This window comes from Malania oleifera, chromosome 3 (assembly GCF_029873635.1).
Source record: "Malania oleifera isolate guangnan ecotype guangnan chromosome 3, ASM2987363v1, whole genome shotgun sequence".
NCBI classification, from domain to species: domain Eukaryota; kingdom Viridiplantae; phylum Streptophyta; class Magnoliopsida; order Santalales; family Ximeniaceae; genus Malania; species Malania oleifera.
In genome coordinates this window covers 93,525,630-93,597,718 of record NC_080419.1, presented here as the reverse complement: position 1 = coordinate 93,597,718, position 72,089 = coordinate 93,525,630, and the positions used below count along the sequence as shown (strand labels likewise).

Below are 72,089 nucleotides of genomic sequence, written 5' to 3'. Positions count from 1 at the left end.
ATTTCGCCAATATGATCATGCACACAAACTTGGCAAACATTAAATATCTTGTATTTATCATTATCAAAAAGGAGATAAGACTCAAAAAGTCAACATTATCAAATAAAAACCCAATTATTATAAATTGAGCTCAATGTTAAAATATTGAACATAATTTGGCATTTAATTAAAATTATAATCTTTAATGCATGAATTTAAATGTCTAATTATGTAACTTTGACGCGTAATCATTCATATATATTTGAAAAATATTTCTTAAGAGTTAGCCCTAATATTTTTCCCATATTATTTCTGATTGATAAATATTGTTGGGAAAATCTCTTTCTAAGCTTGTGAGTCTTTTGGCATTTTCATTACAAGACTCAAGAGCTCTTTTTGTGCTTATTGCTAAAAATATTTTTGTGAGCTATATCCAACATCTCTTATGCTTTATCTTGAAAATATTTTTGGAGATATTATTGCAAGCATTAGATCTTTGAAGAGTTCTTAATATAAAATTTTTTTTAACTCAAAGATCATTATCTCTTACATATTGCCTTTGAGAGATATATTTACATAGACTCTATTGAGTATAAATCTTTATTATACAAGAGTGCATTGGTTATATTGTGGTACTTATTTACTTAGTATAAAAGTACTTGTATTGTACACAAAATTTATATTTGTTTATTGTATTCCAGGTGTGGCCTGAGAAGGTAGTTTAACCTATAAGGATCAATTGTAAAGGTTGGGCTCAGCCTTGTGAATGTGTGTTGGGGTTTCCCTCACCCAGTAAGGAAAGGGTGTTGTAAACGGTATCGCTCCACCCATTAAGTGAGCATTAGTGGAATCCTCGAGCTGGTTAGCTAGAGGCAGGGATGTAGGCACAGTTGCCGAACATCGATAACATATCGGGTGTCACTGTTCTTTTATTTCTCTTTACATTCCTATGTTTACTTGCTCTTTGGTATTTACTGGATTCATTGCACTAATATTTTGATACGTATTTGTGTTTGCTTGAGAAATACAGGAACTGCTTTATCTGTCTTGCTTATCTAATCATCCTTGTTTCTATTGAATTGAAAGTGTCTAGAAAAGACCTTAGGTTGAGTTATTGATTGTATATTGAACTAGAATAGAAGTGACCTAAATTTTTTAAATATCCAATTCACACCCCCCCCCCCCTTGGGATAACACTAATTACATCAACATTTAAAAACAAAATAGTTTAAGGGGCCTTATAGTTATAGTGGGCCAATCTCCCAAAGTGCCTGCACACACAAAAAAGAAGGGGAAAATTTTCAATTAGTGGTGTGAAGGAATAATTAATGAAATAATTTTTTTTTTAAAAAAAAATCAACCATTCACTCTTAGATGGTTAAGAAATCAATCAATCAACCAATTAAACCAATTATTCTCAATTGGTTAATCAATCAAATTAATCACCCCTCCATTGGCTTCCCCACTGCCCACCTATAAATAAGAGCTTTTAAAAATGAAAAGGGGGAGGAGAAAAATTGATTCTTCATATTGAGAAAGAGAGAGGGAAAAGTGAGGTAGAGAGGTGGAAAGAAAGGGCAACACTATGCGAAGAAGAAAAAAAAAAAAAAAGCAAAGGCTTCTTAGAGCTAGAAATTACGAAGCAAAAAGGAGAAATTTCAAAGGCTAGGGGTTGAAGATTGATAGAGAGAAGAGGCTGTAGAAGTGAAATTTTGGAGAGAAAAAGAAATAGAGGAAGGAAGCTAGGTTCAAAAAAATTGCAGGAAATTTGGAGAGAGTAGGGAATTAGGAGCAGTAGACTCTAATTGGTTTGTTTTTAATATCATAATAGGATTGTACTTTCTTGCATCCTTAATTTTGTGTTTTTTTTTTTTTTTTTTTTTGCCATGTGTCATCATGGGAGCCATTGATTTAGGAAATAATTTAAAGGTCAAGATTCTTAATCTAAATCTTGCTCAATTGGCCAATAAAAAATTGCCACATGTCTCCCTAAAAAAATCAAAAATAAAAAAATTGCAAAAGAGAGAGAGAGAGAGAGAGAGAATTCATCTTTAAAAATTACAAAAAAAAATCTTTATAAATAGAGAAAAATTCTAGAAAATGATTGCGGCCCTCTTTTCTTAGATTTTGGTCATTTATCAGTAGATTATCTTACGTGGCTTGTCTATTGCATGACTCTCCATGAATGTGTGTCTTCCTTTGGCATGATCATCATGCCCTCTTTTCTTTGTATATGAATGTGTGTGTGTGTGTGTGGGTGGGTGGGTGTAGGTGTGTGTGTTTGTGATACATTTGGTATGTTGGTATGTATATAGTAATTTGTATGTATGCAGGTATGCGTATATGTAGTACTATTAGTACATGCATGTGTTGTGTTTTAGTATGCATGTATTACTATGTATTTTATCCTACCTTTATTAAAAATTAAAAATTGTTGAAAAATATAAAAAATTTATTTTTGCAACACTTTTCTCGATTTTAAATAAAATCAATAATGAAACCCTAGATTTTCAAGAATCATGCATCTCACCATATTTTTCAAATCAACACTTTTTAAAACTCAGTTCAATTTTCCTTTCCAAAAACTTTGGTTTTCTAGGTCAACAATGTAAGTCTAAAGTTTTCAAAGCCAACTACTTTTATACATTTATTAGTCATCACCATCATCTCATTTTCACCAAAACTTAGGGTTCTTAAGTCAACCCCTTTTAGAGCAATATTCTAAGCTTCATAAAATCGTACTTGAGTGCTCAAACAGTGATTTCATCACTAGATGACTAAAAGGGATATTTTCTTCCTTTTATTTTCTTTTTTTAAGGCAATACCTACGTAATTGTGGTAATTGTTTTGCAAATAGGTGTCATAAGAGGTGTTAATACCTTCTCCTTGCGCAAATGTATTCTTGAACCCGTTTTCTAATTTTGTCAAACATTTTGCATGATTTTTCGTTATCTTCCTTGTGTTCTCAAAAAATAAAATAAAATAAAAAAAGGTGACAACTCTGCTTTTAACTATTTTACCCTTTTTCATCGAAACATCTTCTTTTCTTATTTGGAGACTATCATTCCCTCTTTGACCCAGCATCAACAATAAGTGTGTATATATGTACATTGCTTATTAAAGTAAATCATAAGTAGTTTTCAACATTTGTATTTGGCCAAAATATACCTCAAAGTCCTTTCCTACACACACACTAAGCTTCAAAAATCATGTTGTATTTGCAAATATAGATTTCAGCATTTGGATTTGAATTTGTATAAATTTGAACAAAATTCAATATAACTTTATATTATAATTTTTCTAAATTCATACAAATGCTAATTCAAAACCGCTCTAAAACGTAGCACTAGATTAAGATTATAAATGTTATGCAGTTTTTTCAAACCTTATTTAAAAAAAAAAAACTGTAATCCTTATCTTATTAATTGGAAAATACGAAGTATAATCACTCTTCTCTTAAAACAAAAAAAAAACAATTAGGAGTAGAAAACAAAAATGGGGATAAAATTGTGAAGACATGCTTTCTTAGATTCCTTTTAAAATTACACTTCATATTCTTCTCAATGACTAGAGTATCAAATTCATATTTGTATGCGTGTTAGGCTACACAAAGGAGAGTTATTGTAATGTAAACTGTCATTGCTAGACTGAAATATAATGAAACGCGTGCATTATAAGTGTTGTGACTATGTATGTATAATTAGAAATACACATAACCAGATTTTGAATTTTAATTTTAATTTTTAATAATTTAAATATAAAAAATACTTAACTTACTGTAAACCATTCAATTTTTACTTTATTTTTTAAGATCATTTTTTAATATAAAGAGTTTACACATTTCCACGGCTCAAAATGATTTTAATTTAGTAAGATTTTTCTTGAAGAACAAATAGAAACATATATTTATTACATTTTTAAAAAAAAAACCCATAAATTAAAATTTATTAGTACTTTTTAAAGAAAATGTTACATTTATAACATTATATATATATATATAACTTATATTTTATCCTTTAATACCTTAAAATTTAAAGTATTAATAATAAATTTTGTAATATCAATAACGCTTTTAAATTAAAATTTTAAAAAAAAATATTGCCTAAAATCCAGCAGGAAAGTCGATCTGAGTACAACGTGTGCCAGACTTTCAACCTCTGTGGGGCCCACCAAAAAATGAAAGAGGGGAACGGTGAAACCGGCAGTTTGGGAAAGGGGTAATTTTGTAGTTTCGAGGAAAACCAAGTGCAGGCGAGTTCATGAGCATTAGTTCACCGACAGCTTATATATCTCGGAGTGTCGGACGAGGGTGACTGGCAACAGCAGGTATCCCAACCGTTCACTCCCACTCGTCCCACTCCAGCCTGTTCCCAGCAAAAAGACAACTTGACTCGACAACCGGAACCGTGTGACTGTGACCCTCGCTCCTCCGTCGACGGACCGGGGATCTACGACCCGGGGTGGAGCACGTGGCCTAGTACTATTGGCAGAAATATGAAAAATGTCAAAGTATATTGGCGCCCGCGGCTTCGCTCAACTCCACCGTAGCATTGTATTGGATGAGGGAATGGTAAGACTCTCCTCATCGCTTTGTCAATAATGCTTATAAGTAATTGATCTTTTTCTTCTAATTTGTACTAATTTTTGGCAGCTTTCTAGATTGTATTTGATTTATTTTGTGAAATTTTCCTATGGTAGTTTATTTTTATTTTACCTTTTTTAAATAATCCACTATTGTGAAATGGTGCACAACTTTTTTAAAGATTGATGATGTAGGCACCCATATTAATCGGATCTCTTAGTAATAAACGTATCATTTACAAAATACATAAATACAAAATATATAGGAGAATACATCGAAATATATAGAGTATATAAAAAAAATACATAAATGCACAAAATATTGGGGGAAAATAAAAAAAAAATTACAGTAGCTGCAGAGAATAACCCAAGCATCTCCATGGATACCTGCATCCAAAATCAGAAGGAAATCATGCAATAAAAGGAAGAAAATTTGAATGATATTATAATCTACGAGATTGATAAATTAATCTGCATTAATTGAAGAATCCGTAAGATTGACGAATTAATTGTTTCTTATGATGATCGAGGCCCCAATCCTATAAATAGGGGGAGCCTTCGTAAAGGAGGACAATGGACACATGATAGAGGAGATAAATCTAGTGTGTGAAAAATTCAGTGTGAGAGTTAGAGTGAGAGTATTCGGGTAGCATTCATATAGCAAACATAGTGAGTAAATTTTAGTGAGAAATTTAGTGAGTATTCGGATAGCATTCACATAGCAAACATAGTGAGTGAATTACAGTGAGAAATTTAGTGTGAGTGTTACAGTGAGAGATTCATAATGGGGGGACATCCGATAGTAAGGATTTTTATACAAGAAGTTCACCTATTGAGAGTTGTGCAATATAATTCACAATTGAGATTAGCAGAGGTATTCAAAGAAAGAAAGAAGAAGAATTTAATAGAGACATCCAGGACAGACAATTCACAGAGCATCAGAATAGCATACAATTAGAAAAGGTGTGACGCCACCAAACCCGCCACGTGGGGCCCGAAGTGCCATGTAGGAAAACCTTCATAAATCCCTGTAATAGTCTCTGATACCATAAATACAATACCCGCCCCCAAATTAGGGGTCTCGGATGTTCCTGTCCATAACTGAAAATAGAAACATGCAACAGAAGAAAAACCTTCTCAAAACACAATACCAGAATTCTAATTGTCCTAAACACAATTATAAAGCTCCAAGTCATTATATTACAACCCAAAATAACAAAACACGACTTCTGGTGTCTCACCAGCTTTGACAACCACTACTGATAGTCTAATCCCAGCCCGTAGTACGCTAGCTCAGTTCCCTGTAGGACCTGAAATATGAGATGGATATTGGGGTAAGACATTTCTTAGTAAGGTGGATCAGATTATCATCAGTGTGTGGCTAACATGAGTTTTAGTGTGAACACAATATTTCCATTTATTTAAGTGAACAAGAAATGACATTTGAAAATTGTATTCATCTATATAACTTAAAAATTCATATACCTTTCCTTCATAACATAATTCGACTCAATGTAACCCATTTATCCTAAATTCACAAATATATGCATAGAAGAACCAACCTCTTGGGCCATTGGACTAATGACATGCATCCCCCCATGACGGGTTGTACTACCCGAAAGCTGGACTTATCATCTGGTTAGCCGACTAATGCTAAGTCAAACTAACTGCTCTGTAAGTACGATTTGCCTACCCTGTCCCGGAATGTACCTCGGTAGGGTCCCTTGGAATGTCCTTCAGGAGGGGTCTCTCGGCATGTCCTTCAGGAGTAGTACTGTACCCAGGCCCAATCAACTATCCCATACCACACTTTCATACTAGTGTGGTTGCACTCCCTCCTGATTATAGTTATGGTACCATGCTCACATTACATTTTATCCCTCACGGTTCTTAAACCATATATTGCAATTTACGTAATAAAACTATAATAAAATCTCATTTCCATATATCAGTATAAAACATGACATAATGTATCTCGACATTGAGCCGTTGTTTCATAACTCGACATACAACCATTATTTCATAACCTGGCATACAACCACCATTTCATAACCCGACATACAATCGTCACATTCTATACTATTAAAACATCTGACAAAACCATCATATTTAACTATGCTATAATACTCGTTCTCATGCGACACAATTTTAACTAGTAAATCATAATATAATAAAATTCTCGGGGAATATAAAATTTGCTGAAAACAATGGTATGATCATCTTTAGGGTTTAATTTAACTCAAAATATATGTTTTATAGGAAAAAGGAGATGATTAACCCACTCATTTTAGTTTTCCCCAAATACGTATAATAATCAAAACTATCATTTTCGTAAGCCTGATTCGTTCAAAAAATCACATATACCGTTTCTAAAATCAAATACATCAGTTTAATCGGTTCATATTCCAAAAAGAGCGAACATAATCTAATCCCCTTACCTGTTCCTGAAAAATTTGCCTAAAACCTTCGGAAACACAAAACCCTAGCCGCTTAAACCTGCCAAGGATCAACAACCTACGAGCCCAGAGGAGGGAGAGAGGATCGAGGAGCACGAAAGGACACAAAGGACAATAATATTCATCATGCATGGTAGGTAGGTATGCTCAAAACGACCATAGCTTGACCTTAGGTACCTACACAAAGGACACAAAGTCCCCTACATCACTTTATATTCAGGGGATTCAAAATAAGGCTCAAATGAACTTAATGGGAAAAGCTGAAAGGGTTCAGGCGACTGAACCTTTGCCATATAAAGTGTCCCGGGTGACCGAACCAGTCAACATGTTGACTTGGTCTTCGGGCGTCCGAACCTTTTTGAACGTACCTTCCTCGGGCACCCGAAAGCCTGTCAGGGCACTTTTCAACTACTCGGGCAGCCGATGGTTTACGTTCAAATGAAGACTCGGGCGACTGAACTGCCTGGTTTGGTTAACCAAACTATGAGTCGAGCACCCGAATTATCAAACATTTGCTACTGACTTTGTTTCAGCCAATCGACTCATCATTCAAGCACCCGAACTGCTAAAAGTTGTATTTTTTACTGTGTCTGTTCAGGCACCTGAACCTTTGGTTAGGCACGCGAACCCCGCAGGTTAAAATAATTTTTACTGAATTTTTAAATGGGGTAAAAAGGGTTAATGTTCTTAATGGTCTTTTAAACAATTTTAATTATACCCACTTTGTCCCCAACGGTCAAAAATTCCTCCTCGCCTATATATGCTCTCTTATTTGTCATAATTAGCAAGGATTAGCAAACTTAATTAGGGCAAAATTTCTCTCATTTTCAAAATCCTTTATTAGCCATATAATAGTCCCAAACACTCACATACTCCTCATTCTTGATTTCTTCAAGCATTGTGAGTATTTTTCAAGGCTATTGTGTTTAATATCCATAGCTTAAACTCTCACTTGTATTATTGTTTGATCGATTTTCTGAGAGAGTTTAGCATTAAGGTTCTTCCACCAATTTCATTTGATAAATTTTGGGTGGAACAACCTTGAGGGTTGTGGTTCTTGCATCATTGTTGCAAGGTACCTAAACCTAAATTTTGTGTGCAAAAATCCTTCTCAAAAGCTAGTGCTTCAAACAACTTTAGTGTGCTTTGAATATTGAAATTTATTATTGAGTTTGTTTGCTTGAACTTGCTTAGCATATTCTGAAACCCTGATCTGATATTGTATTATTCATATAGTGTGTTTCAAATATTGATTGGGTATACACTCTTGATCTGAGCTGAAATCTTATACGTGATTGAGTGTTTAAGCACACATTAGAGCACTGAGCATATTTACATATCATTTGTACTTGCATTATTGATTGAGCTATACTAGTGCACACATCTGCTTGTCTAGAAGCGAATTTTCGTGTACAAACATTTTATACACATTGGTTGTAATCTAGGCACAGGCCTGAAAAGGGAGACTAGCTTTGTGGAATAGTCCCAGATTGGCTTAGACCCAGTTAGGAAAGCTAGGTGTGCCATCATGTTAAGGCGTGTTGGTTGAGGTCAGCCTCTTGAATTGACCTGATTGTATTAGGTGCCGCTCCACCCATTTAAGTGAGCATTATAGTGGTAATCCTTGTGTTTGTTAGCCAGGGTGGGGATGTAGGTAATTTGGTCGAACCTCGATAACATATCGTGCGTGCTCTTTACATTTCCGCACTTTCTTTACTGCCCATGTATGTTTATTTGTTAATCACATAGATTGACCCTAGGCTGTGTTACACTATTGTTAAAACCAGTAGACCTAGGTGATAAATTTGAAATACCCAATTCACCCTCCCTCTTGGGGTTGTACCAAAGCTAACAAAGGTTATAATGGTGTTAACAATATGCAAGGTGAACGTAATGGTTTCAAAAGTTTGATTTTGAGAGAAAATCCCTTTGCCTTTTGTGTCCATTGATTAGTTGCTCATTAGCTGCAACTCACACTTCTTTTCGTTGCAAAGAAACACCCATTGATGTTGCTTTACTTTTCCATTTTATTACTATTTTGTTGGATGTTTTTGGAGGTTTGTGTAAATGGCATGACATCCTTTAAGAAGACCACTTGCTAACATTAGCGAAGCATTAGGAAATGGAAAAATTTAGAGTTGAAGAGGCTTGAATCAAAATATGGTCTTAAACAGCTAGATGATACACAATAGGGCTCTAATTATGGTTCAATAATGAATTGAATTCTCATACTTTCTTCAGTGATTAAAGTTCTTAAGATTATTATGATAGATGGTTCTTCTTCTAGATAAAAGGCTTAAACTTGTGGCTTGTTAAACTCAATGTAGGCATTTGATTTTGCATTATTGATGAAAAAGGTGCTAGGAATCATAATGAACAAAAGATCAAAATTTTTTCAAAAAAAAAAAAAATACCAAGACATCATTGATATTATAAAATTATTAAGATTTCTAAGTAGATCTTGTTGACTTTTTGAGTCTAATCCCTATTTTGATACTGACAAAGGACGTGTATCTTATATGTGCATTTAATGTGTGAACAGGTTTACATGTCCGCACGAATATAAGATACCAAAAAATGGAAGCTAGTAGGGATATAAAGCTCACACACTCCTGGCGAATTCCATGGAAAATGAAGAGCAAAAGAATAAGACATTTTGATGTTATCTGTATTACATTTAATTTTTTTTATTAGTCTGTAATAATGTATGCATCTGCATGATATGGATTGATTGCTCAGACAACCTTAGATTGACCTTAGGGACCTAGCCATTCACATAAAACCTTTTTCAAAATTGCCTAAATCACACAAAGGTTTTCAAAATAAATTAAGATAAAAAACTAGGGCTTACAAAGACTTCAGTCGACCGACGTTGGATTTTTGGCTTAATTAAAAAGCCTCGGTTGACCGACCCATTCAATTATAAACACCTTAGTCGATCGAACACACTGTAGGCCAAAAGTCAACTTGTTGACCATGCCTCAGGCAACCAACCGTAAAATGAGCTTACCTTCCACGGTCAACTGAACCCTGATATTGACTTTTCCAACGTCCCTAGGTGACTAACCTTGTAGTTCAAAAAGGCCTCGATCAACCAAACCAACGAAGGTTCGAAAAATAGCCTTTGGCTCAGTCAATTGGCTATTTGCTTAGCAGCCCGAAATCTTAAATTGTTTTAAATGCTTTTGAGGGCTCAGCCAACCGAAGCATTTGCTCAACAAACCAAACTGCATGATCAGTCGACTGAACCTTTCTGTTTGGCTACATAACCAAGTGCTTAAACTTAATTAATTTGTCATTAAACTTTTTCAAAAATACCAAACGTGTCCCTAACAGTCATAATTTCTTGAAAAACTATAAATACGTCCTCATTTGCATTGATTAGTAACTTTGATTAGCAAACTTTTTTTTTTTTCAAATTTTTAACTTAATCAAAGTTCCTCCACATACTCTTTTATTTCAAAAATCATTTTGGGGTACTCTCCAACTCTCTTTGTTACATTCTTTGAAATATTTTTTAAAGAGAGTATTTTGTTTGGGCATTTGTTTTTTAATTGTATTTATTGCACAAATATTTTTTAACTTAAAATCCCAGATTCTCTAAATATTTTTATTTACAAAAATCTTTATTGGAGAACATATTTATCTTATATATGTATTCATATATACATATATATATATATATATATATATTTATTTATTTATTTTGCGCGAAAACTATTTGAATAGCAAACCCTAGGTTCTCCTACATTTTTATTGAAATATATTTTTGGAGATATTTTATTAGGGTTCAAATCTTTGAAGCATTTTATAATATATATATATATATCTTTATTCAAATATTGGATTATTTATTTTGAAAAACACATTTTCTCTACTGAGCATAACTCATATCATATTAGTGTGTGTGTGTGTGTGTGTGTGTGTGTGTGTGTATTTGAGCTTTAATGTGTACATCTATGCTTGTATTCAAAAGCATTATGATATGTACAAAAATGATTTTATTGTATTGGTTGGATTCAGCCTAGAATTGAATTAGGGAGTCTCCGCCCCGTAAGGGAGATTGATTCGATTCAGTTTGGAAATTAAACTAGGGTGTCTCCGCCCCATAAGGGAAACCACTTGGGTTCAACCTGGTAATTGAGTTGAGGGTTTCCTCACCCCATAAGGAGAGGTTGTAACGGTTTCTGCTTTACTTGTTTAAGTGAGTAAGGTTAGTGGAATCCTTGGGGGGTATGCCCAAGGTGGGACGTAGGCTGGTTTGGCTGAACTTTGATAACAAATATCGTATGTCTCTCTCTCCTTATCTCATTTAATTAGTGCACTTTAGTTTCCATATGTGTATGCTTGCTTATTTACTATTATAATTATTCGCATGCACACATTTAATTTAAATGAGATATGCTCACATGTGTATGTATGCACTGATAGCCTAATCGTTTTACATACATGCTTTTAATATTAAATGAGATATAAACTGTGGTGAATCGGTAAATATTTAAATTAGCCAAAAAAGTTTTAAAACCCAATTCACCTCCCTCTTGGGGTCATACCAATTCCAAAAGATTTAGATGTTTAGAATGAGAACCTTTATTAGATGAAGTATCCTTATTTTGCAATTACCATGATATTGACATTCCTAATATGGATGGCATATTTATTATCACTAGGTGACCATTGTGTCAAACTCAACAGTTAACAAACCTCCATCACTATCGTGTAAGGTTATTTTATTCTATTATGGGTATGCAAAAATGCTTAGTAATCATTTCAACAAGGTAAATGCTGAGTTGCTCGACATGTTTTAATCTAGATAATGCATTTTTTTTGTTTTTAAAAAAGAAAAATTTGATTCGCCTTGCTCAACTTTACCTCTTTGGATGACACTTGATACTCAATTTAAGAAATACATCCTTTATATGTATACTAGCATGAATTTTTGGACTTAAACAAGATTGGCATCCTTGCAAAAAAATTGGTTAAGACAAGAAAGATATTTTTCATCCATCAGTTTATTTTCTTATAAATCATTAATTTTACTTGTTACTAATGCAAGCATGGAGAGGACTTTTTTTTTTTTTGGCAATGAAACTAGTCAAGAATAAGTTGTATAATCAAATGGGAGATGGTTGGATGAATGATTGTTTAATTACTTATATTGAGAGAGAGATTTTCAATAGCATTATTGGTAATTGATTGTATAGCAATTTTAAAACATGAAAACCCATTTAAGGCAATTGTAAAGCGTATCTTTTTTCTATCCAATGAAGTGAAAAATTGGTATTTGTTGGTTTGTTTAGTAGTACTACCTTGATATGTTTAAATTTATTATGATAGTTGTCAACAAGTTTCAGGCTCACCTCGATATGAATGGCAAACTCAAAATGAGAAATTTAAATGGAGTTGAGATATAAGTAAAGAAAATGTATATCAATGGAGTTGCCACTAGCCTAATTTATTTTAGGCGAGGTTAAAATACCTTATTGGTTACTATTGATTGATTGATCAACTAACTAACCTAAGGTCTAAGAAACCAATAATCAAAGATCTACACACCAAAACCAAGTTTGAGAGTGCGTTTTATGGATGATATCTAATTATCTTATGATTACCTTCTAGTTCAACCCATTAAGACTTTAATCCTCTCATTTTTTGCATTTACCGATCTTTAAGATATTAGATAGTCTCATACAAGATAAAGACTTCCTCACCTTAAGATCCTTGAAGGTATGCACAAGACACCACCTTAAGGTCTATCTTGGGATAAATTTTGTCATATGAAAGTGTTTTAGTGTAAACTTACCCGCGATTAAATATTACGTCAATCCTACACAAGACGCTAATTATCCTCCTCTCGAGATCCTTGAAAATACGCATAAGAAAACACCTTAAGGTCCATCGTCAGACTTATTAAGGTGTTTTAATGTTCAACAAGACACAAATGTAGATGGATAAAATACAATGAAAATATGTCTTACCCAATCATACAAAAGTGCAACATTCATCAAACACAAGGGCGGCTCTGCCTTTAGGCCATTAAGGCACCCGCCTAGGGCCCCCAAATTTTTGGGGCCCCTCAATTTTTGTTTAATATAATAATATACTTTTAGGGCCCCAAAATTTTTTTAATTAAATAATATTAATATTATTTATTATGCTCTATTCCCATAATTGACTTCCCAACTAACAAATAAATAAAATTATATTTTAAAATATAAAATAAATACAATTTAATTCTCTTTTTTTCAAGTCTTATACTTCCCAACTAACAATTTTATTGTATTTCAAATTATCTATTACTCTCATCTCTCTCTCTTAGTCTCTCTAAAAATTTTTTTCATCTCTCACACTCTCTCTCTTATCTCTTGGTCTCTCTATGATTTTTGCTCCAACTATTGTGTTCATCATATTCGGGCCTCCGATTCTCTGTAATTTTCTTCAATTCTAATTTTGATTCTAATGTTTGTATATTATTTTTCTATTATTTTCACTCTGAATTTTTTTTTTTTTCTATTTTTTCTTAGATTTTGGAAGCTTTGAGGTTAGAGCGATGTATTCGGCAAGAATCTGATATCTCTAAAGTTTCACTCGCCGATCGATTTGCAATAATAATAATAATCAGGTTATATTGTTTCAATCTACTATTTCTATAGATTTATTAAATTTATTTTTATTTGTTTACATAATTTGTCAATTTATAATGTTAATTTTGAAATTTAACAATGTCAACAAGAAAATATGAATCCGGATATGAAAAACGAAGAAAAAAAAAATAGAAGAATTAGTGTCATCTCAAAAGGGAGCTCTTGATAAATTTATTTTTAGTTCTAAGCAAAATATAAATGAACAAGATGAAAATCCTCCAAGAAACGAGCAATCAATTCTAGAGATGGAATTAGAATCTAATATAATAATAATAATAATAATAATAATAATAATAATAGTGATAAAGATAACATTGATATACAGAAAATGTTCACTAATGATATTTCTTTTGAAAGACATTTTAATAATATAGAAGAAAAAAAATAAATAATGATGATAATATTTATGATCCAAAATATTGGGAAAATATAGATACCAAATTACGAAATTTATTAGTTGAAAAAGGTCCTATTAGGGATAATGATTTAATTTTTCTAAAAGATGAAAATTCAAGACATTTTTTAAATATATATTATATTTGAAAATTATCAAATGGAGAGAAACATAATAGAAAATGGCTTATATATTTTAAAGATTTAGATAGAGTATTTTGTTTTTGTTGTAAGTTATTTGGCCAAAAATTAAATAACCAACAACTAGCTAATGAAGGGTGTAAAGATTGGAAAAATCTTAGTACTAAGCTTAAAAGTCACGAAATTAGTAAAGAACATATTTTCAATATGAGTAAATGGGCTGATTTAAAGTTAAGATTGTTAAAAAATACAACAATTGATAAAAATATAGAAGAACAAATTAACAAAGAAAAAGAACACTGGAAAAAAGTATTATTGAGAATTATTTCTGTTGTGAAAGCTCTTGCTAAAAATAATTTGGCATTTCATGGGAAAAATGAACGAATTTATCAAGAGAATAATGGAATTTTTTTAAGTTTAATTGAAATGATTGTAGAATTTGATCCAATAATAAAAGAACATATTTGATGTTTTCAACATGGTGAAATTCATAATCATTATCTTGGTCATAATATGCAAAATGAATTAATAAATTTATTAAAAAGAAAATTATGAAGCAAATCAATGAAACAAAATATTATTCAATCATACTCGATTGCACTTCGGATGTAAGTCATCAAGAACAAATGTCTTTAATAATACGATATTTGAATCTTTTTACAAGTCCAATTAAAATAGAAGAACATTTTATAGAATTTCTAAAAGTAGATGATATGTCAGGAGAAGGACTCTTTAATGAATTAATAAATGTCATACAAAAATTTGAACTTGGTATTGAGAATATAAGAGGGTAAGGATATGATAATGGATCTAATATGAAAGGAAAACAACAAGGTGTACAAAAGAAACTATTAGATATAAATTTTAGAGCATTTTATAATTCGTGTGGTTGTCATAGTTTTAATCTAGTACTTTGTGATATGACTAATTGTTGTTCTAAAGCTATAACTTTTTTTGGAGTAGTACAACGAATATATACATTATTTTCTTCTTCTACGAAACGATGAAAAATTTTAACCGAATATGTGCCAAATTTAACTGTAAAATCATTATCACAAACACGTTGGGAAAGTCGAATAGAGAGTGTTAAGGCAATAAGATTTCAAACTTTTCAAATTAGAGATGCTTTACTTCAATTAGAAAAAACTAGTGATGATCCAAAAACAAAGAGTGAGTCTTATTGTATAGCAACTTATGAAATGGAAAATTTTGAATTCTTATTAGGAATGACTATTTGATATGACATGCTATTTGCTGTTAATTGTGTTAGTAAAAATTTACAATCAAAAAAGGTGTGTATTGATGTCGCCATTAATTAAAAGGTCTTATTGTTTTTCTAAAAAATTATAGGGAGAATGGATTTATATCTTCTATGATTTCAGTAAAAGAGATTGCACTTGAAATAAATATTGAACCTATATTTCGTAAAAAACGTGTAATTAATAGGAAAAAACAATTTGATGAGAATGCTAATGATGATACAACACACTTAGCTGAAGAATCTTTTAGGATTAATTTTTTCTTATACATAATAGATCAAGCTATTATTTCATTTGAGAGTAGATTTGAACAATTTCAAATATATGAGAATATTTTTGGTTTTTTATATGATTTAAAAATATTAAAATCATTAGATGAGAATAATTTGAAACAAAAATGTTTGACACTTGAGAATATTTTAAAATATGGAACACATTCAAATATTAATGGTTTTAATTTATTTTCAGAATTGAGAATTTTAAAAGAAAGTTTGGAAGAAATGAGTACACCAATTGAAACATTAAACTTTATAAAAAAGGTAGATTTTTTTCCAAATGTATTTATTGCTTATAGAATTTTATTAACGATACATGTGACAGTAGCTTCTGCAGAAAGAAGTTTTTCAAAACTTAAACTTATAAAAAATTATTTGCGATCAACTATGTCACAAAAAAGATTAAATGGATTGGCTATGTTATTAATAGAAAAAGAAATACTTGAAAATCTTGAATATAAAACTTTAATTAGTGATTTTGCATCTCAAAAAGCTAGAAAAATTAATTTTAAATGAAAATAAAAATTAAAAAAAATATTAAGGATCTTTGATTAAATCATTCGCCTAGGGCCCCATATTGTGAAGAGCCGGCCCTGATCAAACATCTAATAATTGGAGCATATTTTTTCAAAATTACCAAAATAAAAGACATTAAAAAGAAGACTTATCCTATGTTTGGAGAGACATTGGATTTGAATTGATTTAGATAAGATGTAATATAAAATTATATTAAAATTTGCCTAAATTCACCTAAATTCAAATTTAAGGCATGCTACCAAACACAACTTTTATAAATTTAAAGAAAGCGAACCACATGCAATATTTACATGACCTATATACTAGCCAACTTTACTTTCCTTTTTTGAAATATTCAATTATTTAAGTTACAAAACAAAATTTAATACTTCATGTGCAAGAAAATTTCTTTTCCCTTTTTATTTTTTATTTTTCCTTTTTGAATGAAATTGGAAACACTAGTCTAGCTCAAGCCCAAGAGGCACACCATAGAAATCCTAAAACTCCTAACAAATTTTTGTTTCTACATTTTAATTTTTTTGAACTTTGAAATTATGAAAAAAGAGAATTAAAATGAAAAAGAACAATAACCATGCTAAAAACAATAATAAAATAATAAAAAATCCTAATGGTAGCAATCAAATGAAGTCATTTAAAAAAAAACATTTTGTTATTATTTTTAGAGTTTTTATAGAAAGGAATAAATAATTATAATAATAACAATAACAATAACAACAATAATTATAATGATGATGATGATGATAATAATAATAATAATAATAATAATAATAATAATAATAATAATAATAACAACGTGAAAATCACAGATGACTAGTCGACCGATTTGGTTAAACAGATTGGCTGGTTTGACCTAGTTAAAAAGAAAAAATAAAAAAGCAGGAGTAACATGTCTTCTTCAACCTTGTTAGGCCGCCAACCCCCTTTGCAACTGCCTTACAGCTAACGCCTCGCCAATCTATGCCATTGCCTTATCAGTAGCAGTCATAGCCATTGCTGCTTTGGTTTCTTTTCCTTTCTTTGCTTCTTCTTCCTCCTTTTATTCTTGTTGTTCTTCTTCCTCTAGCTACAAGTTCTGTCATTCTTTCCTTTGATGCTTACAATAGTTTACCACTATCCTTGTAGCTTGCCATTGTGTCACGAGTTAAGCTTGTTCAGGGCATTATGCTTGTATGTGACCGTTTGTCTCGTGTGCTTGGGATGAGTTTCCATTATGTAAATACCAGTATAGGGTTATTTTCTGCTAATAGTGTCTTTGTATGCCAATTAAGGTAGTATGACTCCTCGGTCACTTTAATGTTTCCTAATGCTAGAGTAAGAATGACCTAGAAAGCTCTTTAGGGAGAGGTGAGTGTTCATTAGTCATTGTAAAACTCACTAGCTATTGTCAACGTGTTTAGCCTACTTGCCTCCCTCACTAAACACAAGATGTCACGGTGTGAAAATAGTTGGACCGTGACACTTGGTATCAAAGAAAAGGCTCAGTTGCTACGAGAATTCAGTTACCTTCGTTGTGGGATTTGGAAAGCTTTGGTAAGTGACCATGGCACCAAACAATGCTGAGAGGATTAGCGTGCTGGAAGCACAGGTTGAGGCAACAACCAACACTATGGCCGCAAAGGTGGCCCAGATGAGAGAACTTGTTGGTGAAGTGATGGGATCACAAAAGCATCAAGCAAGTTTGCTAGGTGAGATGTTAGAGGACTTTCGCCATATAGTAGAAACTTTGCAATCTAGGATGGTGGATCTACATGCAAAGCTGAATCTGATGGTTTTTGCTATAGGGAACTCCAACACTTCAGGAGTTAGCAAGACCAAGGTACTAGAACCTAGGACGTATGGGGGTGTCCGTGATGCCAAAGAATTAGAAAACTTTTTGTTTGATGTGGAGCAGTACTTTCATGCTGTGAGGATGGCCTCAGAACAAGGAAAGGTGGATACTGCAACCATGTACTTGGTTGGTGACGCCAAACTGTGGTGGCGTACCAAGTACAAAGATATTGAAAATGGAAGCTGTGTAATCAATAGTTGGGTAGACTTGAAGAGAGAGCCGAAGGCCCAATTCTTTCTTGAGTATGTTGAGTATAATGCAAGGAGAAAGCTGAGAGATCTCAAGCATACGGGGTCAATCAGGGAATATATAAAACAATTTTTTGTTTTAATGTTGGATATCCGGGATATGTCGGACAAGGACAAGTTGTTCTATTTTCTTGAGGGGATGAAACCGTGGGCAAGGACAGAACTTCATAGACAAAGAGTTCAAGACTTGTCTACTGCATAAGTTGCTGCAAAACATTTGACTAACTACGCTAGTGATGATACCGCTTCGTCCAAACGGTTTGGCAAAGAGGGAAACAGTGGAAAGTCTTTTAAGAAAGGCAAATTCAAGAGTGGGGGAGCCGACTCTAAATCATCAACCTCAAAGGAAGTTTCATCGTCTCAAGGGTTCAACACACCCAATGGAAAGGGGAAAAGTAAAATTTCGTGCTACTTGTGTGGTGGATCTCACTGAGTGAGTGAGTGTCAGCACAAAAAATTAGTCAATGCCTTATAAGCTTCCACTTCGGGACAAGTAGTGGAAAGTAAGGAGGAAGAGGATGATGCCCCGAGGGTGGGTTCAGTGCGGCTGGTGAGCGCATTAGAAAAGCAGACAAAAGCACCGAAAGTTACACGAGTAAAAGGGTTAATGTTTGTGCACTTGAGGATCAATGGAAAGAGTACCCACGCTATGGTGGATACAGGGGCTACTCATAATTTTGTTTCATAGTTGGAAGCATGGAGGCTCAACTTATCCTTAGAGTAGGATACATGACGTATGAAAGTAGTTAATTCTGTAGCCTAACCTACTCTAGGAGTAGCCAAGCAAGTGACTATGAAGCTTGGACAGTGGGAAGGTCATGCGAATTTCACAGCGGTGCCATTGGATGACTTTCCAGTCATTCTAGGAATGGAGTTCTTAAGGGGGACGAGAGCAGTGCTAATGCCTTCGGCTGGTTCCCTGTGTCTGATGAGAGATCACTCGTGCATGATGCAAGTCATTGCAACGAAAGGATACGGCGAGAAGTCCCTTTAGCCATACAACTCAATAAGGGATTGGGTTAGGGTGAGCAGACACATCTAGCCGCGGTGGTGGTAGAAAAAGAAGTAGGCCAAGATATGGGGTCTACAATCATCCAAGCGGTGTTGGATGAGTCAAGGAGGTGTTGCCGGATAAGCTGCGTCAAATTTTTCCTTCACAAAGAATTGTGGAGCATGAGATCGAGTTGTTATCAGGAATGAAACCACCAGCTAAAGGGTCATGTCGGATGGCACCTCTAGAGATAGTAGAGTTGGGGAAACACCTTGATAAATTGGAAGTAGGATGTGTTTGCCCTTCCAAAGCACCGTTGGAAGCATCAGTGTTGTTTATGAGGAAACATGATCGAAAAACATCTATAGGAGGTGTTCGATAGGCTAAAAGGAAACAGTTTGTATGTGAAGAAAGGGAAGTTTTTCTTTCCCTCGGCGGAGCAACAAATTCCTTGGTCATGTGGTTGAACAAGGTCGTATCTAGAGGGGTATGGAGAAGGTAAGGATGAGTTAAGAATGGAAGATCCCCACTATAGTGAAGGAGTTGCATTCCTTTCTTGGACTTACTAGATATTGCAGGAAGTTCATTGAGGGGTATTTGTGGAGAATGACTCCAATGATAGGACTACTGAGGATGTATTATTGGCCATACACACGAGATGATGTGGTTGATTATACCAGAACTTGTCTCACTTGCCAACAAGACGAGGGGGAGTGGAAGAAATATGGTACTTTCATGGCTGCACCAAAGTACTGTTTGGCAAAAGAGATGACACAATTGTTCCTAGTGACTATTGTAAAACATTAGGGTGTTCCCCAAGTTATTATTTGTGATCAAGACTTAATGTTCACTAACAACTTCTTGATAGAATTTTTCAGGATATCCAGGTCACATATTGACATCTCTTCGAGTTATCACCGATAGCCAGACGAATAGATGAAGAGATTCATATAGCTGCTAGATGAGTATTTGCGCCATTTTGTCAACAACAACCAGAAGAATGGGGTGCAACTACTTAATGTGGCTCCATTATGTGGTAATGCCCAAAGGAGCTTAATAACCAACAAGAGACCTTTTGAGCTTGTTACAGGCCAACAACCATTGTTACCTCAAACAGTGGGCAAGTCGTATAGACGAAAAAGTCCCAGGGCATACATCTTCACCAGAGAATGGAGACAAAATGTAGAGTTTGCCCGAGCCTATTTGGAGAAAGCTTCTAAGCAGATGAAGAAGTGAGCAAGTCAGGGGAGAAGACCGCACTTTCATGTCAGCTGCCTCAAGTCGTTCAACGCCAATACCAATGACCTAAGCAGAAGTCAGTCCAATAGAGCAGAGTTGAAGACAATGCAACCATCACGTGAAGTTGAATAGATCCTTGCAGACAGAGAGTTCATATCCTCAATGAAGAAGTGGTAGAAGTTTCTAGTGAAGTGGAAATGCCTCGATGACAAAGAAATTAGTTGGATTTCTATGGAAGATATTCAACCATTTATAGACAAACTTGAAGTGTACCTACCACCAAAGTCTACGAGGACATCAATTGCATAAGTAAAGGAGAATGTCATGAGCTAAGCTTGTTTAGGACATTATGCTTGCTTGTGACTGCTTGTCTCGTGTGCTTAAGATGGGTTTCCATCATATAAATACTAGTGTAGGGTTATTTTTCTACTAATAGTGTCTTTGTATGCCAAATAAGACAGTATGACTCTTCGGTCACTTTGATGTTTCCTAGTGCTAAAGTAAGAATGGCCTAGAAAGCTTTTCAAGGGAGGGTGAGTGTTCATCAGTCATTGTAAAACTCACTAGCTATTATCAACGTGTTTAGCCTACTTGCCTCCCTCGTTAAACACACGATGTCAACAGAGGTGTTGTTAATAAATTACGTAGTTTCAATGTTTACTTTTTGCTTTCCACTGTTTTCATGATTGCTTACTGTTTCCATTGCCATTTGATTGAATGCTAATGAAAGTGTTTCGTGGATGAATGTTGGTAAATGATAGGCTGGCTAGTTAAATAAGCGAGCTTTAGCTAGTGCCACACAACCCTTTCACAAAGATGTGAAAATAGTCGGACCGTGACACATTGGCACCTATATACTAGAAATAAGCCCCTCCCCTCTCTTGTTTTACTCATTCTCACCCTTTTTTATTTCTTTTATGTCATTATATTTTTTTTTTCTCTTTGCTAAGCTAATTTCATCAACTTATACAACAATAGAAGCAACACGTTAAAAAAAAAAATACTCTTCAATCCAACACTAGTATATATAGAATTTTATATTTCAACATAACATGAATCCAAATGCAATTCCTATACAAACATGCATCCAAGGGCTTAACATTGTAACAAATACAACACGAAAGGCATGATTTTCAATAATCTTGGGGATAAATGTTGGGATTTTAGCATAAATATTTAACAAAGAATGCAAAAATTGATACTTTGACTCATTTAACAAGAACATCCTAGCATTAGCACAAAATAAAAAAAAAATCAAAATAGTTTAATCCAAATGTGCCGCAAATTTCAAGTATATAATCATGCAAGTATGCCAAAATACATAAGATCTAGAGATATACCGTGTTCTTATTGATAGTATGAATATCAAGAAGACCCAATACTCTAAGAAGCCAAACAAAGAAGCAACAAACTTCAATCTTCTTCTTCAAGCTTGACTTCCCCAATGGTGTCTTCTACAAAAGCCAAATAGATGAGGAAACTTGTTCCTTAAGATTTGTGTTGTAATATGTGGCTCATATGTTGAGTGAAATGCATGCACAAAGAGAAAACATGGTAAAAAACAAGAATGTTGGTTTGTACGATCAAACCGTCGACGATTTTTCTAAGTGCAGATGTAACACCCCAACCTCGAGGGGCCTGGGATATTAACTTTTTACTATTGATTTACAGCGGAAGCAAATAAACTCGATTATTATTAAACTAGAGCACTAATTATCCATATTACAATCATTTATTTCAAAGAAAAAAAATTACACAAGCATAATATCTGACATCATACTAATATTTCTAAACAAATCTTTATTTTTCTATCCCCACCCGCATGCTTACTAAGCCTGATTTCCATCATGCTCTTCAGAATTATCTGAAATAAAAATATGATTGGAGTGAGACAACGCTCAGTAAGTAAATAAGATTATTATTAGTGTGTGGTCAAAATGAGTTTTTTTTTTAAAAATTTCGTAAAACAATACTTAATATTATAACTTCAAAACTGTCTATAGAATAAATATAAATTTAAAAATTTTTGCATAAAACTTTTACCATCAACTATAACAGTAAAATTTTATAATCATATACTATAACTATTAAATTAAACTTTTAACTTTAAAACTGTATAAATATTTAATGATAAATATACATATACTTTCCTTATACGTTTTCTTTAGATCGTCATTTAAGCATTAGAATGATCATTTTCATGTAAACTTACACTTTTTCTTCAAATTATCAGTAACTTTGTACACGTAATTAACTATGTATAAACATATATTATAAAAACCACCCTTAGACCTGTTTGTCGTAAGTCATGTTTACCCCAATGACTGGGTTGTGCGGTCCGAAGACTGGACTTAGTTGGCTGGCCGACCAAACTAAATCAACGTACGTAAACTTTAAGTGAGATTTTCCTTATTAAGTCCTGGTCTGAAACCAAGTGTGTACTCAAGAGAAATCCACTAACATAAATAACCACTCTGTAAATAGTGTGGGTGCACTCTGATCCGTATAAACTTTAAGCTGCGGTACCGAGCATCTGTAACTTTGAACTTTCGTTGCCATAAGGGGTTTTAAAATCATCTTATTATAATTTATGTAATTTAAAATAATATCGTGAAAATCTCATCTTTACTCATATTTACATAAAAAATGTAACGTAAAAATAAACTCATGCCACACAATTTTTTGTGTTAAATATATATATAATTTTATTTTTGAATAGAAAGAAATGCTGAAAATTTACCCGAGGGGATTAGAACATTTCTTAACCCAAAAATAGATGCAAGTATATTAAAGATAGAACTGGTATAATCAAATAAGCGTAAAAATAAACTCATGAAAATTTTATGGAACTAATTAACATAATTGAAATTTACTTATAAAATAAATTCGGGTATGAATTTTAAATAAAAAAAACTAACATAATCAAAATTTACTTACCTTCTTCCTTACAAACACTGTAACTATCTCTAAGAAATGAGATCGGAAAGAATGGGTGAGTGAGAACTTACTCAAAATTCTCTCTCCACCACAAATTCTTTCACTCACTAATCCTTCTCTTTCTTAGAAAATTATTGTGAAAAATGAAGGTTGAGAGCTCCCAATTTATAGAAAAATTTTGGGGAAGAAATGAAATTTATAAAAGTGTGGGGAGATGAGTGAAATTATAATTTTTTTAAAATTAAAGTATGGGCAAGGGATGGGCAAGGTATGGGTTGAGTATGGGATGGGGATGGAGGCCATGTGGGAGTACTTGCCACCATTCCCATTAAATAAATTTTTAATTAACTACTTACCTAATTAATTAATCAATTAGTTAATTAATTATTTTATTATTTTTTTCTTAATCATTATTATCATTATTATTACTTTTAAACTATTTTTAATATTTATTTATTTTATTATTTATTTTTGAATAAGAATTAAATTTGAATTTTGAAAACTCATGTGGGCCCCACATGATCTTGTGAGCCCCACATAACTTCGAGATCCGAATGGATCCTACGTAATTCGAATAACTCTTATACGATTTTATGCATCCTACATAACTTTGACACTCGTGTAAACCTCCATACGGTTTCGGGACTCATGTGGGTCCCACACAGTCTTGTGGGCCCCGCATAGGATACCTATATTATTATTATTTTATCATATATTTCTACAAATTATATAACTCAAAACATTATTTTATGTACTTATTTACGTATATAAACAGTGTCTTGTGGCTCCGGGACTCATGTGGACCCCACATAGTCTTGTGGGCCCCACATATGATACCTATATTATTATCATCTTATTATGTATTTTTACAAATTATGTCTGTCAAAACACTATTTTATGTATATATATTTATTTACGTGTACAAACAGTGTCTATCCTGTTTATCTTATGAAATTCCATTTTGACCAGGCCGACCTCCAGGGAACGACTGAGCCGCAATGGTCTCTGAGCACTCGCTAAGACAAGGTCTTTCTTAGACATCAAACATGGAATCAAGGATCCTACAGAAAAACATTTCTGTATTGATATTAACTTAATGACCATTTTTATTATTTTATTATTATTATATTTTAATTATATATATATTTTTGGGTCATCACAGCAGAAGTAATAGTTGACTGTTTGGTCTTGGCTTAAAACCGTTGACAGTTTTACTCGATTATTCAGTGATGGTTTTCAAATTTCGAACTGGGAAGTTGTATAGGTTGGGTTTCGGGGGGAAAACCTCCGGGAGGGTTATATATACATGTTGTATGATATAACTCTAGGTCTTTTGGACACCAGATAGTGGAAATTCACTGCTGTTTGCTCCCGTCATTGTAGGCATTGTCGAACCACATAATTCTTTATGTCATTGTTTTATTACTTTTATATAATGTGTGTGATTGTGTTTTTTTGTATATTTCACTATTGGTTGCTGTGTTGTAAGATCGTTTGTTTCCACTGCGCATTAATTTGCGCAACAATTTGAAAGTAAATCTCTCTCCTCTCTCATTTTCCCCTCTCAAATGGAACGTACAAGCAATTGAGCATGTATGTGCCACGGTTGGGAAGGGGGAGGGGGTGCTTTTCTTCCTTTTTATAGAGAAAAAGGAAGGCAAGGTATTGCCCTAATGTCCCATTTCCAAAAACACTTCTCAGAGACAAAGAAATCCCATCCTTATCATATAAAGGTGTTTGGAAGCAAGCTCCATCCTATCCTAAAGGAAAATCCTTAATTCAATTAAGGACAACTCCCTATTTGACAAAATTAAAGCAATTAAACCTAAAAAAGTAAAATCAAATGTACTAACTTTGAATTGCAAAAGAAGTGGCCTAGAGAAACCTCTATTAATTGTTTCATGACCAATTAATATCCTTTATCCTCTAATTAATTGAAACTTTTTTATCACGAACAAAATTGGGTATCTACAATAGTTTATAATTATTAATGAATGATTATAATTACTTAATCTTATAAAATAAAAGAAATTAAAAGTTCTTTTGCATGAAAACCTCGAGTCCCATTGACCATAGAGTCCTGGATTTGCGACTCTGTAGGGGTGTGATTATTGACAATTCTAGACGTGGGCAAGGTAGTTTCACTTTCAGTGTTGGTGTATGAAATCCTTTAATACTTGAACTTAGGGTTATTCTCAAGTGTCTAAATATAGCATGGATAGGGGATTTTTTTGTCAAGTCTTAATGAAGTTAGATTCGGGCATGACCTTCTGGTGTATTCAAAAAGTTCACGATGTGGCTCATCTATTCTTTTATTTTTCTTGCATGTGTAAATACTACACTTAGAGAGCTTGAATTCTAAATTTTGAGCTCCCATTTACTAGGTTGGGTGAGCTAATAAAATTTTGAGTAGACTCATTCATTTTTTGGGGTATGCAACTAAACAAGACATTATTCCTATTTAGCACTAACATTAAGTAAAAAAATTACTTACATGATTTGTAAATGCTATTTTGGTCGTTTCAAAGTTTAGAAGTTACACAATTTATATTTTTTAATTTAAAAAAAAAACTAGTAAAAATGTTAGTTGTACAAATATTGATTTTTTTTCTCTAATGGAAGAGGCAAAACAAAAATAAAAAATAAAAATTTTTGTTGTAGTTAAATCATATGCAACACATTTCAACTAACAAATTTTTTTTTTTTGGTTAAAAACCTTACTAAAATTAAATATAATTATGTTGACATGAAGTACACTTGGCATCTTCCAAATGATGCCACTTTAATGAATTAATGGCATTTAATGTATTTAAAAACACCATTAATATTAGTAATTGTATAAAATACAAACTTAATGACTTGATTTACATAAAAATAAAACAAATTAAAATTCAAAGTTTAAAATTATTAATTTACGATTATTTCAAATGTTTTCTCACTTTTATATATTTTTGATAAATCCCTATTTGCACTTTAAAAAATATAATTAACATTTTACATTTATTTTTACATATTGAATTAAAATTTAATTCTTTAATTTCATAATAAAATAATAAATATGTCCTGCCTCTTTCTTCTTTAATATTTTTACATTTAAAATGAAATTTTAAAAAATAAATTATTATTTAATACATAAAAAATAAATATAAACTGTCAAACAGTAACGAGAAAGGGCAGTAACAGTCAATAAGAGTGCTGCCCCAAGGAGAGGGGGCAAAAATGGAAATTTACTTTTTGCGGTAATCTTAGGACGAGAGAACGAAGATCTCTGACAGACGGTGCTGACAAGGGAATGCGCCTTAAGACTGATCCTAAGTCAAGCCGAGCTGAGTTGGATCCCGCCTACCGGTTCAGCCGGTAATATGAATTGGGTCATGAAAATTAAAAACCAATAAATAATAATAACGAGCGGAGATGTGTCGACGATAGGTGGAAGGTGGGTGGGGGAAGTGTAGAGAGAGAGCGATGGCCTCTTGAATTGATTTGGGCAAAGCTCCCCGGATTCTGCATCTCCGATCTTCCCCACCGTCGCATTTTGCTCGAATTCTTACACATTTGAGCAAACACAGATCCCGCGAAGATCTATTTGTGCTTTTATTGGTGCGAATCGGGAAGAAGGGAAATCTGTAGAAGATGGAAGCTGGTGTGGGAATGGTTGCTGGGTCGCACAAGAGGAACGAGTTGGTTCGGATTCGGCACGATGGAGATAATGGGGTTCGTGTTTTCTGCATACCCCATTTCGATTCTTGTTCTCAATTTTTTTAATTTTTTAATTTTTTTTGCTTTTGATTTTATGCGTCTGGGGTGATTGGATCTGAGTGGTAGTGTCCTGAAAGTGAGTTCTGATATAATACTTTTTTTGGGTCTAATTTCATTGATCAATGAAATGGGATTTTTTATTTTTAATTCATGAATTTAGTGTTCACATCCGGTTTTAAACTTGTGTGAGAACTTTAAAAATAAAAGAACAAAAAATCAGTACACAATGGAGGATTTGATCTGTCTGTTGGTTGAACTGAAGTGGGTGTTAGTATTTAGTTCTAGGATGTTCTAGTTAAGTGATTATGAGTCTTATCTGTTGTTTTTCCCTTTCTCTGGTTGTGTTGCGGTGATTGGATCTGGGTGATGGTGTTGCGGAATTGAGTTATTGAGCTCCTAGTTTTGATTCTTTCCGTTGAATCTGGAAATGGGAAGTGACTGGATCTGATTGTTGTGAATTTTACTTGAATACTGTGGGTTTTGCTTTCGGGGCTGTGCAAGTTTCTGCAGAAGTTGAGATTCGGTGAAATATGTTTTTCAACTTTTCGATTATTTGACACAGTTGTTTGGGACTTCGTTCCCTGATTGGGTTCACAGATTTTTCTTTACTGAGGTTTTTTATGGCTGCCTTGATAAATCTCTCTCTCTCTCTCTCTCCTCCCCAGCTATGATCCACTCATAATTTTTTCTGGGCTTTCTTCTAACAGTCTGAGATGGTGATTTTTTTATTAACTACATACGTTTGAATTCTAGTTTATTTTGGAGTAACACGTTGGATTGGGCTTTTCATTTCTTGGATTGCCTTATTTTTGTCTGCCACGGTAAAGGGACTGTGTGATTACCAGATAGGATTTCTCAGGAAACAGCGTGCACCCAATGGTACTTCAGCCATAAGTCTTTTTGTGCCATATCTCCTTCCGGTGGTTGCGGATGCCTTTGCCCACTAGATGTTTGAAGATGGAAATTGTTTAGTAATTTGCAAACAACTACACTGGTGTTTGTGAAATTGCCTAACTTTATTGCAGTCTTAGTTGCATTTAATATTTATTTCTTGCAAAAGAGTTTTTGTTGATTTCTCACGAAGTTCTTGTCATCATTTGTTCCTGGGATCATGCAGCCAAAGCCTTTGAAGTATTTGAATGGCCAAATATGTCAAATCTGTGGAGATAGTGTTGGACTTACAGCTGCTGGTGATGTCTTTGTTGCTTGCAATGAATGTGCATTCCCCGTTTGTAGGCCTTGTTATGAGTATGAGCGGAAGGATGGGAACCAGTCTTGTCCCCAGTGCAAGACTAGATATAGAAGACACAAAGGTTAGCTTGATTATTGATGTCCCTTTTGGACTCAGTTGCATTGTATGTGTTGCTGCCAATGGTACTGGAAATGAAGTTAATAAAGTTAACATATTTCAGGGAGTCCTAGAGTGGAGGGCGATGATGAAGAGGATGATGTTGATGATCTGGAGAATGAGTTCAACTGCTCAAAAGGAAATAGTAAGGCAAGACGCCAGTGGCAGGGGGAAGATGCAGACCTTTCTTCTTCCTCGAGACACGAAGCCCAACAACCGATTCCCCTTCTTACCAATGGACAGCCAGTAAGCAAATAAGACAATTTCCAATGCCTGTGCTTTAGTTTGCGTGTGAGAATTCATGCATTGCTACATTGGCTTTTTAGTATTATGTCATTTGCTTTTCTCGTTTAGTTCTTAGAGTGAGTATTTTTTGGGTACTATTTAGTCATTTTGAGTGTTTATCTGCTAATGGCTCATGTCTGTATCATCCAATCTTTCTGCTGAAAATGGTAGAAAAAAAATCTTGTTCTTTATTGAGGTTGGTCTGTTAATTGTTACGTTACGGTATAACTATATGAGGAGGGCGTCCCCGGGCCATAAGGCTCCCTGCTTCGCGAAGGTAAGGGGAGGATCGTCACAGCGTATGCAGCCTTACCCCTACTTTTATGTAGAGAGGCTGTTTCCTTGGACTCGAACCCATGACCAACCGGTCACAAAGGAGCAACCTTCCTGTTGATCCAAGGCCTGCCTCCTTTAACTGTATGAGAAGTGAGAGGGAAATTAGAAATTGTTGTTTATTCTAGGCCATTTACCTTCTATTTCATGGATGGGTTAATAAAATTCATTTGACTCAGAAACTAGAATAGAATCTAGCGCGATTAGTTTGATAATCTATCCTTTGCATCAATACCTTTACAAAAATTTGGGAGGTGGGGGTGATTAACAAATCAATTAATGGTACGCATAACAAGGGAAACCTTTTTTAAGGTCTTTTTCTTTTGAGGAGGGCATTCCTGTCCATCTCTCTGTCTGTTTTTTCTTGCAAAGACTAAAGAAAACTTCAATGAAGGATTTTAAACAAACTTGAATTTTTGGCTTTGTTTCTCCAGTCTCTGCTCTTGGAGCAGAGCACTGTTCTGTTGTTGAGAAACAAGGGTTGTTTTGCCATAGTACTGATTGCCTGGGGTAGTTTATCATTTTTCTTCAAGTTTTTGATTAGTTTTGCTTGATTTTTAGTTCTTTGAGAAGCTTGCATACACCCAAATATGATTTACAAAAACATGAACATTCATTTTTTTTTTAGTAAACTTTGTATATTTTTCCCCATAACAAAAAGAAACATTTTGTTAAGGCCATTTTCTTTTAAGAAGGGCATTCTTGTCTGCTCTCTGACTGTTTTGTCTTGGTAGATAAAAGAAAACATCAACGATTGGCCTTCTCTTCAAGGACTTCTAGCAAACTTGAATTTTGGGCTTCAACCCCCCAGTCTCCGCTCTTGGAGCAGAGCACAGTTTTGTCATTGTGAACAATGTGAAGAATGGGCTGTTCGGCCACTGTACTGTTTTCCTGGGGTGGTTTATCATTTTTCTTTAAAGTTCTTGATTAGTTTTCTTGATTTCTAGTTCTTAGAGAAGCATACATACACATAATATGATTTATATGATTTTTAACATCATAAAATTCAGTTTTTTAGTAATTTTCTTTGTACTTCCCATATATATATATATATATATATATATATATATATATGTTCTATAACATCTTAGCTTACGTGGAATAAGATGAAATATTTCTACGGTACTAGTTATTCTATCCAATATGGAATAGGAAAGGATAGACATTCCCATGGTAAAATTTGGGAATAGTTATTCCTTACCTATTCCTTGTTATGGATCCATAAAAACTTTTACATGATTATTTGCTTTATGATAATATTTATTCCTGTGTGAACTATTATTAATTTCTTCTATTATAGCTATTCTATTCCTAGGAATAGGCATTTCGTGAACCAAATGTAGCCTTAATTTTATAACTCTTAAGCTTTTAGTATGATTCCATATTTGTTGAAATATTTCATTTTCATTATATTTTGCTTGTTGCACACATATTCCTGTAATTTGGAATTGATTTTTGAAATTTGTACCGAGTTTTTCCATTCCTTTCAATTTGATTCTCTATTCAGAACTCCTGAAAAACTGGGATTTTGATTCACAATTTAAATTTTGATTTGACCTAAGCATGATTCCTTTTCCTCTGGCAATTGATGGTGCTCATTAGAATAGTTTATTGAAAAATATTTACATGGTTTTTGTATAAGTTCGAGTGACTGTTATTGTCAAGTTTGAAATTGTAATTGAATGTGTCTGTTGTGAATGGAATTGGCTTTTTTTTTTTGTGCTTTTTTTTTTGTTTGATTTATTGGGTTTGTAATCCTTCACTTAGCAACATGCCCAATTTTTTAGGTATCTGGTGAAATTCCAAGTGCCACACCTGACAACCAATCCGTGCGAACAACATCTGGTCCCTTGGGCCCTTCTGAAAAGAACATTCACTCACTTCACTCACTTCCATATATTGATCCAAGGCAACCAGGTACTTCAGTAACTAGAAGCTGTTGGTGTAATAATCTTTAGAAAAGTTTAAGGCCTGTTCACTTGTGCAAAACAATTTTATTATCTATGTCCAATTTTCCAACAAATCACAATGCCATCTTGTTCTTTAGTTTGCCAAGATTTTATATTAAAAGAGAGAAAATAAAGGGTTTGCTTAGTAGTGGAGAACAATTTTCATTTTTCATTCTAGATTTCCAAATAATTTAAAAAATGTGACCTTGTTTTTCAATCTTCTAAAATTTAAATGGAAATCAGAAATCTAGAAAACAATAAAAAGATGTTTTCCAACTTTCCTATACAAATGGAGAAAATTGGGGAAAAAAAAAAAAAGGAAATGGAAAATAGTATTTTTTTTTCTATAAGTGAACAGTTCCAAAACTTTTTTATTGTTTTAAGATTTTTTATACAAATGTAGGAAAACTGAAAAATAAGCTAGCACATTTGTAATTTTTTAAGAAACTGAAAAATGGAAAATGTAAACTGTTCTCCACAACAAAATGAGCCCGTATATTTCAAATGTATGGTTTTTGAGGCCTATGGTTTTATCATATCAAGTATTATTATTGCAGTTCCAGTGAGAATAGTGGACCCTTCGAAGGACCTGAATTCTTATGGTCTTGGAAATGTTGACTGGAAGGAGAGGGTTGAAGGTTGGAAGCTTAAACAAGAGAAAAATATGATGCAGATGACCAGTAGATACACTGAAGGGAAGGGAGACCTAGAAGGCACTGGTTCAAATGGTGAAGAACTGCAAATGTTAGTGCCTTGCTTTCCTTGCTCTTAAATTAAAGATGCGAAATAAGTTATATTTTTTTTAACAAAATGTTTCTATTATTGTTTATTATTATTATTTGGGTGTGTTTTTTGGCGGGTGGGAAGGGGGCAGATTAGAATGTAAGATAAGTCAGTTGCATTTTTTGGCATTTATGATTCTTGAAATTGCATGTTTTGTATTTTTCAGTCAATTTTCAGTCCATATTTTGGTCAATGACTCCACATTTTGATGTTATATGAGTATATTCTTTTCATTATCTTATTTTCATATTGTGCGATAACTGAGTAATAAAGCATGGGCTTAAGCCTTCAATTTTTTTATGGGGAATGAATGGTTGATTAACCAATTAATCCATTGAATTGTTTGTGCATTTTCCATGAGTTGATAAATTGTTTTTTTTTTTTTGCAGGGCTGATGATGCTCGGCAACCCATGAGTCGTGTAGTGCCCATTTCTTCTTCTCATCTTACTCCTTATCGCATTGTAATTATACTCCGGCTTATTATCTTGGGCGTCTTCTTACAATATCGTGCAACTCACCCTGTGAATGATGCATATCCTTTGTGGCTTACTTCGGTTATCTGTGAGATTTGGTTTGCCTTATCCTGGCTCTTGGATCAGTTTCCAAAATGGTCTCCTATTAACCGCGAGACTTACCTTGACAGGCTTGCACTGAGGTTGCTTTGCTTCATTAATATTATTATTATTATTTTTGTTGTTATTTTTACCATCTCAAATGCAACATCCCTTTGGAACACTCTGGGGCCTTGTTGGGATGGTAGTTGTATGATACTATGATGTTAATCTCAGTTTTCATTTTTGCAGATATGATCGGGAAGGGGAACCCTCACAGTTGGCCCCTATAGACATCTTTGTTAGTACAGTGGATCCCCTCAAAGAGCCTCCTCTTGTAACAGCTAACACTGTGCTGTCTATACTTTCCGTGGATTACCCTGTCGACAAAGTTTCTTGCTATGTTTCAGATGATGGGTCTGCGATGTTGACCTTTGAAGCCCTCTCTGAGACTTCAGAGTTTGCAAGAAAGTGGGTGCCCTTCTGCAAGAAGCACAACATTGAGCCTAGGGCCCCTGAATTTTATTTTGCCCAGAAAATAGATTACTTGAAGGACAAAATACAACCTTCCTTTGTGAAAGAGCGCAGGGCGATGAAGGTGAGTGGTGGCATATCATGTTTAAATATATCTATGTTGGATTGTCTTGCTCCATATGAACATACGACTTGGAGATGTGGCCAAAGTTTTGTATATTAATTTGTGCTCACTCCTATGTGTGCTATGGTGCCTAATTTTTAGACATGATTAACGGTTGTTTATGGAAAATGACTTTTAATCCTATCTACATCTGCATTTTATTTGGCAATACTAATTTTGATTTTTAATAATAACAAGGGATGGTAAAGAAAAAAAAATAATAATAAATTTCCTTTCCCTCCTCACTTGAATTGTGTCTCAATGTGCCTTCTTTTTTTTTATTGGTTTCTCTTTTAATGTTTGGTTGTTCCAATTTTATTGCATTACAACATATTGTGTTTATTAGGTTCTAAACTAATTATCTCAAGATTATTTTTTCTTGGCTGAGAAATTTTTAAAATTTTATTTTAGCAAATAAGCGGTTCATATGTCAAGGAGCATAGGAGTGTTAGAAATAAATATTACATCACGCTTAAATGCAAAGAGGAGTTCAAATAGCGGTCCGAACTCCACTATTACCTCTACATGTCGTATATTTGTAGTTTTAATGTTTTACTGGTATTGATCAACTTGGTTTATTGGATTGCTATAGATTGTGTGTGAGAGTGGGAGAGAACTGAGAGAGAAGGAAATCAAGAGGGAAGGAAAGTCACTGAGGAGGGACTATCTAAAAAATTACATGTAGATTTATCTTTTAAAAATTTTATACTTACATGTAAGATTCTAAGAATTGTTATAGATTTTTATTTGAGTCTGGTAAAAAGTAATTCCATTAGAAGTAAATGTATGATTATTTATAAATGAACTTCTAAACTAGTAGACCCTTGCATATACAACTTGAGGTGTTGTCCATTACTTTTGGTTCCTACTTACATGTTTACCAGGCTCGTAGTCTGAAAGTAATAATGTACATTACCCAGTTGATGTGCTGTGTTTCTGTTGATATGGATGCACATGTCAGAATTCAACAGTAATAGTTTCACATCAATCTTAAGAAAAAGTAATATTTGAGGACATCGTAGTAAATTTAAAGAAAATTGTTAGACATGATTAAAATCTCAGAAACTTTAGGTTTCAAATATTTCTCCTTAATACTCACCATAAAAAAATGGGGTAAAAGACACTCATGTCCCCTGAGGTTTGGCAAAAATATGTGGACCTCTTGGTTTCAAAAATCCATGGACCTCCCTTGAAGTTTGGCAAAAATGCACATACCTCCCTCAAGGTTCCAAAAAATCTGACAACTCCCTTGACATTTGATTTTTGAGACACTTATACCCCGCTCTTGGCTTGCATTTTTGTAAAACATCGGTGAAGGTCCATGTTGTTTTGCCTAACCTCTGGGAGGTCCATGAGATTTTTGAAACTTCATTGAGGTGTACTCTTTTTGCCAAACCTCAAGGGAGGTTTGTGGAACTTTTGAAACCTCAGAAGGTGGTCTGCATCTACTTGCCAAAACTCAGGCAAAATCAGTGTCTTTTCCCTAAAAAATGTCATCTTAGTCATGGGAGTGCACAATTGCAGAGAGTAGTAAAGGTTTAATGAGTTATTAATGATATGCTGTTGACTTTAAAGCTGTAGAATGGTTCTGTGAACTACAAACAAGAATTTTTGGGAATGCTACATTAAAGCCAATAAGATTGCAGTCTTGTTTCCGACTTTTGTTTGATTGGAAAAATTTTCAGCTGTGAAGTATATCTTTGTTTTAATCTATTCAAGTTCAGTCAATCAATTAGTTTTTTCCTATGATGATATATGGAAATATTTGTAAGATTTGAAATGTTTATTTCATACTTAAACAAATGTTTAAAAAGACAATTGTGGGCATATTACCCCCCTAAAAAAGAAAAAAACTGCTGCTAAATAAGTACTTTATGTTGATGGATATATTTGTTTGGTTGCATGAATATAAGTTATATCAATATGCAATCATCCCTAGTCATTGACTCATTACTTAATTGTTGCACCTGCATTCTGAGCAAGTTGTTATAGAAAGCCATATGAGCATTATGAGGCCTTTGAGTAGAGTAAACATTATTTAGTTGTATTATTATTTATATATATATTATTATTTGTGTTATGGCTTAATGGAAAATGGTATGCATATTGCCCTACAGAGAGAATATGAAGAATTCAAGGTAAGAATCAACGCCCTCGTTGCTAAAGCACAGAAGATGCCTGAAGAAGGTTGGACAATGCAGGATGGCACTCCTTGGCCTGGAAACAACCCTAGGGATCACCCAGGAATGATCCAGGTATTATCATTTTTCCTTGGTGTGCTTAACATCACATATTTGTCTTTTTTCCTTTTTTACCCAAAGGTTTTACTTTCATTATCATTGAATGACAGGTGTTCTTGGGGCACAGTGGGGGGCTTGATACAGACGGGAATGAACTACCTCGACTAGTCTATGTTTCTCGTGAGAAACGACCGGGCTTCCAACATCACAAGAAAGCTGGAGCCATGAATGCTTTGGTTTGTTATCCTTAAAAGCCAATTATCTGAAATTCTTATTTCTTTTGCTCATGCATAGCCAATGCTTGTTTCAAATCCTACTAATCTGCTTGTGTGGATGCTTTGGTTTGTTATCCTTAAAAGCCAATTATCTGAAATTTTTGTTTCTTTTGCTCATGCATAGCCAATGCTTGTTTCAAATCCTACTAATCTGCTTGTGTGGACATTGATTATTACCCATGATGTGGGACAATATTTTGCATGTCTGAATATTTATGTTAATGGCATTTATGGGAAAAATATTGCAAAAGTGGTTTAGTGGCTGAATGTGGCTAATAGTACTGATTATTGGATTTAGATGGTGAATTTGTCTTTCATGTTGTTATTCTATTCATGAGGCTCCCTCTGGTATGAACCTTCTCAGTTTTTGGGTTGTGAATTAGCCACTTCTATCATGGAATGAAGGGATTCTGACTTTTTTTTTTTTTCTACTTTCAAAAAGAAAATTTCAAAGTAAACTATTTGTAAAAGTTAAAAAAGATGTTGGCATATCCGTGCACCCTGGGTCAGTGTGACATGTTTGTTTCCCTCATGGACCATGGAGGTTTGTTCAAAGAGGTGTGCTAAACCCTTCCATTTCTGATTATTTCACGAGCATGACTTGTTTTATTTTGTGTTTCCTAGATTCGAGTTTCAGCTGTCCTGACCAATGGTGCATATCTTTTGAACGTCGATTGTGACCACTACTTCAACAACAGTAAAGCTCTTAAAGAAGCTATGTGTTTCATGATGGATCCTATGCTTGGAAAGAAAACATGCTATGTGCAATTTCCCCAACGTTTTGATGGCATTGACTTGCATGATCGATATGCTAATCGTAATATTGTCTTTTTTGATGTAAGTCCCAACAGATTTAAGTGATCATGGAAAAAACTTTTTCTTTCCCTCAAGTACTTTGTGTTATGCTTAGCTGGGTAGGCTAAGAATATTTTATTTTTGGTATATTTTGCAGATCAACTTGAAAGGGTTTGATGGCATCCAAGGTCCAGTATATGTGGGAACTGGATGTTGTTTTAACAGGCAAGCTCTATATGGTTATGATCCAGTACTAACTGAGGCAGATCTGGAACCAAACATTATTGTCAAGAGTTGTTGTGGTTCAAGAAAGAAGGGAAGGAGTGGCAACAAGAAGTATGTTGATAAGAAGAGGGCAGCTAAAAGAACTGAATCCACCATTCCCATTTTCAATATGGAGGATATTGAAGAGGGTGTTGAAGGTATTTTAAAAAAGTTATGGAGTTCATTATTCCTTAAATTTGGCATAATGTTCCAGATTTTGCTTTGGGGTTTGGTGTCTGTTTTCTTCCAGTTTACACATGTTCTGAGTTTAACACATACAATTTTAAAACATTTATACTTCCTTTTGAAAACATTTTCAATTTTGGATCCAATATAGAGGGTTTCAATTGATATTTATGCATTACATTGCTGAGAAATTTCAGCAATTTCATGGGTGTTCCAAAATATGTCAAATTAGGGATTCTTTGTTGATTTTGGGCGCAGTTGAGATTAAGACCAGGAAATGGCATATTAGCATTCATTCTACATGACTATGTGATGGAGAACCACAAATGGAGTTTAGATGTTTATATCGTAGATAATTTTTTTAATTTTAGTTTGGGAAAATTTACTTATTAATTTAGGTTTATTTTGTGTATTTAAGTACTCTGGGTTATTTTGTAATTTCCTGTTCTATTGGGGTGTTTATATAAATGTATGTTTTAGTTAGCTGGACACACAAGTTATTGTACAGTTATTGATTTGAATTCAGACTACTGCAGTACCCCCCCCCCCCTCTCCGTCTCTGTGTCCCACAGGTTCCTGCCTCCTTCCTTCCTTCTTTTCCCTCTCTCATCTGTGTTTTGTTGTCCTCTCTTGTCTTTTCTGTCTTCCTGCTGCTGCTGCTTCTCTTCTTCTTTCTTCTTCTAATTCTCTCAATTCTCCCTCTGTATTTCTGAATTCTAATACTGTGCTACACAATGTTTAAGTCCCCCTTTTGTGTTCTTCAGGATATGATGATGAGAGATCACTCCTTATGTCTCAAAAAAGCTTAGAGAAGCGATTTGGTCAGTCCCCAGTTTTTATTGCAGCCACATTCATGGAGCAGGGAGGCATACCACCGTCAACCAATCCTGCAACTCTTTTAAAGGAGGCCATCCATGTTATTAGCTGTGGATACGAGGATAAGACTGAATGGGGCAAAGAGGTTAGTTGATATTACAGCTTGCCTTCCAGCTGTGCATGGCTGGCTTCTTTAATTTTATTGTATCTTGGATTTGAAATAATGTGTTCATCATTTTTTTTTTTTCCAAAACCAGATTGGATGGATCTATGGTTCCGTGACAGAAGATATTTTAACTGGGTTTAAGATGCATGCTCGGGGTTGGATTTCAATTTATTGCATGCCTCCCCGCCCAGCATTTAAAGGGTCTGCTCCTATTAATCTTTCCGATAGGTTAAACCAGGTCCTTCGATGGGCCTTGGGATCAATTGAGATTCTTTTGAGCAGGCATTGCCCCATCTGGTATGGCTACAATGGAAGACTGAAGCTTTTGGAGAGACTGGCATATATCAATACCATTGTTTACCCTCTGACGTCCATCCCGCTGATTGCTTATTGTACTCTGCCTGCGTTTTGTCTCCTTACTGGAAAATTCATCATTCCTGAGGTGGGTGATAATTTTACCTTCTCTTCACATGGCATTTTGTGCATTTTATGTGAATTTGTTCATTGCCTAATTCAGAATTGAGCTGTTAATAAACCCAGAAGTTTTGGAATAGTGCATTTAGGTCAGCACTTCTTAACAGAAGCTTGTCCTGTTATCACATGGTTCACCTAGAAATTTCTGAAAACACATTTGAAAGTTTACGCAAGCTTATAATTTACCCTTGGAAAGGTTTTGCTGAGCTGATTAAATGTCGTGCTGTACCGATGTAGCGTTTCTTTAGTTTTAAACGGGCCTTATGATAAAATCTTTGTTTGTGCATATTAGCCAATGCCTTGTTTGTGCATATTAGTCAAATCCGGACCATTGTTGGATTCTTTTTGTTTGTTTGTATCCTTCTATGCCAAGGACATGATGTTTGACCTAAATATGCATTCTTCTAAAGTTCACTTGTTTTTTTGCAATGATGCACAAGTCTCTTCCTTTCATGCTGCTATGCATGTTATCTTAGAATTTGCTGATTGTAAAATAAGATTCTGCAAGCAATATTTTCATGTCAATACTGTGATAATCTTTATACGTTCTTTGTTTTTTGGTGGTCTGGGGGGTGTGATTTTGCTTTGTCGCCCTGGACATTTAATGAACATGTTAATACCTTTTTTTTTTCTTTGCAGATAAGCAATTATGCTAGCATGTGGTTTATTCTCCTCTTTGTTTCCATTTTTTCAACTGGAATCCTCGAGCTTAGGTGGAGTGGAGTCAGCATTGAAGACTGGTGGAGGAATGAACAGTTCTGGGTCATTGGTGGTACATCGGCCCATCTTTTTGCTGTCTTCCAAGGGCTCCTGAAAGTGCTTGCTGGGATTGATACGAACTTTACTGTGACATCAAAGGCATCTGATGAAGATGGGGAGTTTGCTGAGCTTTATGTGTTTAAATGGACATCTCTTCTCATTCCACCAACTACAGTCCTTATCGTCAACCTGGTTGGTATTGTGGCTGGCATTTCATACGCCATAAACAGTGGTTATCAGTCATGGGGGCCACTATTCGGCAAGCTGTTCTTTGCCTTGTGGGTCGTTGCCCATCTCTATCCATTTTTGAAGGGTCTCTTGGGTCGCCAAAATCGTACTCCAACAATAGTAATTGTTTGGTCCATCCTCCTTGCTTCCATATTCTCCTTGCTATGGGTACGGATTGATCCCTTCACAACTGGTAGCTCAACCTCTACATCAAATGGTCAGTGCGGCGTCACTTGCTAGTTCATTCCCAGACCAACACTTATTGAGACAATCATTCTCCCTTTTCGTGCCAGCCATCTGCCTGCTGGTCTGCTGTGTAAATAACAAAAAATTAAGTATCAAAATGGTCTGGAGGATTAAAATTATGTTGTTTTATCATCTTTATGTCTAAGAGTTTGTTTAATGGATGAAGACGATGTAGGAAGCCCCATTGTCTCATGGTCCCTTCTCATTTTTTTATTTTGTCTCCACCAGTGTTTATGTTGGTTCAATTGGAATTGTTCTTTCATGCAATTTTTTTTATATGGATCATTCTGTAATGTTGTGAGGAGTTTTGTCTGGGATAGATATAAAAGATTCATTTAAAGTCCTTTCGTGTTGAGACAGATTGGTGGTTCTTTGCATTCCGCAAGGTGGCATGCTTTAAATTATGGATTTTCTCCTTTTGTTCTATTTAAGAAAGTAACTTGAAGGAGTTTTGCCTTTTTCTCCCAATTTTTTTTTTCAAATAGTGCAACTGAGATTTTGTTCGGTATTGAAATCTTCTATCAGCTTCAATATTTTTTGGCACTACAGTGAATTTGGGTACTTCATAGACAGAATGGAACAGTTGCAGTTGTTACAGAGACCAATGAAACACACAGCATCTGCAAAATACCGCCCTCCTGCATCGGGGAGACACCCAAATCCAATAAAGGTCAGCAATCAAAATCCAACTACAACTAAAACTACTGAAGTTCACAATCAACAATGTTGCTAGGAAAAAAGTCGCGAAATTTCTTTCTTGCTTTTATTATCGTAAGCAAACTGCTCCACAATACCTTGGGCATCGTGAATACACACTGAACTGACAATATTTTTCTTTCTCTGGCTAAATGCAGTCCATGGAGGCAAGGTAGATAATCTATTTCAAGATAGGAGAGATCCTTTCATCTTTCCTAGAATGAATCTGCATCCAGGATAGAGCTACATTTGATACTAATTCGATAAAATAAAAATTTTTACATTTTCATTTTTAGAGTAGCACAAATTGCAGTCTGAAACGGATGAGAATTGGCTTTCAACTAGTAGCTCCCAAGTTTGCTGCCCCTTCTTCCTAATGCAAAGATAGGATAGTGTTTGAGAGCATGGATTTTAAAGTTTGAATTTAGAAGAAATTCAACATAATTTTGTCAAATTCATATAAAATTCAAATCCAAAATCAAAATTCCATGCACCGAAACAAAGGATAATTAATTTCCAATCAATCCCAATAATTCTTCCATATTTTGAAAGCTAGCTTGGCAAAGACCAAGTCCTTGTATTTATTCATAATTGTTCTGGTTGTTTTTGTGGTTGATACTCATAAAATTGTTGTTGAGACCTCTCATCTATGAAAACACCAATGATGAGAGTTTTTTCCCGTTTCAATTGCCGGGACATATTTTGAATGGGCCTAGGTGGATCGGTTGCATGTCCCATCATATTTAGAACTTAAATGACTTTTCTAGCAGACAAGAATAAAATAAAATTGATTTTTATATTTTTTACATATTCGTCATATAGTTTTTCATTTTGTTCCATTCTTAAGTATTTCATTTTAACGTACTAAATATAGCCTACATGTGTTTCATGAGTCAAGCTTGTTCAAGGTATTTTGTTGACTTGTAACCGCTTACCTTGCATACATGGGATGGGTAACCATCATGTAAATAATAGTCTAATTTTTTTTTCATTAAATATTTATGCATTAATGTAAAGTAGCAGTACGACTCCTCAGTCACTTTAATGTTTCGTAATGTCAAAGGTTGAATGCAACTCTTTAGGGGAGAGAGACTATTCATTAATCATTCCAAAACACACTAGCATTTGTAAACTTGTTTAGCGTACTTGTCTTCCTCGCTAAACACATGTTCCCTGTGAAGGTGTTGTTATTGCTTCAATGTTTATTGTGTGATTGTAATTTGCTTACATGAATTGTTTACTGCTTCCTCTTACTTACCATTTTGACTTCGTGAATGTGTTCTTGTGGTAAATCATGAAATACTTTAGTTGTTTAGTTAAACAAGTGTTTTAACTAGTTTCGTATGATCCTTCAAAAGGTGTGGAAGTGTTCGACTTGTGACAGTTGGTATTAGAGCTTAGTTAATTGCTTCTTGAATTTGGTTGCCTTTGTATTGTGGGATTGTGAAGCATCAGTAAGAGACCATACCAAGCAACACTGACAGTGTGGCATGGAGATGGTCGGACTTGCTAAATGTGTTGATGTATTGGAGGGATCTTAAAAACACATGTTTCCTTTGTGGGAATGTTAGAGGACTTCCACACTACAGTAAAAGCTTTATAGATCTAGTTGGGGGATTTTAATTGTAAGATGAACTTGATGGTTCATTCTATGGGAAATTCCAGCTCTATGTTGACAGAGTATGCAAAGGTTTAGGAACCCCAAGCATATGGGGGTGCAAGTAATGCTAAGGTGTTGGAGAACTTTTTATTTGACATAGAATGATACTTTTGTGCAACAAGGACATACTTAGAGGAGGTGAAAGTATTTGTGGCTACAATGTACTGCAGTGGTGATGCTAAGTTGTGGTGGTGTACCAAGTACAATAAGATACATAATGGATGGTGTGTAGTTATTGGATAAACTTAAAGAGAGAGCTCAAGGCCTAAATCTTTCATAAGAATGTTGAATACAAGGTTTGTGAGTAAACTACAAGATCTTAAACACCCTAGTACAATCACGGAGCATGTGAAATAATTATTTGTTTTAATGTTGAATATCTAGGACATGTTAGAAAAAGACGAACTATTTTATTTTATTTGAGGGTTGAAACCGTGGGCAAGGGTAAAACTTCATCAACAAAAAGTTCAAAACTTCCTTACTATATAGATTGATGCGTAATGCTTGACTGACAACATTAGAAAGAGTTCTATAGTGTCCAAAGAGAGTGATGTGGGTAGAAATAATGGAAAGTATTTCAAGAAAGGCGAACCCAAAAGTGGGGGAACCATCAGCCACGCATCAACTTCAAAAGAAGCTTCATTGTCTCGATCATTTAGCACATCCAGTAGTAAGGGTAAGATGACATGCTTCTTATGTTGAGACTCTCTCAATCTTTTTGATTGTCCTCACAAGTCATCACTCAATGCCTTGCAAGCTTCCATTGTGGAGGGAGCACAATAGATGATGAGGATAAGGAGGAAACCTCAAGGATGGGTGCAATGTGACCACTCAACATGTTGGAGAGGTAGGCAAAAGAATCAAAATTTTCCTAAGCAAAAAGGATAATGTTTGTAGATTTTTGAATCAACAGGATGAGCACCTATGCTATAATGGATAATAGTGTTGGCTACCCATAAATTTGTGTCACAGGTAGAAGCACAGAGGCTTGACTTGAACTTGGAGAAGGACTTAGGATGCATGAAAGCGGTTGACTTCACAAATTAACCTACTCTAAGAGCAGTTAAACAAGTGACTATGAAGCTTGGAAAATGGGCAAGACATGCAAATTTCATAGTCTTGTTGATGGATTATTTTTGAGTGATACTTGGAATAGTATACTTGGAGGAGACTAAGGCAATATGATGCTATTTGTTTGTTCCTTTTCTTGAATAGGAGATAACCTTTGCATGGTGCAAGTTGTTGCGAGAAAGGGAACGATGAGAAGTTCCTCTTAGCCATGCAACTCAAGAAGAGTTTCAGAAGGGGTGAAAATACATATCTTATCTCGTTGGTGTTAAATAAAAAAGAGAGGTGAAAAGTAGATGCCAACTAGCATCCAAGTTTCATTGGATGAGTATAAAGTTGTGATGCCGAACAAACTATCTCACAACTTGCCTCCACAATGGGATTTGGAGCATAAGATCAAGTTGCCAACGGAGGTGAAGCCTCATACTAAAGGGTCATACTAGATAGTACCACCATAGTTAGCAGAGCCGAGGAAGCAACTTGATGAGTTACCGGAAGTGGGATATATAGGTCCTTTCAAAGCATTATTCTGAGCACCAATATTGTTTCAGAGGAAACATGATGGGAGCATGTAGATGTTCGTGGACTACCACATGCTTAACTAGGTGATTGTGCTCCACAAGTAACTCGTTTTATTGATTTTTGATTTGTTTGATTAGTTGAGTCATGCTAAGTATTTCACCAAACTTAACTTCTGATTAGGCTATCATCATGTGAGGATAATAGATGGTGATGAGTTAAGAATGCTTGCATGACGTGATATGAGGCGTATGAATTTCTAGTGATGCTCTTCAGGTTAACGAATGCACTAGCGAAATTCTACACATTGATGAACCAGGTGTTTTATGAGTAATTGATATGTTTGTCATGGTATACCTAGATGACATTACTTTCTGCAATTCAATTCTAGAGGAACATAAAGAGAATTTATGGAAGGTGTTTGATAGGATGAAGGAGAATAAACTTCATATGAAAAGAGAAAAGTGTTTTTTTTGCTCGGTAGAGCATCAAATTCTTTGGTCATATAACCATGCAAGAACATATAATGGAAAAAGTCTGGGAGTATACATCTTCACCAAAGAATGGAGAATGCAGAGGTTGCTCAAACTTACATGGAGAAAGCTTCCAAGTAGATGAAGAAGTAGGCAAATCAAGGGAGAAGACTATTGCACTTCAAAGTGGGTGACTTGGTTGTCAAGCTCTGTAAGCTTTGGTGCAACCCCAAGAGGGGGGGGGGGTGAATTCGGAATTTAAAAATTATCACCTAGTTCAATCGGTGTAACAACAGTATTACACAACTTAGGGTCAATCTATGCAATCAACAAATAAACATACACGTGTAATAAAAGTAAAGTGCGGAAAAGTAAGCAATACACACAATATGTTATCGAGATTCGGCCAAATTGCCTACATCCCTGCCTTGGCTAACAAGCACAAGGATTACCACTACAGGCTTACTTAACAGGTGGAGCGGCACCTAAACAACTAGGTCAATTAGCACAGGCTGACCTCAACCTTTACAACTAGGTCAATTATCATAGGGCTGACCTCAACCTACACAATCCTTCCGGGCTGGATTATCGCCACCTTAGGTCACGCCTGGAATACAACAGATTTCTCAATAAAATTTGTGTACAACAAATGTGCTTCTCAACTAAGCATATATGTACTACAATACACACAGTATAATCAATGCACTACCAAAAGATAAGATTTGATAAGCTCAGTGTAGTCTAAGTGTCTATTCTCAAACATTTATGCAAATATTGCAATCAGTGCGTGAGAGTGTAAATGATATGATCTTTGTGTCAAATAATGATTTCATCACAATGCACAAACGAAGATCATAAGCACACTTCAAATATTTCAACAAATAATTTTTCTTAATATAAACCACAAGAGATATTCAAAAATGGTTTGTAAAAATTTATTTGATCTTTGTATCAAGATGATAATCTCAATCAAAAGGTATGATAAAGATCTTTTAGCACTTAAGCAAATATCTCAAAATATTTTTCTTAAGATAAATCAAAAGAGATATTTGAAATCAATTTGCAAAATAGTATTTATCTTCAAACACACTTCAAATACCTTCAACAAATATTTTTCTCAAACAAACCACAAAAGATATTTGAAATCGATTTGTAAAATATTATTTCACAACCAAAATACAATCTGAACTCTTGAGTATTGTAATGAAAATGCAAAACTCAGAAGCCCTAAGAAGTTTTTCTATGGAAGACTTATTTACAAAGCCTCCTAAAAAAACTAGAAACTTACTCTCTATGAAAAATAAATCTCAATCAGAACAAGCAAAAGAGAGTTTAAACTTGATGAGATAAAACACAAGAATACTCTTACAAAGAAGTATTTGCAATATGAAAGAGCAAGAGGAGTAGTATATGACTTGAATATGAGATTTTGGCTTTTTGAAAATCAGAGGATATTTGCTAATTATTATTACTAATCTCATGCTAATTTTTGCAAATGAAGGGGTATATATAGAGTTCCCCAAAAATATAACCGTTCAGGACATGAAGGGTATTATTAGAATTGTTTAAAAACATTTTAACACCATTTAACCTGTTTTAAAAAAATTAATTGCGGTAAAAAAATTTTCCAACCCGAGAGCACCGGTTGACCGGACTTGAGGTTTAGTTGACTAGGTGATTTTGAACTATGAAGTTAAGTCGACCAGGGCGTTAGATTCTCCCACGTGTGGGTTCAGTCGACCAGGGCGTTGCCCATTTGAATTTGGTCGGTCGACCAAGTCATATGAACTTGGTACAGTACGGTCGACCGAGTTATGGTCAAAATGTTGACCGCTTAACCTGTTCGGTCGACCGACAGATTTACACTATGAAAGTTTGGTCGATTGAACATGCATTTTTAATGCATTTCGGTTCCAACTCTCTTATACATTCACCCTATTCAAATGATGTTTATTTTTAATGCAATAGGGAACTTTTTCATGCAGATTTGTGGGTCTTAAGGTCAGTTTAAGGCATTTGAGAATTAATCCCAAAAATCTGGCGTCGGTTGACCGAAGGTGTTCCCTAAGGTCCATAATTATTACAGACCATGTTCTTATGTTACTATTACAGACCCGAATAAAACTCAAATTAAATTACAACAAATAAAAGGTTTGGGTCTTTATCTTCTTCAAGCCCATGTCCGTGCACCATATGATACTTCCGATTGGTCCTACACACAAACTCATCAACCATTAAACATCATAGTATTTGTCATAATCATAACTGGATATGACCAATAAGGTCAACAAGCTCCATCATGAACATTTCAGGTCACTACAAAGTTAAGATAGGATACTACTTTTCAAATATGAAGGACTAGTTTCCATCTTGGTTAAAGTCGAGAAGACCTCTTACAAGGTTGATTATTCAGCTTGGATGAAGGTGCATCTTGTGTTTCATATCAGTTGCCTTAAGTCATTCGACAATTATGTAACCCCGATGTTGAAAATCCAAGCAGAATTCAGTTACCTAGAGCATCATTGTAGAGAACGCAACTTGACAAAGAGAAGTTGAAGTCATCCTTGTAGATAAAGAGTTATCATAATTAAGGAAGAAGTAGATGAGTTCTTAGTGAAAGGGAAAGACCTTAGAGACAAAGAAATTAACTAGATGTTAGTGAAATACTTGTAGTTGTTCATGGATAAAGTTGAAGAGAACTTATCATCGAAGTCTATGAGGATATTAACCGCATAATTAGAGGAAGATGTCATGAGTCAAACTTGTTTAGGGTATTATGCTTGTGTATGACCATTTGCCTTATGTACATGGGATGGATAACCATAATGTAAATAGTAGTATATGTTTTATTCATTGAGTATGTTATGCCTAGTGTAAAGTGGGGGTGACTCGTTAGTCTGTTTGTGACAACCCAAAAATTTTACAATGGAAAATCTCCAAATATTTATATCAGAGTACTAATTACCTTATTACAATGATATCTCCAATATCAAAATTAACAATCCCAAAAATTCTAATACATTTAAAACACAACTGGTTTAATATCTATTCTAAATAACTCTTACTATCTCACCCACGCTTCCGCTATGCTACTCTGATTGCGGTTAGGCTCCTCAAGGTATCTGAAATGTATGAAAATAATTAGATAAGACACCTCTCAGTAAGTAAAGACTAGATTATTATCAATGTGTGGTTAAAATGAGTTTGGCAGTATAAAAATAAATTTAATAATTTTACTTTAATAAAAACTACATTTATAAATAGTAGGTCACATATATAATTAAATATGCGAACTCTTCTCCAAAACACTATTTAGGCCTATTAATTGTCCCCATGACAGGATTATGTGGTCCGAAAATTGGACTTAACTGGTTAGCTGACCAACCAACCAGACTAAGTTAAATATCATGTTTATAAGTGAGATTTGCTTATCACATTCATACTCATTATCATACTCATACTCATACCCCAAGCCAAATCCACTATCCACCACCAACACTTTCACAATAGTGTGGCTGCATTAATATTCATTTGTAACTGCGGCCATCATGGTTCTTAAAACATATAATATAATTTATGCAATTAAACAGTATAATAATTTGATCATTCTCCCAATCAAACACATAATAAATATAACACCGTAAAATTCACAATAAAACATATAATAAATATAACACCAAAAAAATCCCAAACTTACTCAAATATGCAATAAAATAAAATAAACTCATATAACACAATTTGTATAATAATTATAATTTCATATGATCAATCTCACATATTTAATTTAATTCCAATATATTCAAAAACCCCTGATATAATCCAATCCCTGTGGTTTAATTGAACTCAGGCATATATTTAAATAATATGGATATGATTAAATTCACGTAATCAAATTTAATCGGGCATAATTTTAAAATAAAATTTGACATAACCTAGCCTACTTACAAATAAACTTAAAAATGTATATTTTATAAAATTCTGACATAATCTAATTCACTTACATTAGCCCTGGAGTGGTGCCTACGACGTGCGGATGATGAAATCTTTTCGGTTAAATCCTTGGAGAGTAGAGTTGGGACCTGGGAATAATGTTCGTTGTCCAATTTGGCCAAAAAATGCAAGAACAATTAAGAGAGTGAGAGAGATATTGAGAGGGGAGGGGGGAGAGAGAGAGGGAGACGACTTTAGAGAGAGAGAGATAATTTAATTTTTTTTTTTACATTTCCATGTATATTATTTTTGGGGTCGTTACATTCTCCCCTCTTTATAAAAATTTCGTCTTCGAAATTTTGGTAGATATAACTCTAATTGAAATCTAACGTAATTTTAAGTTTAAAACTATCATAACCTACTCATCCCTACCCTTATCCTAATTAATACATATACCATGGTAAAAATCATTCCTAGAGTCTATAGAATCTATAACCTAAGCTCTGATACCAACTATGATGACCTGAAAATTTTACAATGGAAGATCTTCAAATATATTTATATCAGAGTACTAATTACCTTTATTACAACGATATCTCCAATATCAAAATTAACAATCTCAAAAATTCAAATACATTAAAAACATAACTAGTTTAATATATATTCTAAATAACTCTTACTATCCCACCCATGCTTTTGTTATGCTATTTTGATTTCGATTAGCCTCCTCAAGGTATCTGAAATGTATGAAAATAATTAGATGAGACACCTCTCAGTAAGTAAGTATTAGATTATTATCAGTGTGTGACTAAAATGAGCTTGATAGTATAAAAAATACATTTAATAATTTTATTTTAATAAAAACTACATTTATAAATCGTAGGTCACATATATAATTAAATATACAAACTCTTCTCCAAAACATCATTTAAGTCTATTAATTGTCAACAATCACATAAATATATAAATATATATAAAAGAACTCCTTTTGACTTATGCAGGTCATGTTTATCCCCATGACTGAGTTGTGCGATTTGAAGACTAGACTTAATTCATTAGCCGACCAACCAAACTGACTAAGTCAAATATCATGTCTGTAAGTGGGATTTGCTTATCATATTCATACTCATTCTCATACTCATACTCATACCCCAAGCCAATCCATTATCCACCGCCAACACTTTCACAACAGTGTGGCTGCACTAATATTCATCTGTAGCTATGGTCATCAGGGTTCTTAAAACATATAGTATAATTTATGCAATTAAACAGTATAATAATCTGATCATTTTCCCAATTAAACACGTAATAAATATAACACCGTAAAATTCACAATAAAACACATAATAAATATAATACCACAAAAATCTCAAACTTACTCAAATATGCAATAAAATAAAATAAACTCATGTCATATAATTTGTATAATAATTATAATTTCATATGATCAATCTTACATATTTAATTTAATTCCAAAATATTCAAAAACCACGATATAATCCAATCCCCGCGGTTTAATTGAATTCAGGCATATATTTAAATAATATGGATATGATTAAATTCACGTAATCAAATTTAATCGGGTATAATTTTAAAATAAATTTTGATATAATCTAGCCCACGTACAAATATACTTGGATATATTATAAAATTTTGACATAATCTAATCCACTTATATTAGGCCTGGAGTGGTGTCTACTGCGTGCGGATGATGAAATCTCTCCAGTTAAATCCTTGGAGAGTGGAGCTAGGACCCGAAAATAATGTTCATTTTTCAATTTGGCCGAAAAATGCAAGAAAAATTAAGAGAGAGAGAGAGAGGATTTAAGTTTTTTTTTTCCATGTATATTATTTTTGGGGTCGTTACATTCTCTCCTCCGTATAAAAATTTCGTCCTCGAAATTTTGGTAGATATAACTCTAATTGAAATCTAACGTAATTTTAGGTTTAAAACTGTCATAACCTACTCATTCCCACCCTTATCCTAATTAATATCTATACTATGGTAAAAATCATTCCTAAAGTTTACAGAATCTATAACCTAAACTCTGATAACAACTGTGACGACGCGAAAATTTTACAGTAGAAGATCTCAAAATATATTTATATCAGAGTACTAATTACCTTTATTACAACGATATCTCTACTATCAAAATTAACAATCCCAAAAATTCCAATACATTAAAAACACAACTAGTTTAATATCTATTCTAAATAACTCTTATTATCTCACCCACGCTTCCGCTATGCTACTCTAATTTCGGTTAGGTTCCTCAAGGTATCTGAAATGTATGAAAATAATTGGATGAGACACCTTTCAGTAAGTAAGGGTTAGATTATTATCAGTATGTGGCTAAAATGAGCTTGACAGTATAAAAAATACATTTAATAATTTTATTTTAATAAAAACAGCATTTATAAACCGTAGGTCACATTTAATAATTTTATTTTAATAAAAACAGCATTTATAAACCGTAGGTCACATATATAATTAAATATATGAACTCTTCTCCAAAACATCATTTAAACTTATTAATTGTCCACAATCACATAAATATATAAATATGTATAAAAAACACTTTTTGACCTATGTAGGTCATGTTTATCCCCATGACCGGGTTGTGCGGTCTGAAAATTGAACTTAACTGGTTAGCCGACCAATCATTAGACTAAGTCATATATCATGTTAATAAGTGGGATTTGCTTATCACATTCATACTCATTCTCATACTCATACTTATACCCCAGGCCAAATCCACTCACCACCGCCAACACTTCCACAATAGTGTGACTGCACTAATGTTCATCTTTAGTTGCGGCCATCAGGGTTCTTAAAACATATAATACAATTTATGCAATTAAATAGTATAATAATCTGATCATTTTCCCAATCAAACACGTAATAAATATAATATCGTAAAATTCACAATAAAACCTATAATAAATATACACCACAAAAATCCTAAACATACTCAAATATGCAATAAAATAAAATAAACTCATGCCACACAATTTGTATAATAATTATAATTTCATATGATCAATCTCACATATTTAATTTAATTCCAATATATTCAAAAATCCCGATATAATCCAATCCCTGTGGTTTAATTGAACTCAAGCGTATATTTAAATAATATGGATATGATTAAATTCACGTAATCAAATTTAATCGGGTTTAATTTTAAAATAAAATCTGACATAATCTAGCCCACTTACAAATAAACTTGGATATATATATTTTATAAAATTCTGACATAATCTAATCCACTTACACTAGCCCTGAAGTGGTGCCTATGACATGCGGATGATGAAATCTTTTCGGTTAAATCCTTGGAGAGTAGAGTTGAGACCTGGGAATGATGTTCGTTTTTCAATTTGGCCAAAAAATGTAAGACAAATTAAGAAAGAGAAAAAGAGAGTGAGGGGGGGGGGGGGGAGAGAGAGAGAGAGAGAGAGAGAGAGAGAGAGAGAGAGAGAGAGAGAGAGAGAGAGAGAGAGAGAGGATTTTAGAGGGAGAGTTGATTTTTTTTTTGGGTCGTTACACTGTTTGATGTTTCCTAATGTGAGAGTTAGAATAGCGTATAAAGCTCTTCAAGGGAGGGTGAGTATTCATCAATCATCGTAAAAATCAATATCATTTGTAAATGTGTTATCCTACTTGCCTCCTTGGCTAAACACATGTTGCCTATGAAGATTTTGTTAATGAATTGTTTGGCTTCAATGTTTTACCGTGTGATTGTCATTTGCTTACATGAATTTCTTACTACTTCCACTTACTCTGCGTTCAATTATCGTGAATGTGTTCTTGTGGTAAAACTTGATTACTTTAGTTGACGAGTTAAACAAAAGAGTTTTAACTAGTGTGATACTACTTTTTATAGGGTGTGAAGTGTTAGCTTATGATAAGGTGCCAAGGTTAGTTTCTTTCTCCTACACACTCAACTTAGAAAGACAGTATTCAAGTTAGACAAAGAAAAATGAAAGGAAGATCTCTAAGTAATTAATTTTTTTGTCTGATTTGAATATTACATTTCTTAACAGTGCATGTTTGTTTTTTTTTTATTATCTAAAGTTACTACTTTTGTTGTTGATGTTATTGGGTCAAAAAACATAATGGTAGAAAAGATATGCTCAATGAGATGAGTATGCTTCAATATTTCATCTTTATTTTCTTCTTTACCGCTTCCATTTTCTTTAAAAGCTAAAAGTTGGCTTCTTAATTACAATAACATGCCTTAATCAATACAAAGAGCTTTCAATTTTTGGTTGCTCTAGGTTAATTGTGTTATGGATTTATACTGAATGACATGCTTTATGTAATCGGTTTTGGTATTTATTAATAACTTCAATTATTCCATTTTAATGAGAATCTTTGTGAGCAATGTTTGCCTGACATTATTTATTTAATGATTATGCATGTGTGTCTTTTATTCTATATAGTAGGCGATCTAGTGTGTAGAGTACGACTTATACACAGAAGATTAGATTATCAGTTCTTATAGAATATAAGTTTATTGATCATAGTCTTAAATTAAATTGGACACACCATTGGTAGGACTGCAGTACAAGGTTTTAATAGGTCTGTCTTGACTATTGGGAATGGTACAGTTCCAACTCCTTATGCTAGTACACTTTGTGTGTATTGAACGTGACTGTCTTGAGGTAATATTTTTTATACTGACTATATAAAACAATTAATATCTCATAGTTATTATGAGTGTTTATACTTTTAATCATGATATGATTATTGGACACGTGCATATAGTGTTTATTAATTGATTCATAGAAGAGTGAGATTCTTTATGAGTCAAAATACTCAGTGAGTTGGGTGATGACATTATGTGTATGATGAACATTAATTATTGATGGAATCCACGTCCCAGTATTGAGATTGATGATACTCCCTTGAGGAAGCTTATAATTTTTTATTGTGTCAAACCCTGTAGGTGGATTTTGAATCCGGCACATCAGATAAGTTAAGTGGAAAGTCTCAGAGAATTAATATTTCAATTAATTAAATTGTCAGTAATTTAATTTAATAGACAGGTATCTGTAATCTTTACGTGTGAAGATAAATAAACATTTAATAATAGGAGCTTGAAATTTAATTTCAAATATGACATGAAGTGCAATTATAATTCTCTAGTGGTATGAATTATAATTAACGTAATTAAGGATGAATTCGGGTTGGATTAGGAATTCTTAATTATGTGGGTAGCTCTAATCATATTTGCCTAGAGGTCCCTACTATAGCCTATATACACGCGCTCCATTTAGTAGCTAGGAGAGACGAAAAAACTCTCACAGAGGCAGATGTTTTTGCGAGAGAAGAAAACCCAAGCAGCCACTTACGAGCCCACTCTCTCAGGAGCAAAGCGTGTTCAAGGAATATAATAGAAGATTTCTGATTGTCTTCAAGAGTTCGTTTTCATACTTGTGGATTCAGGATCAAACCAGACAGATCTCGCAGGTATAATCCTAATCACGTAATTAGAGATTGCATGATATGATTTTTTTTTCTTTTGTCATCTGTATGCACTACAACCAAATCTTAGGGCTATTCTGCAAGTCCCTTCAATTGGTATCAGAGCCTCGGTTGATACTATATACGGATAATAATACCGTGTTCTTCGAAAATCGAATCAATGCATGCTTGGGGTAGAACGTGTGTATGCACTAACATCTATTTTGCAACATTCTGTCTAGTAATTATGATCACATGAATGTATGTTTTGAAATTGTGATTGTTTATTAAAAGATTCGTAGCATGTGAACTTCAGTTATGGAGGTATAGGATTTTTTAAGCTGATGCAACTTGATCACACGAATATATGTTTTGTGATTGTGATTGTTTATTACAAGATTTGTAGCATGTGAACTTCGGTCATGGAGGCATAGGATTTTGTAATCAGATACAATTTCATCCGAGAAGGAGGCACAATTTTGGTGTGTGCATAGTAGTGGTGAAAAATAGGAAAAATGTAGAACAGTGATGCGATTTTTCATTCCTTGAATTTGAATTTGAATTTGAGTTTGAATATGAATTTAAATTTAAATTTGTTTTTGAATTTGAATTTAAATTTAAATTTTTTTTTTGAATTTAAATTTACCCGAATCCTTGCGAGTTGACCGGCTAGGTCAAACTCCGCTGGGGGCACTGCCCCAGTGCCCAGCTGAACCCTGGCACTGCGTAATGACAAACAAGGATTCACGGTGTTATGATGCAAGTTGCTTGACCATAATAGCCGGATATTTATTATATCATATTTCTTGTTTATATATGCTTGCTTGGCGTGTTTGTTGTTCTTGTATTATGTCATTAGTATGTAAAATTTAAAATTTCAATATTGGTTTATGCATGTGCAACTAGAGAATAAAATTAATTCCCAAGTTATAATACGATTTTTTTATATAAAAAAATATTAAGGGAATTTGGAATTTTATTTGTTGTGTGTAATTTAGTTACCAATATTGGAATATTAAATTTATTTGAATATTAAATACGTGTTTGTATCCCTCATGAATTAAATAACTAAGTGGGTGAGGGAATTTATTACATATAAATCTCATGGCTTCCATCACTAGTTTATAGGTGAAGTGATTAATTTTATGTGATGATATTAGTATCTTCCTCCCCATCGGATGGAATTAATTACAAACTCACTAAGTATATACTCTAGTAATTGTTACTATTGGGTCACCTCTCCATCTGGGGATTTACTACGGGACAATAGGTATAGTATTATGTGATGGTATATGTAACGACCTGCTTAAATATTCATATAATAAAATAGAATTAATAACAAAATCAATTCGAACCTGTGGGCATCGGGGACACCTGTCATATACAGCGGAAACCTAAGCAGCTGTAAATTTAAATCACATTTACTAACCATAAAATCCAAATACTAGAGTTAACTACATTCCTAAATATCTGTGTTTATAAACAATGTCCAAAAATACAAAATATATTCATATCTATGAACCCACCACACCAATCTATGGCTCCTATATAAAAAACTTACCCTCCTAGCAAGGTAGAACTACATTATCTCAACGATGGCCTCGATTTGCCGGTCCTCCTGGGTTTCCTGAAAATTATTTAAGTTCGGGGGTGAGACACTTCTCAGTAAAGGAAAATAAACTAAATACAGTTGTGTGACAACATGAACATTTAATGCAATTATACATATACGGTACATTTCATATATCTGTAAATATTCATCACAACATACTGAATAATCATATACTTTCGTATTTTCTAATAAATCATATAGTTCATAAAATGTCTGGTATAGCTGATGATACTGAAAAACATACCCAGGATGAATAGCTAGCTGGTGTCATGTATTACCCCCTATGACAGGTTGTACAGCCCAAAGGCAGGACCCGACAATGGCTGGCTGACCACTGCCGAGTCAAAAATGTCTGTAAGTACGATGGGCCTGCCACACCCGTCCGGACTGCCAGGTGGACGTCTACAACTCTACATTGAAAGCCACATCGACTATCCATCTCCCACCCCCTCATGGGGTGGTTAGCACAAATATGAACATAGATATCTTATCTATATAGCTACAGTACCATGCTCTTGAACTGAACTAAACTAACATCCGGATTCTGATAACATATAATACATGATAATATAGCGTTTAGTATAAAAAAATTGGTAGCATTTTCTATAATTTCATAAATACGACCTTGCGCCGAACATTTCATAAATACAGCCTCATGCTGATCATTTCGTAAATATGGCATTGCGTCGAACATTTCATAAATACCATTCTGAGTAAATAAATCGATTATCATGTATTTTCAAAATCATAATGTACTGTATTATTTCATAATCCCTGAAAACATGCTCTACTCGTAAGATTGCTATAACATAATATTTGTCACGTAAAATAATGTTCATGCCATACAATGTTGAGTAAAATCATACATTTCATCCTAAAATTACATTTCTTGTATAACAGCAGTATTTTCCTAAATATGCATTTTCTCAATAATATTCAAATATATCACATGTTTTCCTGAAAATTAATTTGCTAATAAATAATACTAATTTGCATGGAAAATTAACTGCTATAATATATTCCCTTACCTAACACTGGAGAGAAACCCCCTAAAAATTTCGGTCCTGCACTTGCAGGGCTCCCTGTTCAACTCCCTAAAATCAATAACTCCCAAAACTAAACTTCATTATTTTCACGTGAGTATCATTTCCTATAACTGCAAAAAGATCAAATTTAGCATAAAAAGTCTTACCTCAACTCAGGGATGAACTTCAACCTACTTCCATCAATGATCCGCTTTAGCAGATTTGGAGAGAACTTCCCCAGGAGCATGGTGGTGGCCTCAAATTGTCAATCCGGTGAACGATGGAGCCGAAATCGAAGAGAGATGGGAGAGAAACTGTGGGGAGAGAGAGAAGGAGTGATTTCTGATTTTTTTCTATGTTAAAACCAAGTTTCACACTCTTTATACTAGGGGCTTCGTCGACAAGCCACGTCACCTCGTTGACGAGGTCAATAGGCAATTCGTTGACGAACTCTCCCCTTCGTCGATGAAATTCAGAGTCACCCAAAAATCCTCTCAATATCTTCTCGTCGACGAAATTCACCTTCGTTGATGAGCTCATAATACAACGTCGTCGACGAAGCTTGCTGTGCCCCCTTTTCCCTGTTTCCATTTTTCTACTCTCTTAATTATTATTTAAATACCATTATACTTCAGGTCATTGCAGTATACACTTAACTATGAATAATAGTATCCTCACCATCCGAGTCACTGCTATTGTTTATAGGACTCAAGCTAAGTTAGCAGTTTAATTTTACTTGGCATAGTTACTTGCCTATATAGTAAAATTAATAGGTCCTCACCTGTCTACACAAATGTTGAATAGTAGATGACCTCCCATCGAGGTATACTACTCACGGTGTGTTAGGTTGCTGACAGATTCTTTAAAAGGAAATATTGGTAGAAGGGACCATATTCTTTTAATTGAATTAAAAGTTTATTATTGCTCATCATATTTTGTTATAATATGTGATTCTCAGGATTAAAATGACTTTCAATCCCCTGACTGTTAATCTCAAAGAAAGCAAACTGAATGGATCTAATTATATTGACTGGAAAAGGAACTTGGATATTGTACTGACTGCAAAGGAGTACAAGTATGTGCTTGTAAAGGTATGTCCACAGAAACCCAGTGAAGGGGTAATTGATGAGGAAACCCAGGCTTATCGGAAGTGGATTAAGGCTGATAAGATGGTGCAGTGTTACATTTTGGCATCTATGTCGAATGTTTTGCAACATCAGCATCAATATATGCCTTCTTCCTATGATATAATGCAGAACCTCAAAGAAATGTTTGGGGAACAAAAGCATGCTGCTGGGCAGACTGCTATAAAGGAACTTATGAATACTACTATGGAAAAAGGGACCCCAGTAAGAGATCATGTTCTGAAGATGTTTGGTCTTCTCAATGAGTTAGAGAATCTTGGAGCTGAAATCAATAGGGAAACCCAGGTTGATATCGTTGCAGCTTTGCCTGAACTACAACATGAATAAGCTCTCTTACTCATTAGCAGAATTACTTAAAGAGCTTTAAGTAGCTGAGGGTCTTATTAGAAAGCCAACTATTGCTCTTGTGACTGAGAAAGTTTCTTCTTTTAGGCCGAAAGGCCGAAAGAAGTAGAAAAAGGTTCAAAAACCACAGGGAGCTCCTCCAGTAGTGCGTGGGCCGCAAGATGGAGTAAAAAAGCCTAAGGGTAAGTGTTTTCACTGCAAGCAGCCAGGGCACTAGAAATCACAATGTCTAGTTTATCTCTCCAAATAGAACAACAAAAGTATATCTCATTCACCAGTAGTTGAAATGTGTTTAGCAGTAATATCTACCAGTACCTGGTGTGTAGATACAGGAGCCACTAATTATATCTGCAATTCTTTGCAGGGGTTCCAGTAAACTCGCCATGTAGTGACCCGAAGAATAATGTTATTCAAATAATTAAGAGGGAGAGAAATGGAAGTAGTAACAGAAGGAGGCAGCAGACTTCGTCGACGACATTGCATTTTGGATATAATAACCCCAGAAATTTTCCAAGCACTTATCGACGAACACAGGGCTTTCGTCAACGAGGGTTCTTCAGGACCTCGTCGACGAGGTTCCGTTTCGTCGACGAGAAGATATCGAGAGAGGATTATTGGGAAGTCTGAAAATCATTGACGAGGGGGCAGATTCATCGACGAACTTTCTATAGGACTCATCGATGAGGTGGCGTGGCTTTTCGACGAATCCCACAGTATAAATAGCCTTAAACTGATTTTAATCGCAGAAAAACGATGGAAAACCTTCTCCTCTCTCTCTCTCCTACGACCTGCCCTCCATCTCTCTTCCATTTCGGCCCCGTCAGTTGCCAAATCGATGATTTGAGGCCACCATGACGCTCCTGGAGGAGTTCTCTTCAAGTCTGCTGGGGTGGATCATCGGTGGGATTGAGTTGAGTTTCTCCCTAGAATTAGGGTAAGGTCTTTTATTCAGTTTTTGACCTTCTGACAGTTGTAGGAAATAATGTAGGCCAGGAAATATTGATATTTGGTTCTGGAAAATGTGGTTTTCAGGGTGTGGAATAGGAAGCCATGTGGGTGTAGGACCAGTATACGATAGGGGCTTTTTGACAGTTTGGTAAGGGAAACATGCTATGCTAGGAAAACCTAGTATGATTTCAGTATGAAGTTTATGTTTTACCATATTATTATTCATAGCAAAAATTTAGGCAATTTTTTATTGATGTTAAAATATTTTAAATTATGGTGTGGCATGAGAGTATGAAAACAGTATAGAAACATGTTTTTACAGTATTTTTAGGAATATGTTTTACAGAATATACAGACAGTGAAATGCGTTTACAGTATCTTTCAGAATGCTATGATTTTACAGTTTTACAGCACCATAACAGGTAGATTTATAGTTTATCTCAGAGAAATACAGTTGATATAGTTACAGAATATTAAAGCATCATGGTTTATACAGTTATTACAGAATCATGGTAAAACAGCTAGTTGCATATAGAAACGTATTATATAGTATCAGACCCTGATGGATCAGACAGCAGAGCACGGTACCGTAGCTACAGATATACAGATATTCAGTTCAAAGTGCAACCACTTAACTCAGATAGTAAATGGTATGAGGTCGATCGTGCCTAGTTGTGGATAGGCTCCCCATCAAATATGGGTTAAGGAGGGCCGATCTGACCGAGGAGTAGAGTGGTTTACCCTGATCGGCCAACCAGGATAAATTCAGCCTTCGGGCCGCACAACCCTGTCATGAGGGGTTAAATCATGACATACATCCATCCAGGGAAATATTCTCAAAAATTATAGTATTAGCAAATTTTTCAAAATAGTAGTATTATTATGAAAAGAAATTTCAAATAGTTTGACATGTTAAATTATGTAGTTATAGGTTTTATAATATGTTATGTAGTATCAGCATTTTTAGTTTTTGTTATTTGTACTACTCTTAACTCGGATTAATTTTTATAGATCTACATCTCAGTAGCCACACACTAGTAATAGCATGTTTCGTCTTACTGAACTTTGGCTCATTCCAATGTTGAATTATTTTTCAGGTGAACCAGTTGGGTGAGCGGAGCAGGCTCGCAGATAGAGGAGCTGTTAGTCTGCCCTTTTTGAGGGTGAGTGTTTTGGGGTTCAATTTTGTTAGCCCTAGTATTAGTAATAGTAGTTCTTAAAAGTACAGTGAAATATGTAATATTTTTGGAATATTTAGATACTCTAGTATTGTATAATTATATATGGATATGTTTATTTGACTTTTGCTTCTCGCTGCTTAGGTTGATGGTTGGAAAAAAAAAAAAAAAAAAAAAAACTCCAGTTAAATAGTAGGTTGTTTCACGCCAGCTAAGTGATGGGGAGGTTTACATATTTTTGGGAGATGGCATGAGAGTGTCAGTAGTTGCAGTAGGAGATATTCACATTTCTTTTAGTAGAGATAGGATTTTAATATTGAAAGACTCTTTTTATGTACCTTCCATTAGAAGGAATTTGTTCTTAGTTTCTAAGTTGGTTGATCACAGATATTCCATTTATTTTAATAACCAAGTTTCTATTAAGTTAAATAAACATTTTATCTATTCTGGTATATTGGTGGATGGTCTTTATATTATTAATCATGTTTCTCCCACAGTGCAACTAAATGAATTGAATAACACTGATAAACTACCATATAAGAGAAAGAAACCTTCTGAATTGATCCAAACTTATCTTTGACACTTATTCCTAGGTCATATTAATCTGAAACAGATTTCAAGGCTAGTTCAGAATGGACCATTGGGTTCATTAGAAGTGGAGGCACTACCAGTCTGTGAATCCTAGTTAGAAGGTAAGATGACCAAGTGGCCCTTTTCGGCCAAGGGTTATAAAGCAAAAGAGGCATTAGAACTGGTTCACTCTTATTTGTGTAGCACCATGAATGTAGTGACCCAAATAATTTATAATATTTAAATAATGGAAGAAGGAGGGAAAAAGGAAAATTAAAAAGGGGGCACACTAGGTCCTCATCGACGAGGTGACGTGGCTCGTCAACGAATGCCAATGTATAAAAAGGCCAAATCTTCATTCTATGGTCGAATACCTACGGGAATGTCTCTCTTGAAAAGCAAGGTGTAGTCCCAAGAGGGGGGTGAACTGGATTTTAAAATTTTCTTTTAATTCCTTTTGAGAATCCTTAAACTTCTTTTTAACCAATTATTAACTTGTTGCTGATTTTTCAGACTGTCAGCAAAAGCTTATTTCTCAATTCAATCCACAACAACACAATCATTCAAACATTCAAGTAAGTAATTATTCAATCCAATCAATCACAAATTGAAAGTAAACAATCAAACCAAAATTGACACATACACCACTTTGACAATGTAAGCACTTAGAATAGTTTGTTTGTTTATATAAGCCCTGTATATACGAAATTTGTACTTGCTGATATAAAGCCCTATATTGATGGTTTTGCTTCTTCACTATGATATGCAATCTAACATCCAATCAACACAATATCTACACTTTTCTCAATATTCAAAACTCAACTACACTCTCAGTTAATTTATCCTTGGGCTGTTAACCAAGTAACGTACTCTCGTATGGTTTCTGCAAAATATGGTATAACCAACGTACTCCCTTTCAGTTTCCACAACCCAAATCAAAATTAAACTTTAAGTTTACTTGATTTCCAAATATACGTAGTATATATGATTTTCAATTTAAACTATCCATGCAATTTAAATATGTACTGAAAATAAAGAGTAAGGGAAAGAGAGAGTGAGACGGAGATTTTTACGAGATTCAGCTTATACCCAGCCTACATCCTCGCCTTTGGCAAACCGCCAAAGGATTCACTAAACCTGTTCCTTTATCGGGCGGAACAATACCTTTACAACACTCCTTGGTTAAGGCTAGAGCCCACCTTCTCTAAACGATATCCCCTCGTCCGGTCACTCCTTCAAATAGGCTAGAACTCGCCTCTCCAAACGATGTTCCCTCATTCGGTCACTCCTTCAAATAGGCTAGAGCCCGCCTCTCTAAGCAATATCCCCTTGCTTAGCCAACGATCCAAACAATCCTTGGAATCATCAATCTACAAGAAATACAACCAAAAGATGTGTACAATAATTTGCTCCTACAAAGAGCTGATTAGTACAACAGGTACAGCACAATAATATACTTCAATAAAATTTAGAATATGGAATTCAAACTGAAGCTCTAGAGTTGTATCACCGTATGATTCTTTCAATAGATGAAAGAAGTAGTAATTGAAGCACAATCTCGGTGAGAATCGGAAAGACTTTTAGCAACTTCGTGCAAGATGTGAGCAATAGAGTACTTTCAGAATTTCAGAATGCTTGAGAGAAATATGAGTGCTGAATTAATTTTTTGATCTCTTTTGGTGTGTTTAAATCAATGGAACTTAAGGGTATTTATAGATGTAGAAAGTGATTTAGCTTGTTCCCTAAGTTTACTTGGAGTAGGGTTCAAGTTGTAAATTTGTTTGGGCTTCAAATAATTTAAATTTCAAAAATATGCCCGTTGAGATTTTTGAAAATTTCCGCAAGCCAAACGACTATGAAGTCACTGGCAGTCGTTTGTCCATGTATAACGTTCATATTCTTTTTAGAAAAAAAGGTGGCAGTCGGCTGTCCTTATGTTGGCAGTCGTCTATCACTAGAATAATTCAGTTTAAAAACAACTTAGTAGGGTGGTAGTCGCCTGTCCTCGGCTTGGAAATCGTCTGTCACCAGAACAACTTAGTTTTAAAACAAACTCAGAAGGGTGGCAGTCATCTAGAAGAACACACACAAATGACTCACTTGTCACTGGCAGTCGTCTGTCAATTGCTTGACAGTCATCTGTCAGGCTTCTGACTTGTGTTTAAAATATTACAAAAATATTCCAGTCATCTGTCAGCTGACTGTTAGTCATTTTTTATTTTCTCTCTCTTTTGTTTAATTAACCTTGGAATTTTAACTTGTTTTAATTTTTTAAAAACATGTTCCAAGATTTTAAAACTTTAAATTTCTAAGTGTCTGTGTCTAATGAGCTTCAAAATGAAAATTCATATTTGAACCAACTTGAAGTACTTACAAAGACTTTGTCCTAAGCTGATTTGACACTTTATTTGCTTCGAGGTCTCTTGATCTTCGTTGCTAATCTCTGATCTTTCAGACTTCTCTGAGCTTTCATTTTGGATCACTTGCATTTATGTAAGGCTTTCCTTGTTGTCTTGATCCTTGTGAGCTTTCAAGATATGGCATTTGAAGTAAGCTTCATTTGTTCTGAATTTTGACATGAGCTTTCATTATGAACTTTGAGCTTTCCATGTTGATCTCTTTAAGCCTCATGCTCTCATGATCTTCAGGCTTTATCTTTAAGTCCATGTTTCAAGCTTGATATAATCATCCTTATCTGAAGTACAAGCTCTCATGAATTCTTTAACCTTGCATTCATTATTGAGTCCTGAAAATACATCACTTAAACAAAGCATGTTAAGTTCTATTTGTTTGTTAGCATCAAAATAAGATGTTAAGTCTTGTAAGACCAACAATCTCTCCATTTTTTATGATAACAAACAAGAAGCAAAAATTGGAGTGAGCCTTAAAAAGACTTCCCCCTTTCAATAAGCATCATCTTAACAATATTTTCAAGATCAATATCAATTTCAAAAACTCTTTTACAATCATGCTCATCACTTCATTTTACAATCATGCTCATCACTTCATTCAAATTCAAGTTTATCAATCAATATCAAATACTTATCCTCCTTTTGATATATATTATGTTCATGCTCAATTTTTGCTTAAAACTTCTCTCCCTTTTGACATCAATCAAAAATAGAAAAAAAAAATGATTAAGTTCAAATAAAATCATATTCCGAGCATATCATCAAACATGCATATCAAACATGTGTACACACTCAATTTATTATTTTTCAATATAGCATGTGTAGTGTGTTTTAATAGTCATATCTCTACTAACAGCTTTTTCCTTTGACATTTTTCAAGATACCAATTATTGGTTTTATGATACCATTTTAAAATTTAAGTCATGATATCAATTTAAAGTTTTATTAATTCATGATACAAATTGATTAATAGGGAAACAATCGTAATATAAGCAATAAGTCATAACACTCCCCCTGAATTCAATACATTCAATTTTGTTACCAATTATGCTTTTATCATCCCATGTTTCAAAACATTGATTTACATCATGTATCAAATATCAATTATCATGCCAATATCATTAATGTCATACCATGCTTAAAGATATAATCATACTTGTCATGCTCAAAGACAAATTTAACTTTTAGATTGTGATACCAAGTGAGCTTTTAAATTTTGATATCAATTAAAATATTCATGGATACCAAAGAACTTTATAGATTCCAAAGTCATCATCACATATAGTTCATGGATACCAATATAATTATTATATCTTTCATAGCTCATGGATATCAAAATAAAGAGCATTAAGTTTATCCATGTGATTCATCAATAGCATGCATGGTCAAGAATTTTAATTTCATATCAAAATTCATGCTTATGCTTAACAATCTAATGCTCAAATTTTCAACATAGTGAGTCATAAGTTTTCAAGATAAGTCAAGCATATCATGTAGCATATCATACAAGCATGTAATCATATAGCATCTCATATAGTCATTCATTCTCAAACTCATCTTAAACTCATCTTTAAGTTTTTCTATTTCAACTAGTTTGTTTGTTGATTATGAGTAAAGTTACTTTCTCAATTTTTAAAGGAAATGACCAATCCATGAAATTTTTCGTTTATGAACTAGTCTTTCATCTTGGCACCCATACTTTCTCGAGTCCGGTAGGTTTAATAAGGGATGATTCCTTAATTCTCCATATATGTTTAATTTTCACACCCTTTCTCTTAAATGGACATTCAAACTTTATATGTCCATTTTTCTTACATTGATAGCATATGGTGTTGGTGCAAGCATTAAATGATGCGCTTGAATTATCTTTGGAGGCTTTTGAGAAATAACCCATGTAAAGATTCTTTTTATTTTTATTTTCAATTCCATTAAAACCAATACCCTCTTTGTTTAGAGACATTCTTTATACGCCTACCATTTTGTCAAAGTTTGTTTTTCCTTGAGTGAAGTTATAAATGATTTTTTCTTTATTTTCAATCTGATTTTTGAGATCATTTATTTCAATGTCTTTCTTGTTATCAACCTTCTTTAGTGATTTCTCTAGAGATAATTTTCTGATTTTATCCTCTAATTCAGAAACATATATATCTTTCTTATATACCGTAGAGGATAAGGATCGGAGGTCTTCTATCATTCTTTCATTCTTGCTTTCCAATTTTTTGATTTTCAAGTCTTTCTCTTTTTCAGCGAGATTTTTTGATTCTAACTCCTTTGTCATAGTTTCATTCTTACTTTTTATTTTCTTGATTCTTGAATCCTTTTCTCTTTCAGCATTTCTAAGAGATTCTAGCTCTTTCATCATTCCTTTATTTTTGTTTTTTAATGAAGTATTTTGTTTAGTTACTTTAATTAACATCTTATGCACCTTGAATAAGTCATTTTGAAGTTCTTCATAAGATGGCATGCTTTCATCATTGGATTCATCACTACAAGAATTATTTGAAGATTTAGATGAGGAGCTTTCCTCATCATCCCAAGCCATAAAGCATGTATAAGCAACCTCTTGGTCACTTGATTCAATTTCAAAACTACTTGTACTCATCATGTCCCAAGTAATGGCTTTCATGACCTTTTTTTTTTTTTTTTTCTTAGGCTCTTTCTTTAGTAGTATACATTCTGGTTTTAAATGTCCAGCTTTGTTGCAATTATAGGATGTAGGAGTTTTATTCTTTGATTTCTTGTTAACATCTTCTTCTTCTAATTTGGAGTCTTGGTTTCTTCTTTTAAATTTGTTTCTCCTTCTTAGTATCCTTGCTAGCTTTTTAGATATGAAGGCTACTTCATCTTCATCCATTTCTTCTTCACTGCTTGAGTTGTCTTTTAAGGCTTTAAAGGCTATTGATTCTTGGGCTTTGATTTTTCCATTCTTTTCATTCATTGCCATTTCATATGTAAGTAGAGAATCTATTAACTCATTTAAGGAAGTGTTTTTCAAATTTCTTCCTTCAGTTATGACAGTGGCTTTTGTTTTCCATTTTGGTGGCAACCCTCTAAGAATTTTCCTAATCATCTCATAAGTAGTATAGGTTTTTCCTAATGCATTTAGGGAATTTATTATATGAGTGAACCTAGTGAACATATTAGTTATGGATTCATCCGGGTTCATCTTAAAAGTTTCATATTCACTTGTAAGCATATCGATTCTATTATCCCTAACATCTATAGTGCCTTCGTAAGTGACTTTTAGCTTGCCTCATATTTCCTTAGCTGATTTACAAGCCATTACTCTATTAAATTCATTGGCATCTAAAGCACAATATAGAGCATTCATAGCACTAGAGTTTATTTGTAATATTTTATAATCTCTTTCAGTCATGTCTTTCTTTTCCTTAGGTATTTGTTTTCCATCTACTAATGTGGTAGGAATTAGATCACCATACGTGACAACATCCCAAACTTTCCAATACATGGTTTGAAGGTATATTTGCATTCTCTTTTTCCAAAATATATAGTAATGTCCACAAAAGATAGGAGGTCTAGTTGAAGATTGTCCCTCTCCAAAGGGAGCTACGCCTAAATGAGCCATTAGGATCTTTTTATAGCTATTAATTAAGATTTGCTATAACCCCACTCTGATACCAATTGAAAATCAAGGTGTAGTCCCAAGAGGGGGGTGAATTAGATTTTAAAAATTTCTTTTAATTCCTTTTGAGAATCCTTAAACTTCTTTTTAACCAATTCTTAACTTGTTGTTAATTTTTTCAGACTTATAGCAAAAGCTTATTTCTCAATTCAATCCATAACAACACAATCATTCAAACATTCAAGTAAGTAATCATTCAATCCAATCAATCACAAATTGAAAGTAAACAACCAAACTAAAATTGACACATACACCACTTTGGCAATGTAAGCACTTAAAATAGTTTGTTTGTTTATATAAGCCTTGTATATATGAAATTTGTACTTGTTGATATAAAGCCCTGTATTGATGTTTCTTCACTATGATGTGCAATATAACATCCAATTAACATAATATCTACACTCTTCTCAATATTCAAAACTCAACTAAACTCTCAGTTAATTTATCCTTGGGCTTTTAACCAAGTAACGTACTCTCGTATGATTTTTGTAAAATATGGTATAACCAACGTACTCCTTTTCGGTTTTCGCAAACCAAATCAAAATTAAACTTTAAATTTACTTGATTCCCAAATATACGTAGTATATATGATTTTCAATTTAAACTATCCACGAAATTTAAATATGTACTGAAAATAAAGAGTAAGGGAAAGAGAGAGTGAGACAGAGATTTTTACGAGGTTCAGCTTATACCCAGCCTACGTCCTCGCCTTTGGCAAATGCCAAAGGATTCACTAAACTCGTTCCTTTACTGGGCGGAACAATATCTTTACAACACTCCTTGGTTAAGGTTAGAGCCCACCTTCTCCAAACGATATCCCCTCGTCCGGTCACTCCTTCAAATAGGCTAGAGTCTGCCTCTCCAAATGATGTACCCTCATTCGGTCACTCCTTCAAATAGGCTAGAGCCCACCTCTCTAAGCAATATCCCCTTAGTTAGCCAATGATCCAAACAATCCTTGGAATCATCAATCTACAAGAAATACAACCAAAAGATGTGTACAATAATTTGTTCATACAAAGAGCTGCTTAGTACAACAAGTACAACACAATAATATACTTCAATAAAATTCAGAATATGGAATTCAGATTGAAGCTCTAGAGCTCTATCACCGTATGATTCTTTTAATAAATGAAAGGAGTAGTAATTGAAGCACAATCTCAATGAGAATTAGCAAGACTTTTAGCAACTTCGTGCAAGATGTGAGCAATAGAGTACTTTCAGAATTTCAGAATGCTTGAGAGAAATATGAGTGCTGAATTAATTTCTTGATCTCTCTTGGTGTGTTTAAATCAATGGAACTTGAGGGTGTTTATAGATGTAGAAAGTGATTTAGCTTGTTCCCCAAGTTTACTTGGAGTAGGGTCCAAGTTGTAAATTTGTTTAGGCTTCAAATAATTTAAATTTAAAAAATATGCCCGTTGAGAATTTTGAAAATTGCCGCGAGCCAGACGACTGTGAAGTCACTAGCAGTCATCTGTCCATGTATAACGTTTATATATTTTTTTTAGACAGAAAGGTGGTAATCGGCTATCCTTATGTTGGCAGTCATCTGTTACTAAAATAATTCAGTTTTAAAACAACTCAGTAGGGTGGCAGTCACCTGTCCTCAGCTTGGCAGTCGTCTGTCACCAGAACAACTTAGTTTTAAAACAAACTCAGAAGGGTGGCAGTCGTCTGGCAGAACACACACAGATGACTCACTTGTCACTAGCAGTCGTCTGTCAATTGTTAGACAGTCGTCTGTCAGGCTTTTAACTTGTGTTTAAAATCTTACAAAAATATGCCAGTCGTCTGCTTATGACAGACAGTCGTCTGTCAGCTGACTGTAAGTCATTTTTTGATTTCTCTCTCTTTTGTTTAATTAACCTTGGAATTTTAATTTGTTTTAACTTTTTAAAAACATGTTCCAAGATTTTAAAACTTCAAATTTCTAAGTGTCTTTGCCTAATGAGCTTCAAAATGAAAATTCATATTTGAACCAACTTGAAGTACTTACAAAGACTTTGTCCTAAGCTGATTTGACACTTTATTTGCTTCGAGGTCTTTTGATCTTCGTTGCTAATCTCTAATCTTTTAGACTTCTTTGAGCTTTCATTTTGGATCACTTGCATTTATGTAAGGCTTTCCTTGTTGTCTTGATCCTTGTGAGCTTTCAAGATATGGCATTTGAAGTAAGCTTCATTTGTTCTGAATTTTGACATGAGCTTTCATTATGAACTTTGAGCTTTCCATGTTGATCTCTTTAAGCCTTATGCTCTCATGATCTTCAGGCTTTATCTTTAAGTCCATGTTTCAAGCTTGATATAATCATCCTTATCTGAAGTACAAGCTCTCATGAATTCTTTAACCTTGCATTCATTATTGAGTCCTGAAAATACATCACTTAAACAAAGCATGTTAAGTTCTACTTGTTTGTTAGCATCAAAATAAGATGTTAAGCCTTGCAAGGCCAACATCTCTCTCCCTAATCATTTCGTCTCCCCTTACTTCTCTTTAAGATTTCGGGCCGATCTTTTGCCGGTTTGACGAACTGAAGCCACCATGACACTTCTGGGGAAGTTCTCTGCATATCTGCCATAGTAGATGGTTGGTGGGACTAGTTCGGAATCCATCCCAAATTTAGTGTAAGACTTTCTACTCAATATTTGACTTCTTAACAGTTGTAGAAAGTATAGTACGCGAAGAAATATTCAAGTTTAGTCTTGAGAAATATTATTTTCAGGGTATTGAACGGGGAACCTTGCGGGTGCAGGGTGTTGGGTTGATTGTTTTAGGAGTTTTTTCAGGAATCAGGCAAGCGGATAAGCTAAACTAGATATTTTATGAAAATTATAAGTAAAATGGTATAACATTTGATTTCATGAAAATATATGTATATAAAAATATATATGAGTATTATGTTGGGAAATACTGCTGAAAATGATGATATGTTCTGGATATATATAATACCCATTTTGTGTGGCATGAGTAAATTTATGATGAATTACTGTTTTCTGGGAACATGATATTATTATGAATTTTTATAATGGAAAATCGGCATACGGGCCGAGAGTTTTGTTTTGTTTGCCGGCGTACGGGCCAGCTATGGATATGTTTTGCTGGCATACGAGCCGAGCTATGGATATGTTTTGTCGATGTATGGACTGAGCTATGCATATGTTTTGCCGGTGTACAGGCCGAGCTATGGATATGTTTTGCCGATGTACGGACCGAGCTATGGATATAATTCACCGGCATACGAGCCGAGCTATGGTAAAATATGAAATGTCGGCGTACAGGCCGCTGATTTTTATGATGTATATAAATATGCAAAATGATGTAATGATATTGATTTTCCAATTAATAGTATGAAATATCCATGTATCACAGTTTGATTATATGTTATATGTTATCAGAACCTGGTTGGCTTGATCTAGGCTAGCACTTGCACGGTACCTCTGCTATGTGTTCATGATCATCATGATATTGTGTTAACGCTGCTGTACGGAGTAGTGTGAGGATGGATAGTCGATGTGGTTTTAAGAAGTGTGAGACCCCTTGGTGTACGGAACAGGTCTGGCAGACCCATCGGACTTATAGACTGTACTATTGACTTGGCAGTGATCGGCCAACCATTGTCAGGTCCCGCCTTCAGGCCACACAACCCAGTCATGTGGGGGTAATACATGACAACAGCCAGCTAACCTACCAGGGTTTTTTTCTTATTATTATTATATGAGATGGATTATGCTTAAAGAAATCTTGTATGTTCTGCTATGCTATGACTATACATGTTTTTCCTAGAAATGATACATACAGTTTTAGTGATTATGCTTATGTACATGATTATATGTATAACACAGAAATGCTCATGTTGCCACACACTAGTATTAGTTTATTTCCCTTACTAAGAGGTGTCTCACCCCAAAATTTCATAAACATTTTAGGAGTCCCGGATAGAAGAGCAGATAAAGCTCCGCTAGGATAGATACGACTGGTCTGCCCTTTCTCAAGGGTATGTATTTTGTGATAGGGTTAGATGGATTTTTGTGGAAAAGTGACCCTAGGACTCTTTTGGGTGGTTTATATATGTAAATTTAAATGATTTAGTAACTCTGGTATGGTGATGAATGGTATTGGGTTTATGAAATTATGATTTTATGTTTCCTACTGCTTAGGCTTCAGTACTATATTTCTGATATATCCCTAGTACCCATGGGTTCAAGTGGACTATGATCTGCTGAATTTTTTATTGTGATTTTTATTATATTATGGAATATATATATATATATATATATATATATATATATATATATAGAGAAATTAGGCAGGACGTTACAATGAATATCCAGGCCAGAGGTGGCTTTGAGTATTTCATTGCTTTCATTGACTATTACTCAAGGTATGGGTATATTTATTTGATGTGCCATAAGTTTGAATGCTTTGAGAAATTCAAGGTATTTAAGGCAGAAATGAAAAGGTGTCAGGGAAATGTTTCAAGACACTACGATCTGATTGTGGTGGCGAGTACCTTTTAGGAGGATTTGTGGATTACTTATTAGATGAGGGAATTAAATCTCAGTTGTCTGCACCTGTTATGCCACAACAGAATGGTGTAGCAGAAAGAAGGAGTAGAACTCTTAACTACATGGTCAGATCTACGATGAGTTATTCAGATTTTCCTAATTCGTTTTGGGGGCACGCACTAGAAACAACAGCCTATATTCTGAACTTGGTTCCATCTAAGTCAGTACCTACTGCACCCACATAATTGTGCACTAGGGAAACCTAGTCTGTGGCATGTTTGGATATGGGGTAGTCCAACACATGTGCTAAAAGAGAAAATAGATAAGTTGGAATCAAGGACAGATGTATATTCATTTGTTGGCTACCCTAGAGGAACGAAAGGTGGTTTATTTTATTGTCCTAAGGATCATAAGGTCATTGTTAGCATCAATGCTCAATTCTTAGAAAAGTGTTGGCTTTTTGAGTCCGCTCTCTATTTTGATGCTGACAAACACAAGTGTCCCTTATGTGTTTATTTTAGAGCGTGAACAGGTATAATTCATGTCACACATAAGATCAAGAGAACATGGAAGCCAAGACAGGACTTAAAGCTCAAATCTGGCGTATTCCATGATGTCAAAAAGAAAATAAGAAGAAGAAACATAATATTTCTTTTGTAATTGTATTTATTTTTATTATTTGGTTTGTAATAAAGTATGCATCTGCATGATATGGTTATTTGCTCAGACAGGACCAATAGATTAACCATAAGGAGCCACGGGACCATAGAGTGACCTTAGGGATCATCTTTGGACAACTTTCAGTCGATCGACGTTGGATTTTTTGGGTTAACTCAAAGCCATAGGTTGGCCTTAGAGAGTGCATTTATTTGAGCTTAAACGTGTACATCTTAACTTGTATTTTCAGAAGCATTATTTTGCACAAAAACGATTCTAATGTATCGGTTGGGTTCAGCCCAGAATTGAACTAGGCCCCATATGTAGAGACCCAAAAAATTATAGTAATTAAATAATAAAATAAAGGAGAGAAAAGGATTTTTCAAAAGGGGTTTTAGCAGGGTCTCGTCGACGAGTGCAAAGTACTCGTCGACGAACAGGCTTCTTGGGCTCGTCAACATGGACGCTTGTCTCGTCGACGAGTATTCACTGAGATGGTTGTTTTCAGGGCCTGAAACTCGTTGACGAGGAGTAAGTGTTCATCGACAAACTCCCTTCATGGACTCATCGACGAGGTGACGTGTCTTGTCGACGAATCCGTATTTTATAAATAACCTAACCTTGGGGTTTT

At 34.2% G+C, this 72,089-nt stretch overlaps 1 protein-coding gene across 1 annotated transcript; it reads left to right on the top strand.

The window, feature by feature from the left end:
• The first annotated feature begins 26,785 nt into the window (after nt 1–26,785).
• Nucleotides 26,786–39,947, top strand: LOC131152104 (cellulose synthase A catalytic subunit 1 [UDP-forming]). Its single transcript, XM_058103748.1, has 14 exons — nt 26,786–27,222; nt 28,385–28,580; nt 28,680–28,861; nt 31,021–31,150; nt 31,740–31,926; nt 32,355–32,621; nt 32,770–33,115; nt 35,272–35,409; nt 35,505–35,630; nt 36,294–36,506; nt 36,622–36,886; nt 37,679–37,875; nt 37,988–38,338; nt 39,010–39,947. Exons 1-14 carry the CDS (start codon nt 27,142–27,144, stop codon nt 39,595–39,597), a joined length of 3,267 nt encoding a protein of 1,088 aa, XP_057959731.1. The 5' UTR covers nt 26,786–27,141; the 3' UTR covers nt 39,598–39,947.
• Nucleotides 39,948–72,089: the final 32,142 nt, after the last annotated feature.

Coding starts and splice junctions, on each gene's coding strand:
- LOC131152104 (XM_058103748.1), top strand. CDS start 27,142: ATGGAAGCTGGTGTGGGAATGGTTGCTGGGTCGCACAAGAGGAACGAG. Junction 31,151..31,739: donor TATTGATCCAAGGCAACCAG/GTACTTCAGTAA, acceptor TTATTATTGCAG/TTCCAGTGAGAATAGTGGAC. Junction 36,887..37,678: donor TATTGAAGAGGGTGTTGAAG/GTATTTTAAAAA, acceptor TGTGTTCTTCAG/GATATGATGATGAGAGATCA.